The sequence below is a fragment of the Acomys minous genome (genome assembly GCF_964271855.1).
Source record: "Acomys minous genome assembly, chromosome: 4".
NCBI classification, from domain to species: Eukaryota; Metazoa; Chordata; class Mammalia; order Rodentia; family Muridae; genus Acomys; species Acomys minous.
The window spans coordinates 94,982,878-95,054,966 of record NC_140486.1 but is presented as its reverse complement, the minus strand read 5'-3'; the positions used below and the strand labels follow the sequence as shown (position 1 = coordinate 95,054,966).

Here is a 72,089-nt window from a genome sequence, read left to right as displayed (position 1 = left end):
CTCTTTGCATCAGTTACTATGAAAGCATCTGTGCCCCGTGTCTTTCACGAGCGCGCGGATGGAAAGAAAACAGAATGAGAATGATCAGTGGAGGAAGAGCAGCTCAGAAATCCAACCCATGTGCAGTCTGGTGACGCGTACACGAGCACAGGATTGTAAGAGCTGACCACTCTTAGCAGACTGGGTGAGGAAATGGTAAAAGTCATCCAGAAGGCTGGAAAGGGATGAAGGGCAGACCAAAGACAGCAGAGTGTGAGCATTACTGACAAGGCAGCTAGTGTAGAATGGGAGGGAAGGGGCCTGGAGAGATGGCTCAGAAGGTAAGAGCACTAGCCGTTCTTGTAGAGGACCCAGGTTCAGTTCTCAGTGCCCACATGGTGGCTCAGAACCATCTGGAACTCCAGTCCCAGGGGATCTGATGCCCTATTTGGTCCTCCACGTGCACTGCAGGCAACTCATGTACATGCAGACAATCATTCATACACAAAATAAAAATCAATAAATACCTTGTTTTTTTTTTTTTTTAAGATTGGAAGAAAGCAAGGGAGTGATGGGAAATATTTCCTGGAGCGTGACGGAGTCAGTGTGCCTGTCCAATGCAGCCAGGTGAGCCTGGCTACCCTGGGAACTGCTATAGGACCCCAGCTTTTGCTCTGAGGAGGAACATGCATTTGCAGTATTCTGAACAGATCCATTGTGTTCCTTAAAGATCATGGCAGCTTCCAGATTAAAGAAGAGATGTGAAGAGCGGGTGGCAGGTCTGAGGCAGAGCACAGAAGGAGCAGAGTGGTGAAAAGCTCATTTCCAAAAGATTAAAAGTAGTCTTGGGGATAGATTTATGATTCCTGGTCTCTGAGACATAATCTTAAGCAATTTTCCAGCTCTGACCTATGCAAGACAGTTGGAAGTTAGATGTGTGCCAAGTGGAACAGGAACATTAAAATGTCTCTTATTTTCCTGTCAGCCTCATGCTTCACAATTATCTCTTTATGGTTACATTTGTACATTTGGTGGGGATGTGCAATCAAGCCACCCTATAATAATACCAGTTAAAAAAGACTCACCCATCCTATAAGCTGCATGTATTATACATAATTATACACCTGCAGGCCTACCTAATTGCATGAAAATAAGAGGTATATGCTAACACAGCCTTCTATATATATGAATTTTTCAGTTGCACTCCATGGTGAGAAACAGGTGATAAACCTAAATGGACAAATCAAAGAAGCACACAGCAGATAATAAACCTATTTACATTTCACAATGCTTTTCTCCTCAGGGCTAGCAATCAGACCAGCCTCTCACAGCCCCCATTTGCACCAAGTGAGATTCCTAAAGATGATCAAACCAGGCAAATTAATCTCTCTTGCTCTCCTCTCCTCTCCTCTCTTCTCCTCTCCTCTCTTCTCCTCTCCTCTCTTCTCCTCTCCTCTTCCCTCTCCTCTCCTCTCCTCTTCTCTCCCCTTTACCCACCACCTCCTCTCTCTGTGTGTCATCTGCTCTGAAGCCAATTGATTCTGCAAACAGCTACAACCTTCCTCCTCATCCCTGGATGACAGCTTTCAGATTTGATCTCATGCTGTTCCCAGAAGTGAATTGTACAATATAACACCCTGTTGGCAAAGGGTCTATCCTATACTTTTCCTTCGGGAATTCCTTCATTCTCAGGAAATGTGTGGACTCTTCTATACTGTTAAGGATAAGGCTTACCCCTAAGAGAGCCCTGAGGAAAAACACACATGTTTAAAAAAACAAACAAACAAACAAACAAATAATTCCTCTTTGGGGGCATTTGAATTTTTGATGAATGACAGGCCTAGGCACTGTGCCTGGAGGTGGTGGCAGTGTTAGCAGGCTCCTTAGGCAATTCCTGAGTCTAGCCAAGAGTGAGATGCTCTACAGAAACATTTTGAGAGAGCATTTTCTTACCATTGATACCTCTCCTTTCAGGTGGTAAAAAATAACAGCTTACAGTTCTACTAGGCCTTCAAGAATGTGCTAATACCAATACTCTTCAAGCTACTCCAAAAGATAGAAATGGATGGAACATTACCAAATTCATCCTATGAGGCCATAGTCACATTGATACCTAAACCTCACAAAGACCCAACAAAGAAAGAGGATTTCAGACCAATATCTCTTATGAACATTGATGCAAAAATACTCAATAAAATACTTGCAAAATGAATACAAGAATTCATCAAAGATATCATTCACCATGACCAGGTAGGCTTCATTCCAGGCATGCAGGGATGATTTAATATACAGAAATCCATCAATGTAATCTACCACATAAACTAACTGAAAATAAAAAAACCACATGATCATCTCCTTAGATGCAGAGAAAGCATTTGATAAAATCCAACCCCCATTCATATTTAAAGTTTTGGAGAGATCAGGGATACAAGGCACTTTCCTCAACATAATACAGGCTATATACAGCAAGCCAATAGCCAAAATCAAATTAAATAGTGAGATACTCAAGGAAATTTCTCTAAAATCGGGAAAAAGTCAAGGCTGCCCACTCCCTCCATATCTCTTCAATATAGTACTCGAAGTTCTAGCCAGAGCAATAAGACAACAAAAGGAGATCAAGGGTATCCAAATGGGAAAAGAGGAAGTCAAATTATCCCTATTTGCAGATGATATGATAGTCTACATAAGTGATCCTCAAAATTCCACCAGAGAACTCCTACAGCTGATAAACACCTTCAGCAAATTGGCTGGATACAAAGTTAACTCAAAAAAGTCTGTAGCTTTCCTATACACAAATGACAGACATACAGAGGAAGAAATTAGGAAAACCACACCCTTCACATTAGCCACAAGCAATATAAAATATTTAGGAGTTACTCTAACCAAGCAAGTGAAGGACTTGTTTGAAAAAAATTTCAAAACTCTTAAGAAAGAGATTGAAGATGACATGAGAAGATGGAATGATCTTCCTTGCTCATGGATGGGGAGAATTAACATAGTAAAAATGGCCATCCTACCAAAAGCAATCTACAGATTCAATGCAATCCCTATCAAAATACCTACACAATTTTTTAAAGACATTGAAAGTTCAATTCTGAACTTCATATAGAAAAACAAAAAACCCAGAATAGCTAAAACAATCTTGTACAATAAAAGGTGCTCTGGAGGAATCTCCATACCTGATCTCAAGCTGTACTATAAAGCAACTGTAATTAAAACAGCCTGATACTGGCACAGCAACAGGCTGATTGATCAGTGGAATTGAATTGAAGACCCAGGTATGAATCTACACACATATGGTCACTTGATTTTTGACAAAAAAAGCCAAATCTAGTCAATGGAAAAAGGATAGCATCTTCAACAAATGGTGCTGGTCTAACTGGATGTCTATGTGTAAAAAAGTGCACTTGGACCCATGTTTGTCACCTTGCACAAAACTCAAATCCAAGTGGATCAAAGACCTCAACATAAAACCAGAGACACTAAGTCACTTAGAAGAAAAAGTGGGGAAGAGCCTGGAACACATTGGCACAGGAGACAACTTCCTGAGCAGAACGCCAACAGCCCAGGCGTTAATGTTAACAATTAATAAATGAGACCTCATGAGGCTGAGAAGCTTCTATAAGGCAGGAGACACTGTCAACAGAACAAAGCGACAGCCCACAGACTGGGAAAAGATCTTCACCAACCCTACATCTGACAAAGGTCCAATATCCAAAATAGACAAAGAACTCAAGAAATTAAACACCACCAAACCAAATAACCCAACTGAGAAACGGGGCTTGGAACTAAACAGAGAATTCTCAACAGAGGACTATTAAATGGCTGAGAAGCACTTAAAGAAATGTTCATCCTCCTTAGCCATCAGGGAAATGCAAATCAAAACAATGCTGAGATTCCATCTTACACCCATCAGAATGGCTAAGATCAAAAATTCAAGCGACACCACATGCTGGCAAGGATGTAGAGAGAAAGGAACACTCCTTCATTGCTGGTGGGAATGCAAACTAGTACAGCCACTTTGGAAATCTATCTGGTGCTATCTCAGAAAAATGGGAATAGGGCTTCCTCAAAACCCAGCTATTCCACTCCTTGGAATATACCCAGAAGATGCTCCAGCACACAACAAGAACATTTGCCCAACCATGTGCATAGCAGCCTTATTCATAATAGCCAGAACATGGAAACAGCCTAAGTGTCCCTCAGTAGAAGAATGGATAAAGAAACTGTGGTACATATACACTATGGAATACTACTCAGCTATTAAAAACAAGGAATTCCAGAAATTTGTGGACAAATGGATTGAACTAGAAATGATCATAATCAGTGAGTTAACCCAGAAGCAGAAAGAGTCAAATGGTATTATACTCACTTATATCTGGACCTAGCCCAAGGGGCATGTCCCACGAAAGCCTTCACTTACCAGGAAACTGGGACAGAGGGGAGGACATCCTACTGGGACTCTAGATGAGAGAATCATGAAAGAATGGCAAAGTAGAAGGATCCAGAGGGTCCTAGAAACCTACAAGAAGAACATTATGATAGGCAGATTTGGGCCCAGGGGTCCTGCTCAAAATATGGCACCAGCCAAGAACAATACATGCAGTAAAGTTCAAACCCCTACCCAGATCTAGCCAATGGACAGGACATTCTCCACAGTTGAGTGGAGAGTGGGGTCTGACTTTCACACAACTCTGGTGCCCCATATTTGACCACGTCCCCTGGATGGGGCGACCTAGTGGCACTCAGAGGAAGGGAGGAATGGGAGGATACAAAGAATGGGATAACCATTGAGATGTAATAAGAATAAATTAATAAAATATATTTTTAAAAATAACAGCTTTCTTTGTAGCTTCTGCATAAAGAGATTTATTTGTGATATTCTAAACATCCCAGCAATGATTGAAGGATTTAAACTCCTAACTCTTTGGTAGTTTCTCTCCTTGCTTGTGTATTCCTAGATCTCCAATGGAAAAGCTTAATGCAGGGCCTTGTCATCTGTGCTCTTATTTATCCACATTAATTGCAAATTCTAAATATCACCAAGCAACATGTTACCAGTTCCTAACTTTGATCCTCTAAAACAGCACATGCTACCATTATTTCTTCTAAGTGATGTCCTGGAGTGGAGCTTTATGATGCTCAAGCCACTACATATGCATCATAGGATAGGATAAGAGAGGTCTCTATTAAGATCTACATCCACAGACCATCAGTAGTGATCTCAGATCTCAACCCTCACTCTTAAATCAAGACTCGAAGATTCCACACAAAGATATACACGTTCAACAATAAAGCTGACTGGAGCAATCTATACTTGCAGCAGAGTGGATTTATCTCCTCTGTTTCCTGTGAAGTTAGAAAAGACAAATTCAAAGGGCTGCACATTATATTGTTCCATTTAGAACATTCCGGAAAAAGCAAAATTGTAGAGACAGAATGCTGATCAGCTACTGCCTAGGGGTTAATGCTAAAGAGCTCATAAGCTTTGGTAGGGTAATACACTAGTTTGCTTCCTGTTGCTGTCATCAAATGCTGAACAACTTGGGGAAGGAAAGGGTATATATGACACACCAGTTACAGTCCATCATTAAGGAAAACAGAGGTGATGTCAGCTCAGGCAGGACCCGAAGCATAGTCAAAGAAGAAATGCTGTTTTCTGGTTATTTTGTGCTACTTCACTAGCTTCCTTGTAGAATTCAGAACCACATGCCAAGGGGTACCACTACCCAAATAGGATGGGCCCTCCTCTATCAATTAGGAGCCAAGAAAATACCACCACAGACATGCCTATAGACCAATCTGGTGGAGGTGATTCCTGATCGGAGGGACAGTCCCTCTTCCCACGTGTGCCAGGTTGGCAACTAATAATAGCCATCACAGGTGGTGATGCTTGGACATGCTCATTTGACTGCTTGGGTTTGCTAATACTTGAAACAGCACTAAAACAACTGAATGTCAATTACATCTCTCTTAAATTGAGGGTGTGTTTGTGTTTGTGTGTGTGTGTGTGTGTGTGTGTAGCTAACTTTCCAGCCTAAACAAAAAGTTTTGTTGGTGAGTGTGCGTCTGTAGAGAAGGTTATGTGCATGTGTGTCTGTACTTGCCTATGGAGGCTAGAGATTGACACTATCTTTCTTTGTCACTTTTCACTGTAGAGGAATTTTAATTCAGAACATGGCTGCTCTGGCAAGAGATCGCATCCAAAGGCCTTCTAGGTCTGTGTGGTCAGGCTGGACTACAAACACACCTTTACTCCAGGAGACAGAGGCAAGGAGATCTAAGTTCAAGGCCAGCCTGGCATAGAGCAAGTTGCAGGTAAAGAAAAGTTTAGGTTCAGGCGTCTCTGGACTACGGTCGCCAGTGTCTATTCCTGGAAGCCCAATTGAGAGCCAGAGTCCAGAGTCGATGCAAAAGCAAAGGAATTTTATTGAGCTGATGCACTGGGGTCCACCAAGCTCCGAGGAGATGGAAGACTCTGTTCTGTAAAAGCAGAGGGTTTAAATACCCTTTACAGAAGCAGAACTCAGCAACCATGGTTAGGCTAACAATAGGTGACCTTTTAGGTGAATGGGGATCTGAGGTAGTAAATTCCAAGTAGGGTGAGCTTGGGGTAGTAAATTCCAATGGCAGGGTGGAGATGGAGGTAAATTCCAGGTAGGGTGGGATGTGAGCAGTAAATTCCAAGGGTAGGGTGGAGATGGAGGCTAAGGGAGCAATGCTATTGTTACGATGGCTAGCCAGGCCACGCGCAGTGTGGTGCTACACAACTTTAATCCCAAACCACGAAGGTAAAGATAGTTTGTAGAAGGAAAACACATGTCTGAAAGTGATGTCTAATTGAGTGGCAGAAAAGGTGATGAATCAGAGAAAGATTTGACAGATTAGGATACGCCCAACTCTCATGAGAAGAGAGAAGGAAGGAAGCTATTTAACGGGCAATGTGGGGGTGAGGTGGGGCAGTTTTACTGGGAGAGTTTTACAGAGAGAGGTTGAATGAGAGAGCAAGCTAGACACAAGTGAAGACAGAATAAGACAGACAATGAGAAGGAGCCAGAAGATTAGAAGATTGCTGGAGTTAGTCTGAGGCCAAACAAAGCAATTCAGAGGCTGAGAGAAAAGACAGGTTGAATGTGAAAGCTGGGAGGGAAGTTTGAGCCAGAACAGCTGAATTGAACCAGCTAGCTTTGACCTCAGGGGGAAAAAACCCAGAAGAGGTGAGCTTATTAAGCAGTAAGTCTCAGAGGCTAAAACATTCTAGGCCTGGGTTAGATTATACAGAGGCTAGAAGATTCTAGAAGTAGGGCTAGGTTAGCAGATGGAGACAGTAATCCTTTGAGACAATAAGTGAAACAGGGGAATAAAAATTCTTTTTACACTTCCATATTTATTTTTGAAGCAGGGTCTCTCTCCGCACCTGGAACTCGCTGATTAAGCTACACTGCCTAGCCAGTGAGCCCAAGGCATCTTCCTGTCTGTGCCCCTCCGGTGCTGGTATGACAACAGATGTCCCATCCAGCAGGACCAGTAATTACGGGGTCGCGAGGGGAGCCATACCTGAAAAGATGGAACAAGAAAGAGAGAGCGGAGACCAAGTAGCGTCCCTAGCAAGGTCTGTTTATTGAATCAAAAGCAAAAGCTTATATGGGGTGGAGGTAGGAGCCAAGCAGTGGGGGGGGGGGGGGGGCAAGAATGCCTCCAGATGATGCCATTAGGGGAACATCCTGGAACACTTATCTCTTGGAAAGTCCCGAGCTATCCTGCTGAACAACATCTGCAGGGGGTGAAAGGAGGAAGTTATGCAGAGGCTGAAAGGAGGAAGTTAGCTTTGGAATGGGCCATCAGTATTTTTCCATAGCCAGTAGATTCTTTTAGCCTTGAGTGACCTTGGGTTGGCTCCGGACAAACAGACCCATCATTCTTCCTATGACTGCGTGGGATCCAACTCAACGGCCCAAACCTATGCAGCAAGAACTATTGCAACTGAGCTGTGACCCGAGTGCCAGAACCTTGCTTCAAATACTAAGATGGTTGCTTTGCTTCAAGGAAGATACAGCTTACCTTCTGGGTGGAACTGCAAGTCAGTGGTCTGGGAAAGGGTTCTACAAGGCTGTGCACTGCCTGTGTTTGGTGGTTTTCTCATAGAATATGGGGAGGGGTGGAAGAAAAGTCTCAACAGACGTGAGTGTGTTGTAGGAATGTTTTGTTTTAACTTGAGAGCCAACAAGACGGTTCTGCAGGAAAACACAACTGCCACTAAGCCTGAGGACCTGAGTTCTGTCCTGGAGGCTCACATGGTTTAAAGGAGAGAACCAACGGCCACAAGCTGTCCTCTGGCTTTCATGTGCATGCTGCGGCACACATGCACCTAATCATAGGTACACACAAAAATAAACACGTAACTGTAATGTTTAAATCCGAGGGTCCCTTTGTTTGAGACTCATTTCTTACAACTGTTAATTTGCTTTAGCAATGACTCAGCATCTCTGGAGTCTGGGGCCTGTGAGCAAATGCTTCCTTTTCCAAAACTTTTCACTCCTATAACACACGAATGAATATCTGCTATTCTCAGGGTTGGTACGGAGTAAAAGTGTAAAGGAGAATGTGTGTCCCTGGGAAAGGCAACGTCAGAGGAAAGTGGGTCGCAGAGCAACAAGCAACATGGAAATCAGCTGTTGGTGGGGATCAACGTGGCCAGGAGCAATTGCATAAGGCTTTTCAAGGAGGAAGAGACTGAGCTACACATGGAAGACAGAGTAGAAGCCAGAGGTGGTAATTCCAGTTGCAAGCACGGTGACTTAGGGTGGTTTAAAGGCATAAACAGGCATGATTAGACACTCAAGTCATCCTCTGCCTTGGAAGCTGAGGCATATCTTGTCTGAAATTTGATACATAGGCACTTTAATGAGCCTGATAAGCCTCAGGCTGAGCAGGAACCGCTGTATGGAAGAGCATTTCCTTGCCAACCCATGTGCCCCAGAGCAGCCTGGGCCTCCCAGCTTATACACTGTGGTTCTGCTTTGGAGTGGATTATTAGTTCATAGCTTAGGTGGCTTTGGTTGAAAGGGGGGAGGCTGCAATAACATATTTGCTGAACATGCAGTGTGTACAGGCATTGTATTGCATTTGCAAAACAAATGGTTTTCCCTGGGCTCTCTAGGGACAAATGTTAATTTTTGCATAAATACACATTCAGATGAGGATAAAGAAAGCCAGAAATGTTTTAAAATAGCCCCTACTCCTCAATGCAAAGGAAGCCTCAATACTTAATTTTAGCGCATTTTAAGATTATGAGGGACAGGCATCTTAATTTTATTTTACACTTATGTGTATGTGTGTGCGTACAAATAGATTGCTCCCTGCACATAAGTGTCCCTACCCAGAGTCACAGGGATAAAAATGTTCCCTCCAGAGCAGTGATTCTCAACCTGCAGATCAAGACCTCTTTGGGGGTCGAACAATCCCTTCACAGGGGTCACCTAAGACCGTCAGAAAACACAGATATTTACATAACAATTCCTAACAGTATCAAAAGCATAGTTATGAAGTAGCAACGAAAATTTTATAGTTGGAGGTCACTACAACATAAGGAACTTGTATTAAAGGGTCGCAGCATTAGGAAGGTTGAGAACCGTTACTCCAGAGCTACTATTTTAGGTAAATGAGATAATGCGTTTGAAAACCACGCAGCAATATGCCTGGTGTACAATCCACACTTAGCAAATCAACATTACCCCCAGGATAGCGCAAGCATCTAATTTAGGAAGAAAGCATCACCACATGGGTATCTAATCTGATGACTCCTGGGTTAGTCAACAAGTAAGAACAATTCTACCGACTTTGGAAAATGACCTCAGAAAAAATTTTCCCCATTCTATTAGAGACTCAGTATCCCAGGGACAAAGCAAGTAGTCACCTTCCCTTCTCAGAAGGTGGAAGGAATGACTCATGGATGAAAGAAGCCAAAGAGCTCCTTCCTGCATAAATTATTCAGAAGTCACGGCTGGCAAAATATGGATCGCACATATCCATAAAATACATATTTAGTCAATTCAGTTACTTAAAGTGATAGAAAGGCTATGCCAAGCATGCAAACCAAGTGAAGAATATGCAAATCGCACAGCACTTGCCAGACCTATCTTTGAATTACACTGAGGGAGGAAATACCAAGATACTTCCAACAAGAAGGGGAGCCATAATCTTCTTCAGCGACACAAAATTATACAGGTGTATTTTGTTGACAATGAAAATAGATGAAGATGGAGCCATGCAGTTTGTGCACTTTGAAATGCAAAGTTTTTTGGTTTTTGTTTGTGTGTGTGTGTGTGTGTGTGTTTATTAGGGAGTTGGCTGCCCAAAATTGGTGGCAGGGTGGCAGGTATTTTCTGTTGACTATATCCACTCTGATCATCCGTATGCACTTCCCTCTGAGATGAACTCCAACCTGGGGCAGGGAGGTATTCAAGATTGTAGAAAGGTTATTAATATTTCATATTGATTCATATGATAATTAATACAGTGGTTATTCCTTAACCCACTATTATATAAATAACTGGGCACAGAGACCCGTCAGATTTTTAATAATCTTAAAGCACTAGGGCTGGACAGACATAAACCCTTTAAGCTATCTTGTCTACTCCCCAGCCAAGATCCCCATAAAGGCTTGCCCACGTTTTCCATTTGGGTGGCTTCTCTTCATCATGCCAATCCTGAGAACAAACTCCTCCTGGCCACATGCTTCCTGTTCATGCTAACCCGTAGTGACTCCATCTCCTTCCTCCTTCCTCCCTCCTCTCCTGCACCTGTCTCTCATGATCCTTCTGTGACCACTCAAAGCCAAAGCCCTTGAACCTTAGCTCCACCTACCTCTCTTCTGCCCAGCTCAGGTATAGGCAACTTTATTGGACAATCGGGGATAATTTGGGAGGCAAGGTTACACAGTATCACTTGGTAAAGATCTTGAGGGACAAGCAATTAACACTTGAATGCATAGTAGCTCCAGATCAATAACAGCGCAAGATGTAGAATAAAAGAGAAGTTTATGGGGGAAAAAAAATTCAGTCTGTGTTTTCATTTTCTAGAATGTGTCAAAGATTATCAGAAGTACTTGCATTTTAGCATGTTATAGTAACGTAGGTCACCTGCTAAAGAGGCCTTTAAGTATTTATTTAAAAAGATGAGTGAAATGTGGCATTTCAGTGTGATGTGGTCCAGGGTGTGGTCATCAGTGAACTCTTAGTGATGCTCAGTCTATCAGGATTCTCTGATGTCTGTGTATGAAGCCAGTGTCTAAGGAGACGCCCACTTGGAGAAGCCCATTCTTCTACCTAGTTTCTCAGCCATTCCTAATTTCCACCGCCTTTGGAAGAAAACACCATTTACTACTTCCTGGGTTTTCTCCATCTCTCAGTCTTTATCCTTCTCTGTTTTTTCTTACCCTCAAAAGCAGGGGTGGTATGTATCTATCTATCGGTTCAGATTAAGGAAAGATCAAATAGAGAGGCTTCTCAAAGTCACAGGGGTGGTGCGGGGGCGGGGGGCTCAAAATCTTCAAATCTACTGCACTATGTATGGGAAGTCCAGCCCCAGTGGCATGACAGACATAGATGTAATGTTTGTAAACAACCCAGATCCCCTCTAGAAATCTGCCTCAGTAGACACAAGGATCTAGAAGAATTCCCCCGCCCCACCTCGCCCGGGCCCCGCCCCTTCCCTTGGGAGCACCTAAAGGTCAGTCTGAGAATGACCAGCCGAATCTCATGGTGAGGAGATATTTAACATCTAAACCGTTTCTGTGCCTTTGCTAGACCTCGGGTCAGAATTTGACAATACCTCCGACCCATGTCTCCAAGGATGCGTGTCTGTGAGCCCTCGTTTTGTACACTGAGGCTTCAGAGAGCTTCAGCTGCCTAAGGATGTGAGGTAAGAGCCTTCGCAGTAGAGAGCAAACCCTTTTCAAGAGAGCCAGAGCCTGGGAAAGCCTTATCCTTTCACGTCCACATGTGTGAACAGGGAACTGATACTGCAGAATCTTAAAGCGGTGCCAATGAGTTCAAGTTCAGAAACTCTAGAAAAAGCCTTCTACAAGTTGTAGTTCAGGAGATACGAGCTCAGATGGGTCTAATCAGCGTTCAAAGCGGGGATAGGAAAAAAAGGGGATCGGGTGCGCTTACGCACAAAAGCTCACTATTCATTACAGAGTAATTACAACTGCTTAAAGACAAGCCCCTATTGATGTTAGAAAAGCTAGCTACATCACCAGCACTCAGTAAAAAACGTCCATAAAGCAGGCCTCTGACGTTCCTCCCATGCGCACCCTGAGTCTCCAGAGGTTATCAGGCCTTCACAGACATCTGCAGTTGAAGGGAGGAGGCTGTCACCTCTCAGCCTGGGCCACAGCTGGAGACCACACAGGAGCTGTGTCCTAATGCCTACCCCCCCACACACACACACACCCCGCCCCATCACCCCCCACCCCCTCGCCTCACCCTGGCCCCCATCCCCCCACCTCCCCCCATCCCCCCACCCCACCCTCGCGCGCGCGCGCGCGCGCACACACACACACCACTTCAAAAGCTCACAGCAAGCTGCTTTCCTGGCTGGCTCCTTTTCCTTTCACATTAGGACAGTAGAGGGAAGCTACAGCCTTGAATGCGGCCTTCTTAGATTGTCTCAGAAGCAATTAACAACTCTTAGCTGTAGCTTGCAGAATCCTAGCGGAGAGAAATAGTAATGACATAACTAAAATAAAAGTCATCCATCGCGTGCCTACCACATACTAGGTCTCAGGCACAAAGTAAATGCTGGAAAAATCTCACCTCCACTTTTCCCGAGTTTCTATTGGTGTTTTCTGAGAACTTACTGATCCACTTAGGGATCTCCTCGGGGACTCAGCTGGTTGCTTCCAGCTCACGGAGGCAGCCATCCATCTCCTCAAAGGCTAAGGCATGCAAGGGAGATGTCACCGGCTGTAGTCCTTATAAGCCTCAAGCTACCTGGCTGCTCTCTCTAGAGACGCAGCTGCCACGCCCATGTTTTCTGTTAGCCCCACGGCTCTGCCGGTTCACCAGCCCTCACACACCTGATGAGGCCAGACTGTGATCCACGGCAGAATGAGAGACCAAAGTTCTTCTGAATCTCCACAGCCTGAACTAACTTGAAAGAATGAACTGGGCCAACTGGCAAGGATGATCAGCAAGTAAAGGTGCTTGGTGCTGGCCTGGGTTCTGTCACTGGGACCCATGGCTTCCACAAGCTGTCTTCTGACCGCCTCACACAGACGGTGGCGCATGCGCATGCCACACATGCACAAGTAAATAAATATGGTTTAAAAATAAACCGCTAACCACTTGATGCTACTCCTTTGACCACGTCCGCTGGATTCTGACTCAGTGAGGTTTTTTTTTTTTTTAATTTTTAGAGAATTGTTTATTTATTATTTTTATGTGCATGGGCGTTTTGCTTGAATGTAAGTTGTGCATCATATGCATTCCTGGCGCCTCCGATGAGACTGGGGTTACAGACAATTATGAGCCATTATGTGGGTGCTGAGAATCAAACCCAAATCCTCTGGTAGAGCATAGCCAATGCTCTTAGCTGCTGAGCCATCTCTCCAGCCTCTGATTCAGCTTTAGATGTGGTACCCAGGAGAGCCCAGGCTTTCCAAAGATATCGTTACTCCTGGGAGTCAGGACAAATATTTTTAGAGAAGCGTCCTCCCCCGCCCCCCCCCCCAATAATGACTTTAAAAACTCAATGGATTAGTAACTCTCAGGTTTAGCCCAGGAACAGGTGACATGACATTAGCCTTAGCATAGTGTCCTCAACACAAGTGAGACAAGCTTTCTCATTCTTAGCACACGGTGAAATAAGGTCTTGTACTCCAAAGCGGCCATCTTGAACTCATACTACCAAATGTGCCAGGCCCTCTGTGAGGTACAGCTTCTAGGGTTCTGTGGTGGTGGTGTATTGACCGGAAGAGGTAAGGGTGTGAGTATTCACTATAGTTTATGGAAAGAAGCCATTCGGACTCCTGAGAGCACATGAGAGAGAGGGGCAGGGGAGGTTTCTACGGCTGAAGATTGTGTTTGGATGGAGTTGCTTAAATGACAAGTGACTGTGTGTGTGCGCGCACACACACACACACACACACACACACACACACACACACACACACGGGGTGGGGGGGAGAAAAGGAGGGGAAGTGGGAGCTACTGAGAGAGGGAGAGGAAGAGAAACAGAGAGAAATGCTGCTGTGGCTGGCTACCCAGCAATGCTGTTGGCTGGCAGTGTGTTTCAGGCTGATTTTTTTTTTTTTTTTTTTTTTTTTTGCCATACAGAAAAGATAATTTCAGGAAATAGGTTCTCCTGTTCCCTCCCACTCTCTACTGCCACACTGGCACACTATTTTTTAAATCACACAAGCCCTTGTGAAACCAAGAAGGGGCAAAATTTGTGATAATAGTTGACAGAGTCTGGACATGAGCATTCTGTGAATCGGGTCCCTCTGTGGCTAGCAACACCCTCTCTCTCTCTCTCTCCCCTTCCCCTCCCCCCCTCTTTCCTGGCTTGGTGGTTTAACACCTTTAATCTCTGTACATGGAATAAAGAGGCAGGCAGGTCTCAGTGAGTTCAAGGACAGCCTTGTCTCCATAGCACAGGCTAGCCAGCCAACAATGCATAGTAAGATCCTGTCTCAAAACAAAACAAAAAAATAAAACCCTCATTTTCCAAAGTAAATCCTCAGACAGTCTCAGCGTCCCCCTGGCTTTTCTTCAGCTTTGGCCTGCTGAGAACCTGTATGAACGGCCTCCCTTCTTTACCAGTAAGGATCAGGGTAAGTAGTGATGCCTGGCCTATGAAAGGCTTCGCCCAAAGATGTTTGTTTGGCCTCTAAGAACAGTGGGGTTGTGGCTGTAAGTGCCCCCACTTATTTTATTCTCTCCTTCCGGTTTCCTCCCTTCACCAGAGCTCTCGTAGTTTCTGAGGAAAACCTCTTTTGCTCTCCTTTAAAGTTACCTCCAAGCCACAAGTCAAGAGGGAAAAAGAATCTCAAGTGTTTGGTACACAAGGAGCTCCTTGATCTGTGTCAGGGGGTTGGTATGTCAAATGCTTCATGTTACCAAGTCATAGGAAGGCTCTGTGAGGTGACACCTGGGCCTGTCCCTTGCTCTCTGTGGACTTGACCTCTGTCTGCGGTGCCCGGCCCCACAGCATCTCCCTTCACCTGTGCCCCCTCTGCTTCATGCTGCATAATAAGGCACCTTTGTCAGATCGCCGCCTCTGCCATGCTTAAAAATAACCATTCAATATTGCATTCACTGCTTTCCTCCTTGCTGTGACAAATGCCTAACAAAGCAACCTAAGGAGGAAAGGATGGGTTTATTTTAGCCTACTATTCAGGGGATACAGTTCACGGTAGGTTGGATGCTTGGCAGCAGGAAAGTGAGGGGTAGTCAGAAATGTACATCCACAGTCAGGAGGCAGTGAGTAACAAACACTTCCTTCATTTTAATAAGTCTGAGGTGCTAGCCCTGGAGTGTCCCTAACCGTATTTCCACCTCTGATAATCTAAGCTAAATAATTCTGCACAGACATGCTCAGTGGACTGCTTCCCTGGTGGCGGAGAACCCTGTCAAGTTGGCAATCCACATTGACCATCACAAACATCTATCGTATGGCAGTGAGGAACTGTTCTCAGTTTATTGGTAGTTATCTTAGGTTTCTGTTGTGATAAAACACAGTGACAGAAAGAAACTTGGGGAGCAAAGGTTTTGTTTCGTCTTACAGTTCCATGTTCTAGGCCTAACAGTGCAGAAACCTGGAGACAGGAGCTGATGCAGAGGCCATGGAGGGGTGTTGCTTACCAGCTTGCTCCTCATGCATTGCTCAGCCTGCTCTCTTATAGACCCCCAGGCCATCAGCCCAGGGATGTCATTACCCACAATGGGCTGCACCCTTCTCCGTCAATCACTACTGAAGAAAATGCCCTACAAGTTTGCCGACAGCCCAATCTTAGGAAGGCATTTTCTGAAGTGAGGTTCCCACCTCTCTGATGACTCTAGCATGTGTCAAGTTGATGCAAAACTAGCTAGCAGAGCGCTTTAAGGCCCCATTCAGTAATTTACCTCCAAGCAATAGGTCTAGGCTGAAGGAAGCATTGGCAGAATGTAGAATCAAGCTCACACTGTCCTTGCAGGACTTGCACCCTCCTGTGCACTCTCCCAAGAGTCACTTATTTCCAGTCATGGTTTGGATGGAGGCTTTTCAGGACCTCTGACACATCAGAAGCTTGGGCCACTGTCTCAAGCATTTGTCATTGTGTACAGCTGTAGTGTCTTAAATAAATCCAAGGAATTCTGGGATATAAGAAAAAAACAAAGGAGGTTGTTTAATATGGCTTAGATGTGATCATTCAGACATCAGTCTTCCCATCCTTTTTCCCCCCTTCTTACTGGAGAGGTCTGAGTTGACAAACTTAAGTGACTTTGTCTGTGTGGAACTAAAAGTTGGTAGGAGAGCAGAGTTTTGGTTTTATTGCTGTAAGAGACACCTTGACCACAGCAACTTTCATAAAGAAAAGCATGTAGTCAGGGCTGGCCTACAGTTTAGAGGTTTAGTTCCTTATCATTGTGGCGGGAAACACGGTGGGAAGCAGGCAGACATGGTGCTGGAGAGGGAGCTGAGAGTTCTACATCTGGATCTGCAGGCAGCAGGAAGAGAGAGCCACACTGGGCCTGAGCAACATTGAGCTTCTGAAAGCTCAGAGACCACCCCCAGTGACACACTTCCTCCAACAAGGCCACACCTACTCCAACAAGGCCACACCTACTCTTACAAGGCCACACCTACTCCAACAAGGCCACACCTACTCCTACAAGGCCACACCTACTCCAACAAGGCCACACCTACTCTTACAAGGCCACACCTCCTAATAGCGCCACTCCCTATGAGCCTAAGGAAGCCATTGTCATTCAAACCACAAGTACAGACATGGTCTATAAGTCCTGATGAATTTACCAACTGGGACACGGCTCTGCTTTGTGAAAGAGGCAAAAGACCAAAGCTTCAATCCAGGGCTTTACAGACTGCGATTTAAAAAAAAAAAATCAAACATACAGCAAAGCTTTGTGCACCAGAAATGCGGCACTTTTTCATATACATTCATCTTCAAAACATTTAAATATTATGGAAAATTCTCCCTAATGTGCATCTGAAATTACCATATTTGAAATATCCGTCTGTTTGATTCGAAGTTGTATGGCTATCCCGGTGACACGTAAATGACAGGAATGTCATCACACATACTCTTAAATCTTGATACATCATTCATTATGCACAATTAGCCTTAACATAGCTAGTCATTGTAGGCTACATAAATGATAATTAAAATCAGATACTGATGTTATGCCTTTAAAAAAAAAATCCTTTTCTTCCATTCATTTAGAAATGCTGAATTGGGATTGGTGTCAATACTCAAGCCATAATGGAGAAAACTAATCCAAAGGGCAACTCAATTGGTTGTTTTTAGAAATGAGTCTTCAGGCTATATTGAAACCATAACGTACGCTGACGATGTAAGTACAGCAACAGCTGTTAGCTCTGTGTGGCCAGGCTGACTCTCATGGAGCTATTATCACTTTGTAGGGGTGGAATAGACACAGGTCAAGTTGGATGAGCCTGTGAGGGACCATTCTTCCTCTCAGTTGTCCATTATTAAAGCATGCACTATGCCCGTTATTACAGTATGTAATATGCCCATTGTTTCAGTATGTACTGTGTCCACTGTTACAGGACTACTGTTCCATACTTAAGGTACATATACCAGGAAAGGCATCTTCTGCTTGGACTGATGCCCTACTGTCCACACTTTCAGGAACAAGGCCAGGGATGTTCTGTTTTCAACCACACTGCATGGGACCCCATGTAAGAGCCAACAGCGTGGCCCACGTGTTGTTGGTGAGGCCTACCGTCTCTGCTGAGGTCATGGCCTTCAAGTCCTTGGGCCTCTGCACTGAGAGAATAAGTACACTTTGTATGGTAACAGATGAGCAGGTGGCCTGCGACTTCACACAGGCTTGTCTCAGAGGCCAAAAGGCATCTACTAGGACATGTCGCGATTCCTTCTCCCTGTGAGTACCTTAATGAAGATGGTTGCCAATGAGGCAGGACAGAGGTAAGGCTGAAGAGTCACCCTCAAGGCCCACCTACTCCCCAGAGATTTACCGCCTCCAGCAAGCCCCCACCTTCCAATGTGTCCACACCTTCCCCAAACAGTGAAGCCATCTAGGAACCAAGTGTTCAAATGCAGGGGTCTTCACGGGACATTTTCCATCCAACCATCGCAGGCCTCCTCTCAGAACTCATTGTGTAAATTTCGTTGGCACAAGCTTGTTCAAGACAGATACAGAAGATACCTGAATCTTGACATTTGTATAGCATATTAAGATCTCAGCAACACCCATGTGCTAATCAGTGTTTCCAAGGAGGCGAGACTCAGCTGATGGGGTCACCAGACTGTCACCACATCATCACCAAGTTAGCGACTTTGAGTTCCAAGGTCACATCCCTTCTGAAGCTAGAGAGAGAGATATCTTATTAGCTAAAGTTATTCATGGTACTCACTGTTAAGCAGTACCCAGAGTTATGACTCATGTGAAGACACATGTCGCCGACATTAATCACATCTTCAGCATTGTAAAGGCCATGCGGGCCTCTCACAAAAATGAGATTAAAAGGCTTTAAATAAAATTTTGATATTTTTACAACTTCCAGAAGCACTTTGTAATTCACTTTGTCTGATTTCGTATAATCATACTTAATGATAAGTGAGTTTTTTAAAAAAGAAATCATGACTTCCCTTCATATAATATGTAATTGATAGTATGAGGGAAGAGGAAAATCTTCCAGAAAAAAATGAATCTTTTTCTTCTTTTCTCATGTTGCCACTGCAAGTCAAAAATTGACAACACATATCGCAGTGAGGAACTGCTTTTAATAGACTGGTCACTACTGCCTCCGAGTGGTGGGTTATTTTCAGAGTTTAAATTTCATTCTTTTCAAGTCTTCTTGGCTTAACCGGAGAGTATTCTAATACTGGGTACACGCCATTTTAAGCTTCAGCTTTAACTTTAAGACTCTAGCTTAAGAATATGAAGAGTGTGCTTTATTGGAGAATTTTTAAAAACCTTATCAATGTCACAGGTGGCCAGGGTGATGGCCAATTTTGACTGAAAACTTGATTGGATTAAGAAATACCTAGGTAGCTGGGCGTAGTGGCACACGCCTTTAATCCCAGCCCTCGGGAGGCAGAGGCAGGCGGATCTCTGAGTTCGAGGCCAGCCTGGTCGACAAAGGCAGTCCAGGGCTACATAGAGAATTTCTGTCTTGGGAAAACAAACCAAAATAACAGAAAAACCTATGGCGAGTTCAGATCATCTTGGAGTATGTCTCTGAGGATGCTCCCAGGGAAGATTACCAGAAGGTAAAGTACACCCTACAGACAGGTCATTTCATGGGCTGACATTACTGAGCAAACGAGAGGGGCAGAGAAAACCCATCACATCACATGTCTTCCAATGTGATGCTAACCAGCTGCCTGTGGCTCTACCCGTCCCACCCCCATCCAGGCACAGAGCCGTCACACTCTCCCTGCCACAGTGAACTGCATCCCACTCAATCTACAAGCAAGAACAAAGTGTTTCTTCCTTAAGTTGGTTATTATTAGGTGTTTGGTCACAATGGAGAGAAAAGTAATATATATACCCAAGCTGTGACCACAGAAATCCACGAGCTATGAACAAGCAGCAGCCCGTAGTACTCAGAGTATTTCTATCAGGAAACACTCCTGGACCACCATGCTCCATTGGCAGCACTGTCATCTCCAATCCCTAGAAAGGCAGGACCACCAGGCTTATAATAATCCTCCTGGCTAATGAAATATCCCAATGAAAACAATGTATTATTATAAAGCAGAGCATATTTATTGGCACCTGTTAAGTTTTTCTCCAAATGATGGATGCACTCTTGAGCTGGTCAAAAGTAAAGATGTGGATACAGCTAAGAAAGGCTGAACTTCAGGGGGTGGCATTGAAAGTCTCTGTTCCAACAGACTGTTCACACACGCAGAAAACTGCCAGCCAACAATATAGTTGGAGCAGGTCTGACCCTACCCGACAATTATCGTGGCACTGGAATTTTTATTAATGGATAGATTGTAATGCCTTAGCTCTTTCCTAGACATGAAATAGGCCAAGTAAGCTAGCAAAATGAAAGGAAATGTCAGCTCCATCTTTGAGAAAAGGAGGAGATAGTAAACCCGAGTTGTGGGCACTTCAGGGGGAGCTGGCAGGGCACAGCATGAACAGATGAAACATCAACTGTGGCGGTGGGTTTTCTTCACAGCCCCAGGCTCCCAGAATAATGACTCATGAGACTCAAAATAGATTGATAATACCTAGGTCATATAGCTGGGCTCTTCTCTGACTAGCTCATAACTTAAGATAACCCTTTATACTAATCTACACTCTGGTTACCTCTGTTCAGATACCATGTATCTGTCCTCTTCACATCTCCCTACACCAATATCCTGCCTGGCTCTATCCCAGAATCCTTTCTGCCTACCGGATGTTCCACCTTATATTCTAACCTTTCCTACAGGGCATAGTTGGTTTTTTGTTTTTGTTTTTTGTTTTTAAGTTGACAGGCAATGCATTCATACAATACACAGGACACTCTCTCGACAATCAACAGGCCAGGCCAGGACCCTGTGTGCACAGGAAGTTCTCTGAACACCTGCTGAGCTGCAGGGTGCCAATGGCCTGTGAATCCCACCTGACACCACAAATGGCTGAGTCATGGAGGGTCAGGCAGAGTACACCACCCAGGCGTTCAGAACACTTGGGAAGGAGCCAGGAACAGCATGAGAAGGCGCAAAGGCGGCCCCGAAGACGGACAGAACAAAGAACACACAAGAGCTTTTCATTGAAAAACTACAAATTGCATTTTTAAAAGTATAAATAAGCCATTGTCTGTTCTGTGGGTTTTCTTTACCCCATTTTTCTCCTAGGGCCACTTCAAACGTCTGGAGGAATTTTGTCAAAAGTCAGAGAAAAGGGTTGCTGTTGGCATATGGTGGACGGAGGTTAAGAGTGCTGATAAATGCCGCAGGATATTTAATCACACTGTGAACCCAGAGACTGTGTTATTTACTGGGGGCGGGGGCGGGGGCGGGGAGCACCTTTAACCCCTCTGGCTGGAATACAGACATTGCCCTTAGCACACACCTTCAATCCTAAACTATGAAGGTAAAGTTAGTTTGTTGAAGGAAGCGCCCATGTTTGAAAGGGATGTCCACTGAGTGGCAGAAAAAGTGACAATTCAGAAAAAAATTTGACCGACTAGGATACGCCCAACTCTCACAAGAAGAGAGAGGAAAGGGAAGCTACTTTAAGGAGGCAGCAGTTTTACCAGGAGAGTTTTACAGAGACAGGTAGAAAAGAAAACAAGCTAGAAACAGGTGAGGACAGAATGAGTCAGAGAATGAGAAAGACCCAGAAGATTAGACCATTGCTGAGTTAGTGTGAGGCTAGGCAGAGCAATGTAGAGGCTGAGAGAAAAGCCAAGTTGAACAAGCCAAGTGGGAGAGGAGTTCGAGCCAGAACAGCTGAGCTGAACCAGCCAGCCCGTTCTTTCTCTGTATTGTTTCTTCTGTCTTTCTTTGTATTTTCCGATCATTTCTTTTGAAGCCTTATCTTTTCTGCAGTCCCTTTAAGCAATTTCTACTTCTTTGGAGTATCATTTATTATGAATGGGCTTTAAAAGTTGTTTTGCTTATGTCTGAGTAAAGCATTCTAAAATCTCAAAGTGTGTGCGTGCGTGCGTGCGTGCGTGCGTGCGTGTGTGCACGCGCATCCAGCTATTTCTTCATTCTGTGTTCTTTCTACTCTTCTTCTTCTTCTTCTTCTTCTTCTTTTTTTTGTTACATCACATCAGTGTTTCTTTACTCCAGCACAATTGAATTTTGGGGCCCAACTTTAAAATGCTGTATTGGGGGGGGCACTGTGCTGGCATTGTAGTATGTTTATCTGTAAAAGAATTTTTGTTCATTTGTTGTAGCTGTCATATTGGAGACTTTCTGCCTCTGTCTGCTAACATAGGCCTAGTCCTGGAAGCTTCTAGCCTCCAACAGTCTACCCCAGGCCTAGAACATTTTCAGCCTCTGAGACTTACAGCTGAATATACTCACCCTTTCTAGTTCTTTCTGAGCTCTGGGCTGGTGTTTACCTCCACACTATTCACAGAAGCCAAATTATAGAATCAGCCAAGGTCTCCATCAGTAGACAAATAGATAGTGAAAATGTAGCACACATGCATGCGCGCACACGCATGCACCACACATACATACACACACACACACAAACACACACACTACTGTAATACTGTTTATCCATTAAGAAGGATGAAGTCATGTCCTTTGCAAAAGAATGCAATGGAACTGGAGATTCTCATGTTAATTAAATTAAGCCAGATTCAAAAGAGACAAAATCACATGTTTATCTCCCCTGTTGAATATATAAACTTTTTTTTAAGGACATGAAAATAGAAGGAGAGCCGTAGATGGGATGGAACAGGTTACAAGGGAGTGTATAGGCTAATAAGTATGTTCAAAGCACCTTACGTGCATGTATGAAATTCACATTTTGTACAACTAACATACACTAATTTTAATTGGGGCTATGTAATGGATGTTGAAGATGAGAGGGTAGGACGGTGACCAAAAGGGTCAAATTAGAAATGACAAAAGATCAAGAGTATTATAAGGACAACCCCTTAGCAAATATTGTTGTGAAAGCCCCTGGGCAGCCTTTAAAGGCACTTTGTTATTACAGAGGCGATGTAACAGCTGGTAACAGAAGCCAACGAGGGGGCTGGAGAGAAGGGTTGGTAGCTAAGTTCCAATCTAAGAACTCAAAGAGACTCACAAATGCCTGTGCCTCCCACTCCAGAGGCTCTGTCGCCCTCTTCTGGCTTCTGTAGATATTGCATCCATATACATGTACCAGCACAAACATACACACATAAATTAAAATAAACTATTAAAATTATTTTTAAAATTAAGCAAGAATTGCATAGGGGTAAGTAAACTTTACAATCTAGGTTTTTCTATTTTAGAAATCAAAGATACTTTATAAAGCACTAAAAGGGAAAGTGATAATGTACTTAAAGTATACTACATATTTTCATGGAAACAGCTTTATGTCACCAACTATAATAAGAAAAAAATATTTAAAAATGAAAAACTTTAAAAATATTTGTACTAGTTTAAGTCAATGAAAATTTGGGGATTAAAAAAACAGTCTTTGGTTTTATTTCCAGTGGTTGGGGGCAGAGTGTTCTCTCTAGATGAAGTTTTCAAAATATGCAATCCGTATTTATAATGATCTTCTGTCGAGTCCCAAATATTCTGAGGCAAAATTAGAGGTATCTATGCTGTATTCTGTTGAGGAAGTTGTGGGTTACATGTAAACATGTCTTTGTTTTAATCCCAGGTGTGGGATATGGGCCTATTTCAGTTTGTCCACAGCTGATAACTGCCTCCTGAGACGGCACGTGATGTTTATCAGCTGGGAACTATCTCATATGGGTAGTGGTCCTTGTCAGTGGGGATAAAAGCCAGACCCAGAGAAAGCCTGGAGACTCCCGGAAAGAAGAAGGCTGCTGGTGCTTCCTCCCTGCTGATGCTGGTTGCTGAAACAAGGGCTGGACTCACCCCAAGGAACCTGACGACCCTCATCTCAGCAGTAAGTAGCTAAGAAAAATCATGCCGCTTCTCCCCACTAACCTTTCTCTCCTACCCGGTGTTGGGGTGTTGGAAGGAATTGGGGTGGAAAGAGGAGAAAGAGATTTAAAGAACCCAAAACAAAAATAGTTTTTAAGCCAAGTGGTGATGGTAAACTCCTTTAATCCCAGCACTCAGGAGGCAGAGGCAAGTGGATCTTTGTGAGTTCGAGGCCAGACTGGTCTACAATGAGAGTCCAGGACAGCCAAGGCTGTTGTACAGAGAAACACTGTTTCAAGAAACACACACACACACACACACACACACACACACACACACACACACTTCCTAAAAGACGTCAACAGTCTTCTTGACAATTAACCACACAGAAATTTAAAATATTTATCTGTGAAATAATTTATTAAACAATCTAAGTCCCTCTCAGTCCATCTAGCAAATGCCTGGCTAATTTTGGTGATAGATACCAAAGTTGCTGAATTTAGTCCACCTGAGAACAGTTGTGGGCTGAAGCAATCACGGCTTTTAATAGCATTGAATGGGTCCTTTTTGATCTTTGGAAATTAAATTTGTGTTTTGTAGTGTACAAAAATTATTTCAAATATGTGTAGAGAAACAAAGCATGCTACAGAAAGGAATCCATTAAATTACACCAAACCTCAGAATAAAAACACTTCCATTTCTGTCCACAAGGTGGCAATAGAATCCCACTCATTTACTGTAGATGCTGCCCGCAGCTCCCCTGGCACCTGTGACTACACAATGAAAATGGGAGAGCAGGTCCTTAACACCTTTACCCCTGTAAAGGTCAAGACATTTTTCAACGAAATTGAATCTGTTGAGTGAGTATTTTCTGAACACTGCTCTACAGGAAGTCCAGGGACTTTGTTGTTTTTTTTTTTTTTATCAAAATACAATTACATCACTTCCCCCTCCCCTTGCCCCCTTCAACACCTCCTATATATCCTTCCTCAGATTGAAGGGCTTTCTTTCTTTTATTATTACTATTACATATTTGCGTGAATAAATAAATGCCACCTGCTGAGTCCATTTCACGTAGCTTGTGTTTATTTGATTTCAGTGACCATTTTGTATGGGATAACCAGGGAACCCACCCTTGTTGGCGTCCAACCATCCTCTCTCAGCAGTCATGGCTACCTGTAGTTCTTTGACCCTGTGGGCTTTCCTTCTTCCCTGCTATCACGTCTGTGTGGTGTTTTCGTTGTCCAGGTCTTATTTCAGCAGCCATACTGTTGGGGTACCAGGAGTGTCGCTCTCCTGTCACTTCTAAGAGACACAATCTTACCACAGACTTCCTAGTCTCTGGCCCTAACAGCCTTTCTGCCCTTTTTCCTAGATATGTCCTTGAGCCTTAGGTGCAGGAGTTGTTGTAGATATATCTGTCGGGGCTGGGTACCCCACAGTCTGTTGCGGTTTCCTTTAATGGACTCCTTGTGCTGCAAAGAGAAGCTTCTTTGATGGGGAGGGGTACACTTTTGTGGGCATGAAGACAAGGTTCAGAATGTGAATAGGAATTATGTTGGCCTGTTTTAAAAAAAGTTATATATATATATATATATATATATATATATATATATATATATATGTAGTACATATGTATGTTATGTTACATTATATAGACTTATAAAATGAAGTTGTGACACTTGAGCTGACAACGCTCCTGGTAAGAGCCATAAACTAACAAAAGTCCCAGTACTGGATATGAGGAACTTCCATTTGAGTAGTTTGTCGGTTAGGACAATCCAAGTAATTGCCAAGAACAATACAGGCTGTTGCTGTTTGGCTGCCTCTCAGGGGTTGAGGGTAAGAGCCCCTATTGCTGAAGACACCACACACTTCACAGATAGCGCTCTGACTCTTCTAGCTGGATCTAAGCTAAGTCTCCTTCCTGCAGTTTAGTTTTCGCAGCACCAGGAGCTGCTGTGCGATCTGTCGGTAGACCTATCCAGCTGGGAGGCCTCCGAACCACGACAGAGGCCAGTGTGGCAAGACATAGCTTATGGTTCTACGGTGGCACACATATCCCGGTGGCAACCAACAACTGTCTCATTGGACATAAGGCCAATGGAGGGAAATCATGCCTGGTTCTAGAAACCGAGCCAACCATTTGGTGCCAACAAGGCCATGGGTCTTCAAGGAGAACCTTCTCCTGCCATTTTTACTAGATTTTTGACTTCTATACAAAACCAGCTCTTCCGGAATACTGGTACTTAGCTTAGGCAGCTAGAACTGTACCAACTCTTGGGTGGGTCACTGTCCTGATTTCAGGCTACGTTGGCTTGGACAACCCTGATAAGTCACATCTTTGGGATTTCCCCAGAAGTAACTAGTATAGCTTTGGCTTCTTTGTAACACGTGACTTTATATAATAGGGGCTGTGAAGACCTGCTGCAGTGGCCTTGTTCCCTCTCATCTGTGCTGAGGACTAAGTAGCCAATACATGAGTCAATGGGGGACTTGGCATATTAAAGCCATAGCAGAGAAATATGACAGTATTCAAACAATGATCTTTGGCCTTCGTGGTCTCGTCACCCCTTTCAAGAATCAAGTACATGTATTTATAACTACAGTGTGTTACAGGAGACTCCATGGCTGGTGCAGAAGAAGGCCTGAGAAGAGTCAGTTTCAGAAAGATTTCCAACCCCGTCATTTTTCCCCTCCTCTTTTCTATGTTCCTTCATCATCTATAGCTAAGTCTTTCAGTATTTACAAAGACTTAAAACTTCTTCTTTTGGAAGTAATGAATGCTTTCTTCACTGACATTGATAAGCCGTTCGCCATGTGAGGAAGCATCTCTGTTGCAGTAGAATCGTGGATGTTGGCTGCACATAACCCAGGCTCCTAAGAGAGGAATGATCACATTTGTCAGCCGGGTGTGGTGGTGCACGCCTTTAATCCCAGCACTCGGGAGGCAGAGGTGGGCGGATCGCTGTGAGTTCGAGGCCAGCCTGGTCTACAAAGTGAGTCCAGGACAGCCAAGGCTAACACAGAGAAACCCTGTCTCGAAAAACCAAAAAAAAAAAAAAAAAAAAAGAATCACATCTGTCGTCCACTTGTGTCTGGTTGCCGACTCACCTGGCCTTGTGATGGCGTAATGCCTCCCAGACAGGCAGTTCAGCTCAAAGTGGAAATCAGCAAATGTACTCAGAGACTCTTCTTATCCTTTTATCCTTCTATTATGTAATTTGATTGCCTCCGTGGGTTACGATTGCACCCCACCCCGCCTAAGAGTGAGTTTGTGATGAATAAAAAGAATATATTAACATTAATTTTCGATCTTGTCAGAATTCTCTTGAGATGTGATGTGCGCTGACAGGCGTGGTCCTACTCCGTTGCCCATCCTCCTTCTGAGCTGTTTCATGCAGGTAGGCATTCATCCCTCATAGTGAAACAATGCTGATTGGAACGGCTGATTTTGAATGATCTTTGCACCCCACTATGCCTGTAATTATTTTCAAACATGGTGGTGAGTTCGCTAGCTTCTTGGGGTAAATGCAACTATATCTCACCTAGGCTCTTGGAACTGCAGCTGAGGAAGGGCTGGCTGTCCTTGCAGGCAAAGTGACTCACTTTTAAGCTGGTTTTCATCTTGCTGTGTTTCAGGTGTAATCCACTCATACAAATGTATTTCTGCCAAATACATCGGGGTGAGTGGAGGAAAAAAAAACCCAAAACTTGCTGGCACATACCTCAAATTTTACTATTGAGTTATTTACTATTGAGTATACTACAAAAGTTACTATTAAACATACCTATTCGAAATTTGTCTTTATGGTTTAGAGACTCGAATAAAATTTATTTTCTCTGCAAAGATCAAATCGAGTGAGTGTGTACAAACTGCTTCACTGCCGTGTGTGCACACATGTGTGGTTACACATAGGGATGTAAAATGCTGTACGAGCATGTGTGCGTGAGTGTGCTTGCGTGCTAAAGTCTGATGTTAGCATCTTCTTCTACTATTCTGTACCTTACATTCTGAGGCAAGATCTCTCTCGCAGAACCCAGACCTCACCATTTCAGCTAGACTGGCCAGTGAATAAGCTCCAGAAATCGCCCTGTCTCAACCTCCCTGGTACTGAAATTACAGGTGCACAGCATCATGCCTACACTGGACTCTAGGGAATGCAAAGCCTCATCCTTGTACACCAAACACTTCACTTGCTGATTCACGGCCCCCACCCCCACCAGTCTCAAGCCGTTTCACTTTAAGTCATTAGTATGTGGTAAAGTTCTCTAATTTCTGCTTCTGGTAAGGCACCGAAAACAACAATGGGCAGAGTTTTGAAAGATCTGTCCATTATGAAACTGCAGGGGTGCTGGCTCTTGTACGTAGGGAGGCACCTGTCGCCTTTAGCAGTCCGTCGCCTAGTCAGGAACAGTGGGGCACGAAACCCACAGCATCAAACAACATCGATTCTTAAAGACTGTGAGCTTGTTGAATCCTGTCTGTTCTCCGATGAAGGGCGTTTTGGAAGGCAAGCATGTTGAAATCTGTGGCGTGTCAGAGGTAGTACTAATCGAACTTTGGCAGGGAGAATTTCTTGCACTTTGCATCTCAGTCTCACGTCAGCCATTACCAAAAGGCTCCATACCTGTGCACTTAAAGAATAGTGTGGCCTCTAGATAACTGTGTGCATTTGCTGTCCATTTCAAAGCTGGCCACGACTTGGGCAGCCTATGTTGTAAATTTCCTCTAGAAACTCAGCTCCACCCACCCAAATAACACCTTCCCAGGTGTGGTGGTTTGAATAAAATGGTCCCCATAGGCTCACATGCTTGGTCATCAGGGAGTGGCCCTACTTGGGAGGGTTTGGGAGGTGTGGCCTTGTTGGAGTAGGTGTGGCCTTGTTGGAGTAGGTGTGGCCTTGTTGGAGGAAGTGGGTCACTTGAGAAGCAGGCTTTGAGGTTTCAAAAGGGCCTAAGCCAAACTCACTGGATTCTCTCTTCTCTCTCTCTCTCTCTCTCTCTCTCTCTCTCTCTCTCTCTCTCTCTCTCTCTCTCTCCTTTCCTCCCCCTGTCCCTCTCCCCCTTCTCCTCCCACTTCCCCTCCCCCTCCCCATTCCCCCTTCCCCTTCCCCTGCCTATGAATCAGGATGTAGTTCTCAGCTACTGCTCCAGTATCTACCTGTATGCTGCCATGCTTCCCACCATGCTGATACTGGACTAGCCCTCTGCAACTACAAGCAAGCACCCAGTTCAGTGACTGCTCTTATGATAGTTGCCTTGGCCGTGGCATCTCCTCACAGCAATAGAACACTGGTTTCTGTGTCCGGTTTACATAAAATGACATACATCTCCGGTGTACAACCAAAGCATGCTACTCTTGCCCTGGAATTCCATCTTTTGCCACTCTTATTTTTTTTGGTTGTGAACCTGGCTTTTAGTGACTGAGCCATCTCTTCAGCCCCTTTTGTCACTCTTACACAGCTTTTTAATCCCTTTGTTTTAGACTCAGAGTGAGAATGGCTGTTTAAAGGATTCCAACTTGGGAATTTAATCATTCAGTGTTATAACTTAGTATCAGGGCACACTCTTCAAGGACTTTAACCATTCAGGAAATTCAGCATCCATGGTTATGACAGTAGTTACTATGTCTTTAAGGACTATCATCAGCACCACAGAGCTGAGCACCTGAGGCATGCTGAGAGCTCATCCTTGTTATCCTTACGTTACTGAGGACCTGTGCATCCCATGGCAGACAGACACCAGCACACAAGCCTCTTCTTGCCTTAGTTCCAAGCCTGTTGCCTATGAACTCTGGCTCTGCCGCCTATTGCTAAGCCCCATGTCTAAGATGCTTAAGGCCCTGCATGCCTCCCCATGGCAACCCCTGAACTAAGCAGTGGGGACCTTGATTCAGCTCCTGTGGTGCTAAACAAAGGTTTTATTGCATGGCCATTGGCAGCCTATAAGGAGCGCTTGAGTTGAGCCCTTTCCCACTCTTTCTCTGGTGACTTGATTCTGTGCTGCAGGCTCGCTCCTTCTCACCCCAGTTTTCCTTGTCCGAGGTGTAAAGTCACCAAATAGAGACATTCACATTTTGTTTATTGTTGGAGGTTGGTCTGATATACTTGGATGAAGATTGTTTGTACCTTGCCTACGAGCTTATTCCTTTTTGACCAATAAAAAGCCATAATACCTGGGCAGGGCAAATGGGATAGGTGTGGCTGAGGGTTCCTGGCTTTAGGAGACAGAGAGGATCTTGGGAAGGATGAGAGACTGAAAGAGAAGAGCAGGAGGAAGGAAACGGTACCATGGGTTAGTCAGGAAGAAGCACATGGTTAGCATGAATGGAGGATTTGGCCCAGATAAAGAGCATTACCAAGTATTTGGGATTATGGATAAGGTAGCTCAATAGAAATTATTAGAAGCAGGTGGCATGGAATTGGGGCAGGTATAGGATACCTGCCCCATACCTGCCCCAAGATGGGATGTAGTTTAGAGGATTAATATCTGCCCTGCCCTGCCCCAGATTAACTAAAGTTATTTTAAAACATAACATGTGTTTGTGTCTTGATTGATTGCTAGTGGATTAGAAAATACCTCCATAGTAATAATTATAGGCCTGATAATAAACACTATTAGGCCATACTGATAAATTAACCACAACAGTTTATTCACAAGACAGAATGGTACCCTGTCCATTCCAGCTCCAGAGCTCTCCATCCTATAGCAGGTGACCCTCTCAATGGCCGCCTCATCCCCCGAGTCCCTCCTTTCTCCATGAAAGGGTGAAGATGGACTCTATCTTGTGCAGGTTTCCACAGCCTCTGGAAGTTCAAGATGGAATGCCCCAAAATGAAGGAGGCATTGCTTACCTCTCTGCTCAACACCGAGGGCCTGGGGCAATTTTCACCATGAACTTTAAGGCTTCAGTCACAGTTGACACTTCCTGGGTCATCTTCCCTTCGGTTGAACTAGTCACAGTACTGTGTGACAGCTGAGGGCACATCCCTTCATTCCACCATTGCCTGTCTTTGTCTCTTTCCTCAGCCAGAGTCTCATGCACCCAATAATTGGCGTCTAATTCACAATGGAGTCAAATATAACCTTGAATTTCTCATCAGTCTGCCTGCACTTCCTCCTCCCACATACCAGAATTACAGGCACGTACCATCATACCCACTTTATGCAGTAATGGAAATGGAGTCTAAGGCTTTTTGCACGCTGGGTGAGCACTCTGTCAATTGAGCTGGTTAATCAGCCTCCAGCCCTCACTATGTGCCTGTTTTCACTCCTCTCAGAGCTTCCTGCTGAAGTGTCTCTATGGTACTTCCTATGATTACAGAACTTGCCATCTTTACTTAAGCATAACACAGGATAAAGACACTTCCCCATACCTTATAGTGGCTACCCAGGGCTCAGCTACACTTTTACCTCATTCCTAAGTAATGCTCACAGTGAAACATGGGGGGAAAATATGTTTAGGATGCAGGCTGAAGTGCCTCATCTCCTTTTCTTATGTGAACCAAAAGTCCTCACAAAAAGAAACCCCGTGTTAAGTGACTTGGCTCGCCCGGATTTACATGGGTGTGCCTGAAAGCAGATGTGATGGCCTCGTGACAAGCTGAGTCACCTACAGAAGGTGACTTGTTCACTGTGTCTCCTGGGAAACAGATGCCAACCTGGTTTGCATTCTGTCAGGCTTCTCTTCCGACAGCAGGCTGCGTAGTTGTTGTTTGTTTCGTAGGACAAAATTGACGAAAAGATATTTGTATTTTGCCCCTTTGCTAAAGCTCTCTGTGGGGTCTCCCTTTAAGCTTGCTCAGGGAGCACCTGCCGTGTGCAACCCGCTTCTCTGGCTACAGCGACTACCTTCTTTTACGTATATATGAGAAATGTCTGATGGGAAACTGCAAGAATCAATTCAGACCAAGGCAAACCCTTCCCAAATACGCAGTGTGCTGTTTTGTCAGAGAGAGGCTGGCTGAGTCGCATGAGCCTGCCCAGAGCCCGGAGCAGAGCACTGGTGCTGGTTCCCAACTGTCTTTGTAGCTGCAAAGTATAGAAAACACTGTGCTGACAGGTCTTCCCAGTAGGTGTTTGAGGAGGTCACTGGCTTAGGTGACAGTACACCATCACTGAGGTTCTTTTCTATAGACCAGGAGTGACTAGAAACAGGTTTTAGCCTGGGACCCAGTTCAGGGGTCATCCGAAGGTTCTCGGCTTCTGTGCCTTGGCTGTCTTTGGTCAAATGGAGAAAATAAAAATTGGAGAAACTGACTGGTTTGAAAAAGGAGAGCTAGACAGAAAAAAAGCTTCTAGCCACATGTGAATCCATGCTTGCTATAATTCAATATGAGGAAGAGACAGGGAGCAGGGGAGAAGCTCCGCTTACTTATCCCTAGGTGGACAATTAAGACAAAGCCAGGGCACCCAGCTATGTTTGTCTTCATTATTAATTCCTAGGGTAGCAGCTAGCAAAATATTTGGTCCGTGAATTTCATTGCTCTTAATTACATGGCCGAAATGATTGTCTAGCAGTATGGAATCCAGCCTCTGGGAGCTCACATGAAAATCAGGGTTACTCTCACCCCCAACAGTGATGCAATGCATGAAACAGAGCAGTGCATTTGTGGAGAAGGTGCTAAGCCATGCAATCCACGGGGGTCAGCTCTGTAGTTCAGACTTCCAGGTGGGCTCTTCTTCCCACCATGTACTGAAATTAAATGAATTTCTAATTATTGAATTTAATATAATATCTACCATGTCTCCTCTTGATGAAACCAAAGTGGGAGTGGGGAAAAGTTTACCCACATTCCCACCATATTCCGACAGCACAAAATTTTAGAGCATGTCACTATAGTACTTCTGGTAACAAGCTTAGGATAGAAAACAAACAAAAAAAAATTCAAAAACTCCTAAAAACCCTGCTGAAATTCAGTCATGCTTAATTTTATTATTTAAAACAAGTGAAAATTTCAAAGTGCCACAGTAGCAGAGAGGGGGGAGGGGAGAGAGAGAGAGAGAGAGAGAGGGAGGGAGGGAGGGAGAGAGAGAGAGAGAGAGAGAGAGAGAGAGAGAGAGAGAGAGAGAGAGAGAGAGAGAGAGAGCACACCATGACATATAAAGATGTTAAGTTGGGTCCACACATGGATTCTAACAGGCCCCTTGGATGGGTGTCCAGAGTGACAGAATCTGGAGAAGTGCTTGGAGGTTATCAGGTCTTGTCAGACACTTCTGTCCCTTTCTTCACTGTGGTGAGACCAACCTGAGCTGCACAGTGAGACAAACCTCCATCTCCTTCAGCCCCCAACCCCTGTGGGTCCCCGAAACCAAACAGACGAACTAAGGAATAGAAAATGTTTGAAGAACAAGAGAAATTCACACAGGAGACAGAAGGAGAGGGAAGGGAAGGAGGCGGTGAATACAAGGAAGAAGCATAATGGCTAGGGAGAAGGAATACAGGGAAGGAGCCAGGGGCCCCTGCAGGGGCTTTGAGAAGGTTCTAGAAGGGCACACAGCCCTGAGCTGTTTCTGGAGCTTCTAAACATAGTCTGTGACTTAGTAATGAAATTTACAGGTCTAATGACAGAGAGCTCAGTGTGAGCCATGGCTCTGTTCCCCTCCAAAGCACTAAGATTATAAACACTACCACCACCCTCAGATCATAACTTACTCTGTTGCATATAATCAATTGAACATTATGGTGTATTCTGTTATTTACTATATATCATCTTCCAGTTGGGGAAAACAAATAGCATACATAGTCAAAAGAAAATCTTAGGTAAATTTGTCTTTTTTTTTTTTTAATGAGCTCATTGATTTACTAAAACTGCTCTCATGACTTTTTAAACTATGAGCTCGAAGTACCAATTACATCAATACTACAGTATATAGTAAATTATAAAATATACTACAATAATAAAAAGTCTTCTACACTTACAGCACTTAATAACAGGCAAATGTTTTCACATACATTACCTGAGATGTCTCTAACCTCGGTTACAGTGGATAAGGCACCAGAGGACCAAAGAGTAGCTGTGTTCAAGGTCACATACATAGAGGATTTTAATTCCCAACCCGCTTCACTGACATTTCCATCCCATAATATAAATTGGATTTTTACATTGAATAGGGGAGAATGGGTGACATTTTAAGAGGACATTATTTTACAAGTCAATTTCCTAAGGTGAATATTTGAACTTCACAATATAGTTTTATGATTCCTGTGGACTCATATCCTCACCTATGTTAAAGAAATTGAGATAACATCAAAAAAGTATAAGGAAAATTTAAAACATCTCCCTGCTGTGCTTTTATAGGCAATTCAATTGCTCAACCTAAATTAGTATAAGAAACAAACTTTGTTATAAAAAGTCATACCAACCTTAACTCCCTCGTTCTATTTTCTGAGATTAAAGTTTAATCTGTTAGGTAGTGAGAAAATGCCATAAGAATGTGCTGGTGTTTAATGGGGAAAAAAATCAATTTAGAATTCCTGTCGTTATCCGTCCTGCAACTCTCCTCAGTTCTCTGAGTGTTCTCAGCAAAGCTCCCAGGCCAGACTGTACAAGTTTCCACAAGATCCATCTGTACCTCAGCGAGGCTTTCTCTCCACTCGAGTGTGAGTGTTTAGGTCTTGACAGATCTAGCTCAGGACTGGGAGCGCAGCACCCGGAAGACACTTGCCTCCAAGGCATCCTTGGGACCCTCCAGTTCCATCCCTAACAGGAAGGAAGAAAGAAAAGGGGCCATGGGCAGAGGGGGGGCAGGGGTGGGGAGGAAGAAAGGAAAGGGAAGGAAGAAAAGAAAAGCCTGCAGCTAAATAAAAATGTATATTCTTTTTTTTTTTTTTAAATTTGCCAAGCTCTGAGTGTTTATTAACTGACCAGATTACAAAAATACCTCAGGTGACACCTTAGTTCATCCATCTGATAAGCCTGTTTTTCTGGTCCTCCCTGTTGCCTGCATCTCCACCTTCCACAAAGTAAGTTGTCTTTTTCTTCATTCCACTGCGTGGAGAAGATGGTTTGAAGGGCCACAGGAAGTTATTTGCTTCCTTGAAGTGTTTCCCAATTGTATAGATCTCACGAATTAAATCCTCCATGCAGATGGTACCGAATTAACCAAGAGATCGAGCAATCGGGAAATTGTTTGTCAAGGCAACTCACTTCTTATTGATTTTGCCATAGCTTTGCTTATAGATAAGCTCTTTTACAGACTTCAAGTTGGGGTGCCCTAGTCCCCTGCCACCACAGCCCCAATGTTCCACAATCCTCGGCATGTTCATTGAAACCTTCTTGAGCTTAACAAAGATGCTTGTCACTGAAGCTCTGTTGAAGACGAAGAAGCTGCAATACCTTGCGGACCTTTAGGCTCACACCATTGATACCCCCAGATTCTGATGACAAACGCCAATTTTTGCTTCTGCAGGCTTCCAGCTTTCCTTGCCATCCTAGGCATGCGAATCTCAGTCAGGCACATCCTCTTGCACTCCTTGTGATGACAGTTCATGGCCTTCTCATAGACGAGCTTCCTCCTTGCCTTTTGTAGTGTCTTCAGGGCAAACTGCTTCCTCGGGCGCTTCATCTTCAGCTCTGTGAAATTCCTTCAGTTTTAAAAAGGGTTTCTGGCACAGCAGCAACCTTCTTTTTCTTCTCTGGTATGTCCTTCATGATTCCAGACAGGAAAAAAAAAAAAAAAGGCGCGTGTACATTCTTATATAATGTCTATCCAAGAGAATGGTCACAGAATCAATTTAATATTTTTTTATTTTATTTTATGTATACGTGTGCACCATATGCATGCATGTGCTTGTGGAAACTGGAATGAGATCTCACAGAGCCAGAGTTACAGGCAGTTGTAAGCTGCCCAGTGTGGGTAGTAGAAATTGGATGTGTGCCATCTGGAAAAGCAACAAGCTCTCTTAACCGCTGAGCCATCTCTCCGGACTCCATTTATTTTTAATCTCTTAAATCTCCAAATTCTAGCATCTCAGCAACAGAGAGTTTGTCCCTTGTGATTATGGCTTCCAGACCGTACATTGCAATTTATAATATTCGCAGTTCCCACTTACAGGTTATGAATGTTTATCGCTGGTTAATATTGTCAGCATGATAGGGTTAGAGCGTCTAGGAAGCAAGCCTCTGGCCATGCCTGTGAGGGATTATTTTGATTAGATTAATTGAGAAGGAAGGAATCAGCCTAAAAGTGGGTGGCTATTTCTCATTTCTCAGGCTGGCAAAGAGAAAGGCAGGTAAGCCCTCACACTCTGCTTCCTGGCCACAGATGCATTGGGCCCAGAGACCCCAAACTCCTGCAGCAGGAGTACCCCATCATGAGAGACTATAGTCTGGAGAGGCTAGCCAAGATAACCCCTCCCTCCCTTAGCTTGCTTTTGCCGGGGTATTTTATCAAAGCAATGATACACGTTTAGTGCATCCTTATATGACAAATGTGGTCCTGGGGTATGGAACAAGTTTGCACTTCAACGCCTTTTTAAGAGCTGGTTCAGTAGATTATCATAGTTGCAAAACCAGTAATATTTTTTGGGTTTGATGGCCATAAAATGCTTAAGTATCATATCCATGAATACTTAGGGCATGCAAAAATATTTATTGAGCGAACATATAAGTGAATGAATAAGAAAGCCCCAGAAACCCCCAAAATACATCTAGAACACAAGTCCTGTCCTAGCAATTCAGGCAACACAACCTTTCTGCATGCTCAGTGAAGATCTGGAATTTTCTAAGCATCCTGTGGCTTCCTTGTTTTTTGGGGTTTTTTTGTTGTTGTTTTTTGTTTTGTTTTGTTTTTTAACAAGATCTGCCGACCTCTTTAGAGAAGGACATACACAAATGAAAAGGAAGGCCTGGAACATCTCAGGGTCTAACATTCATTTTTATCCTAGCTTTCTGGCTTCAGGTATTTTTACAAATTAAACACGGAGGCAGGTGGGTGGTATTTATAATTTTAAAAACACTTTGCATTTCACTCATTTCAGATGCAAAGAACTTTAAAAGGCAAAACCACAAGAGGGTATATAGTAAACAGGGCCTACTTTCCAAAGGAGGTCACATAAAAATTAAAAAGCACTAAAGAATAAATAGTTCATACTGTCCAAGGGGATAAGCTATGCAACCTCAAGTAAAAATTAAAACCATATTACATACACTAATCAGATTTGCATAACACATCCGATTCATTTCCATACAGTGCCAATGCCTTGATAGGTGCTGAGCCAACACTTGTAGTTGGGTTAGTGTGCCGCGGAGAAGTTCAGGGATGGGGCTTTCTTCCCTTGCTGGATTCCCTTCCAGCTGGCCAGCAAACTGTCAGCTCCCTCGGACTTCTTTTTTGTTTTTTAATATATTTTCTTAATTTATTCATATTACATTTCAATTGTTATCCCATCCCTTGTATCCTCCCATTCCTCCCTCCCTCCCATTTTCCCCTTACTCCCTTCCCCCCATGACTGTGTCTGAGGGGACCTCCTCCCCCTGTATATGCTCACAGGGTATCAAGTCTCTTCTTGGTAGCCTGCTATCCTTCCTCTGAGTGCCACCAGGCCTCCCCATCAAGGGGATGTGGTCAAATATGGGACACCAGAGTTCATGTGAAAGTCAGTCCCCACTCTCCACTCAACTGTGGAGAATGTCCTTTCCATTGGTTAGATCTGAGTAGGGGTTCAAAGTTTACTGCACATATTGTCTTTGGCTGGTGCCATGGTTTGAGCAGGACCCTTGGGCTCAGATCCACCCATCATAATGTTCTACTTGTAGGTTTCTAGACCCTCTGGATCCTTCTGTTTCCCCATTCTCCTATGCTTCTCTCACCCAGAGTCCCAATAGGAAGTCTTCCCCTCTGTCCCACTTTCCTGGTAAGTGAAGACTTTCATGGGACATGCCCCTTGGGCTAGTGTCCAGATATAAGTGAGTATATACCATTTGACTCTTTCTGCTTCTGGGGGGTGAACCCACTCATGATCATTTCTAGTTCAATCCATTTGTCCACAAATTTCTGGAATTCCTTGTTTTTAATAGCTGAGTAGCATCCCATAGTATAAATGTACCACAGTTTCTTTATCCATTCTTCTACTGAGGGACACTGCTCCCATGGACTTCTAATACTGAAAGGAAAAGCATTGTGAACCTGTGCATTGAGAGCCTGGGGCCCTCTCTGGCAAGCAAGAAACCGGATGGTCCTGGATCAGCGTTTGTAGATCTAATCTTCATTGTCAACTTAACTGGACTTAGACTCCTCACCTTGGAAACCCACCTCTGGGTGTATCTGTGAGGGTGTTTCCAGAAAGATTCAACCGAGGAAGGAAGGTCCACCCTGAAAGTGGCAGGCACCTGCCCACGGGCCAGAGTCCCAGACAGAATAAGGAAAAGGTGAGCTGAGCCCCAGCATTCATCCCCTCGGGTCTCCAATGCAGCAGTAACATAATAAAGTTCTTCACACTCTTGTTTCCGTGACTTCCCAGCCACACGTGGACCTTACACTCTAACTGTGAGTCAAAATAAACCCTTCCTTCAGTCGTTTTTGTCAGATAATATTGTCATCTCAATGAGAAATGCAATTAATACAATGTTCTGTTTCTATAACATTCTATCTTATCTTGTGTCTTAGAAAAACATGTTTGCTTTATGCTAAATAAAAAATTCTTCTTTCTCTTCACCTTGGACAGGAAGATGATGGTAGCATTTTGAGATAAGCTTCTTTGTATCAAAGTCCCTTTGACCAGGAAGTGACAGAGGGCGGAGTCTATCCTTAAAGGCTCTTTGGTTTGCAGAGGTAGTAGTCTCTAAGGAAGAGCAGGGCGGCTGGCTGCTCTGAAAATCCCTGGGGAATCTGCTCGGGAAAGATCGCCTGGGTTCGGAATTGATGACGGTGAAGCCAGTGTCAACGTTTGTCTCCACCTCATGTTTCTCAAAACTGTTGTCCTTAAGGGCACTGAATCTTGTCTCCGGTTCGAGGGGCATAGACAGTCGATGCTGCCGCCTGCCTGGGGCTGAGGCTTCCGCCAAGGAGGACCAGCCAGGGCTTCTCCACAAAGGGTGGCTAGCGTTTGCTGATGTCCCACTGGGCTGTGGAAGCTCCAGAGAATGTACTTTGAACCTCCGGCTCCTGTTCTTCCGGCTCCTTGGCTCTAAGGTTCTCTGCATGGAGACAGAGTTCAGCCTGGAGCCCTGTAGGTGCACGTCACCTCTCAAGCTGCCATTCGGGAAGGGACGCTCACCATTTCTAACACCGAGTCCTGGCTTCGGCTGGACCTATGAGACAAGAAAAGGAAGAACCATGAAATGTGGTTTCCAGAAGCACCAGGTGCCTTGTCCACCCTCTGCTATGGCAACAGTCCAGCAGACTTCAGTCGAGCCGGTTGAGCTGAAGAGAGACATAGCCCTGATTGTAACGATCAACAAGGGGTTCCGAAACAGCCCACTCTCACGCTTAGATTTACTAAGACTTTGACAATGACTTTGAGACTTTGAGAATGCTCACTTGACACTGCGACACTTCTGACAACAGATCTAGTTGTTTAAACACTCACATAGTCATGGTCCCTATAGGCATCTACAATAATACCAGCTATTGGCGTTCACAGATGTTGCTCAGTGACCTCACCAGATAATTTAAGTGATATTTTACAACAGACAATAATCAAAGCCTGTGGCCACCATCAAGATAAGGACCGGAATGGAGATTCAATTTTTCAGTGCTGGTGGTACCTCCACTAGATCATGCTAATAAAGGCATCCATTCCTCTTAGAAGTGTCTAAGACACCAGCTGTGGTGGCACATGCCTTTAATCTCAGCCCTCAGGAGGAAGAGGCAGGCAGATATCTGTGAGTTCAAGGCCAGCCCGGCCTACAAATTGAGTCCAAGGCAGCCAAGGCTACACAGAGAAACCCGGTCTTGAAAAAAAAAATAGTGTCTAAGACATGTGGGTACCTCAGGCAGGCTAGTAGTTTTAAAAACAACTATTGCTTATTTTCTTGAGGTATCATTTATACACAGTGGAGCTTAGTATTGTCTGGGGGTGGGGGTGGGGAAGGGGAAGGCTACTTATATGTATGCTCTAGCATTTAACACAAATTGCATTCTAGTTCTAATCTCAGAATACTGGTAAGCAAAATGCCCATTCTACAGGTGCCTGCCCTCTCTTTCCATGGAATGGAGTTTACTGGAATACCTTCCATCCTTGTATTCCTGGGATGGGGGGATGGTGGTGGCAGGGAATGGCGTCCCACCTCAGTCCCAGCGCAGCACTCTCCCAAGATGATTTCTGCAAGTGACAGTTGTCACCATAGAATTTGGTGTCTAGGACCTCTCTATGACTTATTGTTCAAGGAGTCCCCATAGGCATCTACAATAATACCAGCTATTGGCATTGCTCTTGTTTGCCTATCAGAAATACATAGTAAGATGCTATCACAAAAGAAACCATACACTTTGTGCTGCAGAACATAGAGAAGTCAACTCACTAGGAAACTGGCTGCCTGCTGGCTAGTGCTGAAAAGTGCTACACAGGCCAGCGAGAGAGAAAAGGCATCAGTGGTTGTCTCCAGCACTGGACTCTGAATGCTACAACACCAGTTCTAGACAAAATATACCCACTGGTTCGAGAATGGTGTGACTATTATGGGGGAAGCCAACAATTTGCAGTCAGATTTCAGGCCTTCACTACAAGACAGAATTTATGCCTGGTCAAAGCCCATGGCCTTGCTGAGGAGTTCATAGGCCCTAGGAAAGAACTAACTATTATTTTGCTAAAAGGTCACGTTGTCAGACTACCTCCTAAGCATTGATGCTTATTCACGTGGATTAGTGTTGCTTTCAACCTTGACTACAAAAGCCTCTGTTCTGTAGAGGCCAGGGGTTAATGCAGAGACTCAAAAATAATCAAAGTGTCAAGAATAAGCTCATCCCTAAATGGGACATCTATATCAAGCCCATCTTTCCACACAAGCAAGACTTGGGGACATCATGGGAGAGGGAAGTGGAGAAAACGTAAGGGCTGCATGAGAAGGAGTGTTGAGAAATGCTGCAAAATGAACATGGCGTGGCTGTTGCGCTCACCAACAACTCACAAAAGCTATTGTTACCTGCACAAAGCCGGCCAGATCAAAATCCCAGCCTGGATCGGGGAGCTGCACGTGAGGCCTGGCCTCCAGCTAAAGAGCTTTCAAAGAGGTTGATAGAAGAGAAAGCTGTGTGTCTGTGGGGTCAGGGTAATCCCTCTATGCTTTCGGTGCTGACTTTGATGTGAACTACCACGACCCTAAAAGTAGTCTGAAGAGGAAGAGAGAGAAATGTACATTTGTCTCCCAAAGCAAGAGGCAGAAGTCAGTGGGGGGCGGGGGGTTGGCAAAAAGCAAGTCTACAATGAGTCAATTGCTGAAATCATACATACAAAAAAAATTTTTTAATGACAGGCATACATAGTCTCTTCTAAATTTTCTCTGTGATATAAATAGAGAAACTGAAAAATCAACCCTCTAAAATAACCGAGACATCTATTTCTTCTTTTAGAAGTTTCCAGTGTGTCCTGTGAAAGGGTCATGTAGTGTCTGTCTCGCTGTGGAGAGAACAGCCCAGCTCAGCCGAGCTGCCAGAGATGAGCCGCAAATGTGTTTCATTCCTATTTGTGGGCCCTGGAATTTGGATTTCGTGTCATTTTCATGTTTCATGTTTCTTTTCCAATCATTTAAAAAGGGAAATCTATTCTTAGTTCCTGGACCATAATTGTCCAATCTCTCCCCTCTCTAGATCAGTGAGTCAGGGTTTCTCATATTCTCTCTCTTTCTCTCTCTCTCTCTCTCTCTCTCTCTCTCTCTCTCTCTCTCTCTCTCTCTCTGACAAAGTCATTATTCTAAAATTCTTTACCTGGAAGCCCCAAATGTGAAGCCTCTTACTAAAGAAGCCTGGGGGCTCTAGCTCATGCATGACCCCTGACGGCTGGATCTTCCTCAGTTCTAACTCCCACGTCCCGGTCTGTGGGCTTTTTAAAATATGAAACAAAGCCCACCACTCCAGAATCTCTAGATTCTATCTATGGGTCAAGCCAGTTCCCTGGAGACCTGTACACATCGAAATGCCCAAGCCCAGTCCACCAATGAGATCCCAGGATGGTGTTCACCTGAGCATGGCGCTCTTGGCCTGTGTCGGTTGCTGCCAGCACTGAGGGGCCTTTGCTGGCTGGAGGTCTGCTGCACCCTGATATGTGTACCCTTTGACAAATCCATGGGAGACGCTTTTGTCTTCAAACATCGCCACACACTGCAATCACCTGGGGATCATTTTAAAAAGCCCTACCACCACTCCCCTGAAATTCAGATGCATCCAGATAAAGATGTGATGTAGCCTGGCTGCTTAAAATGCTCACTTTTCCTTAATGTGTCTTCTAACACATGAGCAAACCTGGACGCCACTTCCCTAGACTCAGCAGAGCTGGGTCTTGTGGACAACTGACATCCCAACACGCTGCTTGTCACTACATCCCTAACCCCATCTCACTGTCCCTTCCATGCCGTTCTCCATCCCTCCTTTCCTTTCCTCCTCTTTCCCTTCTCCTTCCTCTCCCTTCCTGTCTTTCTCTTTCATCTGCTTATTTTTTTAACATAAAAATGTCTTATTATAGGTTAGAGATCCCTTATCCAAAATGCTGGAACCAGAAATGCTTCAAACTTTGTTGTTGTTGGTTTTTTTTTTTTCAGGCTTTTTGCATACACATACTGGGCATCTTGGGGATGGGTCCAAAATCTTAAGGCAAAACTCATTTATGTTTCACATATATTGTGTACACACAGCCTTGAAGTAATTTTATACATTATTAACCTAACTGCCCTGTCACATGGCATCACCCTGAAGCTCAAAATTTTCAGACTAGGAAGTAGTCCCACTTCAGAATTTTATATTAGGCATGTTCAACCTGAATAAAAGTAGTAATATTTAGTCTATAAAATACAAAGAATATAAAAATAATGTAATTACATAAGTATATATGATAAAAAGTAAGGTCTCTAAAATCTTTTTTGTTATTATTTATTATTATGTATACAGAGCTTCCCTGCATGTACACCTACAGGCCAGGAGAGGGAATCAGATCATGTTATAGATGGTTGTGAGCCACCATGTGGTTGCTGGGACTTGAACTCAGGACCTCTGGAAGAGCAGTCAGTGCTCTTAACCTCTGAGCCATCTCCCCAGCGTCATGTCTCCAAAATCTTAAAACACTCCAAATTCTCACTCTTTAAAGAAAACTATTCCGTGTATTCTTTCAAAAAATATAGGGCAAAACCCATATGTACCAGTCCATGGGAGAATTCCCTCAACCCTGCAAACAGCCCAGTGCCGTCCCTACCTCTTACAGGACCTCTGAACATAAATCTTCATATTTGATCTAGAAGACATCTTTTACTTCTAGAATGGAAACTGTCATGGCTTTATTCATGCTTGGAAATCACTCAGGGATAATGTAAGAATACGCAGTCTGCACAAACTCTTAACGTTTGACTCTGTGGCCCCATTTCATTTTTGAGCAACTGTTGTCAGAGAGAGACGCCTCTGGCGTGTTAGCTTAGGAGTCTTCGGATACATATCCCAGAGTGACATCACACAAGCATACTAGAAAACCCATGTCTATTCCAGCACTTTCCACAACAGCCAATTTACAGAATCAGCCTTTGCCCATTAAAAGAATGGATACTAGCCAAAACACTAAGAATGTAACATTTATATAATTCCTGATTGTGTCACGGTTCTTCTTGCCATAGGTAATCTTGTGTGTATGTGTGTGTGTGTGTGTAATATAAAAATATATGTACAAAAATAAAATAATTTTAAAAACATAAAAGAATGGATACAGAAAATGTGACAAATACACACAATGGAATGCTAGTCAGCCATTCAGGAATGAACACAGTTGGAGATTATCATGTTATGCAAAATAAATCAGACTAAAAAAGCTATACATCATACATTCTCTCTTTTGAGGATTCTACATATATACATATATGTTTATATATTAAATTATACTATGATATCATATGCTCTAGTATCATTCCTGTTGCTGAGATCAAATACCCTGACAAAAAGCAGCTTATAGGGAAGGGCATTTATCTGGCTTAAAGTTTCAGGCCACATCCCATCCCAGAGGGAAATCAAGTCAGGAATTTGAGTCACATTACATCTGTAGTCAAGAGAATAATAAAGTAAGTGCATGCGACCCTATTTTCTTAATTGTTTGCTACGTTCTCAGCTAGTTTTCTTCTCTTGTAGTATTGAGACCCCCGCCCCATGTCTAGGAAATGGTGCCTCCCACAAAGGGCTAGCTAGGTCTTCCTACATCAACTAACAGTCAAGACAACTCTGCAGAGGCCAAGCTGATGTCTATGGTCCCTCACTAAGATTCTCATCCTAGGTAACTGAAGGTTATTTCAAATTGACAGTTAAAGCCAGCCAGTACAGTGTACATACAGGTAAATATGACATGAAAATAGAAGTGAGATCGTGTGAGGGGAATAATGAGAAAGGCAAGCAGATGGAGAAAGGAGGGCGAAGATGATCAGAGCGCATCGCGTGTACTCGTATGACTGTGTCTTTGTGACTCATTACTGTGTGCAATGAATATACGCGTGGAAGATGTCACATGAAAGAACCAAAGAGTGAAAACCCAGGAGATGACTCCGTGGGTAAAGTCCATTAAGCCAGATGATCTGAATTTGATACTCAGAACCCAGGAAGGAAAGAACGACTCCCTCAACTAATTCTCTGATCTCCCCCAAGTTCACCATAATGCATGCAAGTGTGCACGTGCTTGCGCGCATGCATGTGTGTGCCCATCCTCTGATCTCCGCGTACCCGTCATAATGGCATGTGTGCAAGCATGCATGCATATATGCACATGTGTGTGAGCACCTCTGCCCTCCCTTGTTCTCTCCCCTCGTCCTCCTCTCTCTATGTATCTCTTATGATAAACAAATAGTAAAGCTTTAAAAACTTAAAGATAAGTCTATTTCCCCTCGCTGCATAGACTAATCTCAAATTAGAATGAAAGTAGTCTTGAAGCCACAGCTGTACCTATGCCAGGAGTCTCCTGAGCTTCCAGGTTCACTGCGCCCCTCTGAACCAGCCCTGTGTGCCCTCCACTGGTCCCCTCAGGCTTTGGCCCCTCCAGCAGGTCTCCTCTCCTATAAAAAAGCTCTGCCTTTGAAGCACCCAATTTGAACCCAGTCTCATACCTGATTTTTGACACCAACATGGTCCCCAGATTTCTACCTTTGTCTTCTGTCTTCCTACAACAAATTTCAGACCAAAGATGAGTGTTGCTTCAGCCACTACTCTGCCATCCTCCTCTCCCACGTCACTTCCTTTCTGCCATTCCTCCATCAAACACTCCCATCCTTGGATTGGAGTCACACATCCAGGTCTTCTTAACATGGGCCCAGGGTGTAGAAAAGCACAAAGCTATGAAAGCTGGTGCAACAACAAGGCTTCCGGCTTCAGCCAGGCTGCATTCTGTCTTCCTGTCCTTCTGTTCCCTCGGTCACCCCTCTCTGGTTAGCACAGCTGCATTGTACCCACTCAACTGTCCTGAGAGCTTTCAAGGTACAACTGCCCTTTGCTGTCCACTGCTGTCTCATCAAAGGGTCTCACTATCTCTATGAGAGAGAAAGCAAACCCCATCCTTAGTTACACCTTGCAGGTTCCCACCATCAAATTTACCTGCAACTCCATCCATCCTGCCCACGGGAAAGTAAGGAGCCATTATCTGTGCTGTGAACTCCATTACCCTCTGACTTTGCCATCCTTATCAACTGATAGACCCCAGCCAACCAATCAGTGTTTCCTTTCTGTCTTTCTCCTTCCTCACTCTCTCTCCTTCCTCACTCCCTCTCCTTCCTCACTCTCTCTCCTTCCTCACTCTCTCTCCTTCCTCACTCCTCTCCTTCCTCACTCCCTCTCCTTCCTCACTCCCTCTCCTTCCTCACTCTCTCTCCTTCCTCACTCTCTCTCCTTCCTCACTCCCTCTCCTTCCTCACTCCCTCTCCTTCCTCACCCCCTCTCCTTCCTCACTCTCTCTCCTTCCTCACTCTCTCTCCTTCCTCACTCTCTCTCCTTCCTCACTCCCTCTCCTTCCTCACTCCCTCTCCTTCCTCACTCCCTCTCCTTCCTCACTCTCTCTCCTTCCTCACTCCCTCTCCTTCCTCACTCTCTCTCCTTCCTCACTCCCTCTCCTTCCTCACTCTCTCTCCTTCCTCACTCTCTCTCCTTCCTCACTCTCTCTCCTTCCTCACTCTCTCTCCTTCCTCACTCTCTCTCCTTCCTCACTCTCTCTCCTTCCTCACTCCCTCTCCTTCCTCACTCTCTCTCCTTCCTCACTCCCTCTCCTTCCTCACTCTCTCTCCTTCCTCACTCTCTCTCCTTCCTCACTCTCTCTCCTTCCTCACTCTCTCTCCTTCCTCACTCCCTCTCCTTCCTCACTCTCTCTCCTTCCTCACTCCCTCTCCTTCCTCACTCTCTCTCCTTCCTCACTCTCTCTCCTTCCTCACTCTCTCTCCTTCCTCACTCTCTCTCCTTCCTCACTCTCTCTCCTTCCTCACTCCCTCTCCTTCCTCACTCTCTCTCCTTCCTCACTCCCTCTCCTTCCTCACTCTCTCTCCTTCCTCACTCTCTCTCCTTCCTCACTCTCTCTCCTTCCTCACTCTCTCTCCTTCCTCACTCTCTCTCCTTCCTCACTCTCTCTCCTTCCTCACTCTCTCTCCTTCCTCACTCTCTCTCCTTCCTCACTCCCTCTCCTTCCTCACTCTCTCTCCTTCCTCACTCCCTCTCCTTCCTCACTCTCTCTCCTTCCTCACTCTCTCTCCTTCCTCACTCTCTCTCCTTCCTCACTCTCTCTCCTTCCTCACTCTCTCTCCTTCCTCACTCTCTCTCCTTCCTCACTCCCTCTCCTTCCTCACTCCCTCTCCTTCCTCACTCCCTCTCCTTCCTCACTCCCTCTCCTTCCTCACTCCCTCTCCTTCCTCACTCCCTCTCCTTCCTCACTCCCTCTCCTTCCTCACTCTCTCTCCTTCCTCACTCTCTCTCCTTCCTCACTCCCTCTCCTTCCTCACTCTCTCTCCTTCCTCACTCTCTCTCCTTCCTCACTCTCTCTCCTTCCTCACTCTCTCTCCTTCCTCACTCTCTCTCCTTCCTCACTCTCTCTCCTTCCTCACTCCCTCTCCTTCCTCACTCCCTCTCCTTCCTCACTCCCTCTCCTTCCTCACTCCCTCTCCTTCCTCACTCTCTCTCCTTCCTCACTCTCTCTCCTTCCTCACTCTCTCTCCTTCCTCACTCTCTCTCCTTCCTCACTCCCTCTCCTTCCTCACTCTCTCTCCTTCCTCACTCTCTCTCCTTCCTCACTCTCTCTCCTTCCTCACTCCCTCTCCTTCCTTACTCCCTCTCCTTCCTCACTCCCTCTCCTTCCTCACTCTCTCTCCTTCCTCACTCCCTCTCCTTCCTCTCTCTCTCTCCTTGCTCCTTTGGATAGTTATCAGGTTTCTCAAAGTCTGCTATCTTCTCTCTCCCCTTCTATCTTTCTCCATACTGATCTTCAGTCAAAAAATTGTTTCTAAGTTTTTTCTAGCTGCACTTTTCCTGCGAATCCCCTTCTTATGACTTCCACCTACTCCTAATAGTCAACAAACTGGCCGTCACCACAATCATCTGCAGTCAACGATGTTGTTAGCTTCTGGAAGGGCTGCCTTCTGTGATCTGTACCCTTCACATCTGCAGCGTTCTCTTTAAGTTTATAGACCAACATAATCCTTTGCATTTCTCCCTTTCGCTCTGCATTTTTCAGTTCCTACAAAGATGTCCTTTTCTCAGATAATTCGTGCAATGTCACAGTGGTTCAGAAATAACATAAACCCTCTTTGTAAAATTATTTGTATTTTATGTGTATGAATGTTTTGTCTGCAGGTATGTCTGTGTGCCACATGTATGCCTCTTGCCCGTGGAGTGCAGAAAAGGGTGGCAGATCCGCTGGAACTGGAGTTACAGATGGTTGTAAGCTGTCATTTGGGTGCTAGGAATCGAACCTGTGACCTCTGCAAGAGCAGCCACTGCGCTTAACAACTGGGCCATTTCTCTAGCCCCTTTGAGCCTTCTACTTACTCTAGATCAGTGGCTCTCAGCCTTCTTTTAATTCAGTCCCTCATGTTGTGGTGACTGCCCCCCCCAAACATAAAATTATTTTTGTTGCTACTTCATAACTGTATTTTTTGCTACTGTTGTGAATCGTAATATAATTTTTTTTGGAGTTAGAGGTTTGCTAAAGGTATCAGACAGCTATGCCTTTAGTCATCGAGCTAATGAGGGTCACCATAAGCCTATCTCCTTTTGCATCAGTCTCCTAAGCTTCATATCTTCCTGTCCAGCCTCTCGAACATAGCACTCCCAGAAGCATCTGTACCACCGAATCCATCTCCCTCTTCACAGCAACTCTGTTCTACATCCTTTGTTCCCTGGTGATCACTGTGCTACCCAAGCAAGAGCTTCCTCTACCCTTTACCTGCTCCAGGTATAGCAGTCACTGTAGTCTTTGCCTCCTCACAATCCCGCAGATCTTCCCCTCCCCACCCACTGCCATCAGCAGCCTTAAAGCTTAGCAAGCCTTATCTGAATTCCCCGTAGCAGCCATCTAACTCCCCAAGGTCCTCACCTCCCACTAGTCCACTCTCAGCCCCCTCCTTGGGGGAGCTTTAACCATCCTGTAATGGCTTCCTGCTTGTGAGGCAGTCGAATCCCTTTGATTAGCCCACTTCACCCTTCACTATCTGAGAACTCATCACTTTTTCCCCTTAACTCTTTGAACCCCTTGAGCATAACTCTTTCCCATTGCCTGTGTTCATCTAGCCTCCATTCTGTCTAGATGGGCTTCCTTGGAGCCTTTTTTTCCTGGAAACTCCTAATCTCTGTCACCTCCAAGTTTATATATCATCTTGTTGGAAGAATCCTGCTATTTGAGGTTGCAGTTCTCCCGGTCTGGATAGCCACTCTGAGCTTGGAATTAGGTGTAAGACTCCCTCTCCCCAGCAGGGCCTCCAGCTCTATGCCTGACTCTGTCTAGAGAGGGTCTTTAGATGTACATGCCCGTAACCGCATTTTACATATGGCTCTTGACACAGCTCCCTACTAGCTGTCCCCTCCCTGTGCCTATAGGATAATTAGGCACTGTGTTGCCATTCACATGATAGAATCGTGCTGCCAAATGCCAAACAAACATCCTAAAAGTGCCTGGTACCACCAATTATGGATGTTTATCCTGGAAACCCCCCATACACTCCCCAAGGGGTACATAGCCTTTGTTCTTCCCAATTAAAGTTGAACTATCTCCTGAAGTGGTTCCTGGAGTGTTTGATCTCCATCGTGCTTACAGCCTTCCAGACCCTGTGTCTCGTCTTCTTCTCCTCTTGCCTCTGTGAGCAGGTGGCCATCAGCCCCCGAGGGGAGAGCAGAAACACCATTTCTTCATGAAAGTCACTATGTTTACATCAGGTACCCCTACATAGCAACTTTGAAACATATGAAATCGTACTAAGAAAACTCAAGCTTGAGGCATGTGGTGCAGTGGTAGCTCACAAGCTGGGCATATTCAAAACGCTAAACACAGACAAGAAAATGAAAGAAACGAAATCTGAAGTGAATATTGTCTTCTTTATTTTTTTGTTCATATAGCTGGGTGTTTCTGAAACCTTTCTAAGGCAGAGGAATGAAAGAGAGAGAGAGAGAGAGAGAGAGAGAGAGAGAGAGAGAGAGAGAGAGAGAGAGAGTGAGAGTGCCTGAGATCTTTAGGCCATATGGAAGACAACCTTTGTCAGTCTAGAAATGCAGTGTGGGTGGTTGGAACAAGAAATTTCCAAAGGAAACATAATTCTGAGTGATTGGGACAAATCCCTGGAAGGAAAATAAATCTTCTCTTGCCAAAAAAAAAAAAAAAAGTAGAAATGCCTTTATTGGAATTATGATTGCTGGGAGCTCATCTTTCTTTCTAAGAAACTGAAATGTCACAAATTGAGACCAAGTTCAGAGAGCACCAGCAGCTCTGATACACAGGGAGAGCAGTCATCACTCACGTGCAAGTTTCAACTTGGAAAAGATAGCCGCTGGGGAGCAGGCTTGCACCTACGAAGGGAAACAGCGCCTTGTCTCGCTGACTGGTGGTTTTCACCAGGGTAACTAGAGAGTTTCTCCAAGATGGGAAAAATAGTGGCGTAGAAGCAAACTGGATAGATACAAATAGACTCTGCAATAGCCCCAGACTAGTAAAGAGTGGGAAACCTTTTCCAGTTAACTGTGCTTTACAAACTCCTTAATCCCCTGACAAACCACCAATGCTAAGTTGCTAATTCTATAGCAGCCGATACCCGGAGCCGCCCCTGTGAAGCACAGCATAACTCAGGTCCCTAGTAAGTGCAGATGTGGGAGTAAGTGTGTCACTGCCTGAGGTGAGTCAGGTGCAGGGATGGAGAATGGCAATGCAAGAACAAAAAGAAGAAGAAGAAGAAGAAGAAGAAGAAGAAGAAGAAGAAGAGGAGGAGGAGGAGGAGGAGGAGGAGGAGGAGGAGGAGGTGATAAAGTCTGGGTGAGTACAGCTTGGAAACAGACATTAATGAGTAAGTGAATAAGTTGCTTATTTCTGGAGAAATAATATTGCATAATTTCACTTATATGAAATGCTTTAAACAGGTAAATTCATGAAGATAGAATAAAGTGCAGGTTGCCCAGCACTGGGACCAGTAGGAAGAAGGAATGGTGAATTCAGCTCAGTGGGTGTGGAGTTTTGGATAGGGGTGATGACAAGAACTTTTATGAACAATATAACTTCTTAGCAAGAAGGCTCACAGCCCTCTGACACACACAGGCGGCAACTGCTCTGCTTTCACGTGGCTTCCAGAGGTTTCTACATTACAAAGCACTTGAATGTATGTTCTTTCATTTGATTCTCATAACACAAACTATACATCAGTGCTGTTCATTGGCTCCATCAGCAACTATATATACATTATACTAAAGTTAGAATAGAAGCGATCAAGTATTCACACATACCAGAAGGCACATGCCTCCCATACACTTAGCACTAGTTTCAATACTACCTTCACAAAAATGCACTAGAAACTAAGATGCCTTCCTTCTTGACGCTCATATGCCATCATGGACCATATTTCTGATGACCTGGCCTCTGGCCACCTGTCCATCCAAATACCGCATCTTTTCCTTTACTGCAGCTACATGCGGCCTCAGGCAATGTGCTCTATGTGCCCTGCTACAGAAGAACTGTCTCCTCCATCGGGAACACGTTCCCTCCCTTCAATAGCTGGCTCCCTTCTGTGTCATCTAGCTCATGCTAGACTCCTCAGCACGCCTCCTTAGGATAATGTCTCCATGCCCCCCCCCCCGCCCCTGGATTTAGCATCAGACACACTCAGGCCATCCAAGCCCTATGGAGGGTTATCTGTGGAGCAGTTAATCTGTGATTATGGCTCTCCTGGTGACAGACATTGTTTTCTTATGTGACTTTTGAAACATTCAGCATCTGTCTCCTACACACTGATCTTCATTAAGGGGGGGGGGGGACTTTACCCTTTTGTGACTGTTCCATACATCAGTGTGAACACACACACACACACACACACACACACACACACACACACAGCATCCAAAGCAAAGGTCAGATCTTTGCCTCAGGACTAACGTCATCCATTGAACTCCATTCTTTGAGTACAACCATTAGTTCAAAGGAGAGAACTGAGTCTATGCTGGTCTAGCTGGAGTCTAGTCCAAAAACTTTATTGAGCCGTTATGAATTGATTATAGAGCTAAGGTCAAGGTAGCAGAGAGGAGAGCTGGGTCCTAGGCATGTTATTTAAGGCCTAGACCACTTAGTTACAAAAGCCACAGCATTCATCATTCATCCCTATTGTCCTAACACTGATCCCAAGAAAGTTTACACTGGGCGTTGTATCCTGAAGATAGTACTTCATTCTAAGAGAAAACTAGCTGTACCGTAGCTACAACACACACAACACACTAGCTTCTATAGCATAGTATAGTTTTGTACTCTTTACTCAAACATTCTTATGATAAGAAATCACAGTAGAATTTTCTAGAAAACAGTTCCTAATTTTGTTTGCCAAAAATGTTGAATTGTGGATGGATAAAAGAGATCAAGAAGTGGCCAAAACCAGTGTTTTGGACAAGTGAAGCTGTCCAAGGGAGGCTGCAAGAATGGAAGACACATCCTGGGTCCCTACTTAACAGGTGTTGAGACTGCTAAAAACATCCTGTGATCATGGAGTTATTTTTATATTCCATACTGGATTTTCCTTCATCAAAAAACTTCACTAATCTCCCCAAATTTGACCCAACTTTCCAAAGTAACTAATTATATAGTGGTGTCTCCCAGATAGACATCACCTAGCCTTCAGAATAGGAGCAAATAGGGACATGTTCCTTGCTGCAAGCCAGGGAGGCTTAGTTTAAATTCCAGAGAATAACCAGACATAAATGTGAAAGTTCAGATACCCTGGAATCTGGGGGGTTGTACATGAAGTATCTAAAAGTAAGAACAGTTCTCCATCTTTTCTAAGCAATTGGGCAGTTGCTTTGTGACAAAGTGTGTGTTTGGAGGTCAGAGGACAACTCTGTGGGAGATGGGAGCTGCTTCTCGCCTTCCACCACATGAGTCCTAGAAATTGAACTCAGGTCCTCAGGTGGCTGCTTGGCTTCAAAGACATCTTCCTCACACTGGGTCAGCTTTTAAATTCTCAGTAAGTCAAAGAACCCACAAAAAAGGGAATCTGGATTCCCCAGTAATATTTCTGACAACATGTTTTGGGAGTCCCTTCCCAGTTTTCTGGAGCTTTTCCTTTTGTTCAATAAATATCTCCTGTGTTTTACCCAAAGAAAAAAAGAAGAGACTTTAGGAATTATTTATGATAGAAACTGTATAATTCACATCTTATGGGCGAAGGCAAATAAATGGCAGGAAAGCTACCTGAGGGGAAAGGCAACAGTTGCTACCCAGGGTTAGCTCATAAATTAAGCTTTGAGGGAGGATGGGGGTGGTCAGATCATTTCCCAAGGACAGACACCACAGGATACTTGCTTTGACTCTTATGTGCCTCCCACATATTTATAAGCACATGGATTGCCAGCACCCTGCCCACCTTTGTGGCGCCACCACTAATCAATCAGACTTTAAGACCTAACAGGCAAATCCTAGCTGTATCTTGGATAAACAACTGTGTGTCCGTCTTCTCATCTGTAACTGGAACAATGATGATTTCAGAGGTTGTTATAAGGAATAAATAAAATTAGTGATTTAAAAAAATCTCAGCACAGCCCATAATATACTAAAATATAGTGGTGTGCATCGTGTCATTTCACGCAGATCACCAACCTTAATACAGGAAGATGCCAGTATCACCTTCATTGAGCTAAGGTCACAACAGCTACTAAGTGTCAAAGCTCAGCTGCCACATCATACGCCGTAGGGACAGCACATGGCAGCCATCATGGTTGGGTTAACACTTGGCTGAGTTCAGCCTCAGTAGGATGGCTGAAAAGAGTGGTTTTTCTGATTTTCTTTAGGAGGCATTCTAGGTGTTCTTAAATTGGACAATGGTAGAAAATGCTGCAAAACGATGCTAGTAGCATCGCAAACCTAACATTCCCAGACACCACTGTGGCTTGCTCTTCCTTAGGTCTGTGGAAAGACCTCGTGACACTGTGGCCATAGCCCTGATCAGCAACCTGTGGGGACTCACGCTACTTCATACGTGTGACGTTTCCTATTTTTCTTTGCATCCCTCCTCTCAGTGTGCTTTCCATAACACTTTGGGCTTTACTCCTTTTCTAAGGCTCTCTCCTTGCCACATGCCTTTTCCTCCATGCACACTTAAACAGCATGGCTTTTCTCTTTCTCTTCTCTACCTCCCTTCTCTGAGATTTACAGCTTCCCTTCTCTGAGCTGCTGCTGCTTCCTCCTCTCTTCCTCTTCCTCTTGTCCTTCTTCTTTTCCTTCTCTCTTTGTGTTTCCATTTGAGTCTGCCCTTAACGTCTTTTATTACAAGACTAAGAACCACAGAGGAGGCCTCCGTTACCACAGGAACATGCTGCAACTCTGGCAGAAGGCTCCAACGTTTCCAGTAATGATAACTGCTGAATCAGAGTGGGCAGGCTGTGTATGGGTGGGTGACAGGCATGGGGAAGGGCATTCTGGGGAAGGAGCATTGTCTGAGTCTCAGGCTTTTCAGCTACGAGTTCACACAAATCAGGTCTTGCTTACCTGTCACATGAGGAGCCTGTATAATTTGAAGTCTGTGACTGTTAACTGTAGCTAACATTCCCCCCTTTCCATGTGCTTGAGTGACTGTCCCAAGAGCAGCGAGGCTATTTTAAAGACAAAAACATGTGCCCCTACCTCTGCCTATCAGACTAATGACACAGTGGATTCCAAGAAACCAGAATTTCCTCAGGAATCTCAAGCTACAGAGAGGGAAAACCTGGAGCCCTGACATGAGCTGGGGGGTGGGGGGTGGGGGAGCCTGATTCTCAGAAAGAGATTTCACACAGTGTTGACAGCTTGCTAGGCTGTCCTGCCGGGGGGAGGCTGGAGCTGAGACAATGATGGGTGGATGTTTGCTGGGGCCACGCCCACACCAGGACTGCTTAGTTAAATAGGCATACTTCTTGCTGTCTACTTAAACCTAGACTTCATGTCAGGGGAAGAGCCGCTGGGCTTCTTCATTTGTTCTTCTCCCAAAGTAGCCACTTTGAATAAATCTCCTTTCTCCATCTGTCACTATTACTCATCTTTTTAATTGGCCTACTGAGGATGGATGGCCAAGTCTAGCTTGTTTGAGCTTCTAGGGCCCAGGCTGTGACCCTACCAGCTCTGGTTAACCTTGGTACACCCGGATAACGCAAGAAATGAAATACCTGCAGAAGAATCTTGTTGCCGTCATAGTCCTGAGTCTGCCACCTGGTGCTACTGATGGGAACACACGGATTGGGTAGAAGAGGCACCAGCTGGCCGATCTCTTGAACCCTGAACTGAAGCACAGAAGACTCTCTGGGGTCCACTGGCATTCCCAGGGGCAGCTGCTTCAGAGAGAGCTGGAGGCTGAAGCCCTCGGTGGCGTAGAGGACGAAGAAACAGAAGTTGCTCTTTTGCACGGTGGCGTCTCTCTGTAGGAGCATCTCATAGAGTCGGATGGCATCTTCGTAGCTATCAAAACTGCAGTACAGCGTCAGCCTGAGGACATCAGCGCCACAAGGCACCGGCCGCATGCCCCACACTGGCATCTGGTTGTGCAGGCTGTAGAATTTCTGATTGGCAGGGAGATAAGGACAAGGCCTCCCCTGTGCACACTGGGTAGGGAAACCCTGCCAGGGTGAATGCTGAAGGAAGTCCAGGACTCGAAACAGCCGTTCCTGTCCCAGGCTTTCCTGAAGGAAGAGCAAAACAGACATCCCTGGGAAGCGGACCCTCCGGGGGTGGTATTTTTCATAATAATTCACTGGTCTGGCCCGTTCAGACACCAGGAAGAGACGCACCTCTGGGCAGATACAATCCAGGAGTTGGTCCAGAGCCTGCTGCAAAAGCGAGCCATTCCCAGTGTCCGCAAGAAGATGCACAGTCAAGGCTAGAGGCTGTTGTGTCTCATCCATGGCAGGCCTACCGGAAGATGATAACTAAGCCACACACCCCTTTCCCTGGCAGAGCCCACCATTTAGCCTTCTAAGAAGAACCAAGGCCTCCCACAGAGCCCTCAGCCTCTAGAAAAACTTCAGCAACTTCTGAACCGAGCTCTTCACCAGATCAATACATGCTCCAAGCTTCCTCCAATGCTCCAGCAGGGAATGTCCCTCAAGTGTGGACTCTGCTACACACGAGAGCAGTCGCTCCATGTCATCCGGTCTGGGCAGATGGAAGTATTTGCTTGGTTTTTTTCAGGCACTCCCTAGGGTTTCTGTTTGACCTAAAAACCTATAATGCTGAGAACCACTCCAGTGGGTGGTTCTTACATTCGACTCAGTAGAGGAAATGACCAGGCCGAAAGGAACAGGAGGCGGCTCTGTTGTGCTGATAGTGATCTGTAGCTCTGTTACACTGAAGAGACGTCCATTGGGTGGACCACAATGGGCTCTGACTTCCTACTTAAATATCCTGATGTTTACCGTGGCCTGCCAGGCCACCTGAATAGAATGGCGCCTTTAAAACAACTCCCCAGTCTTGTCAGCTTGCCAGAGCCTTCCGCCACCATCTCTTTTATTTCGTTTTTCGACCATTTTATACAGGGTCACAAAGAGGAGATAATTTGTCTACGTAGTGTTAGCCTCATTGAAAACTGTTTGCCTGGCCGAACTAAGAGTCTGCATGCACTAAAAAGACATTAAGAAACTTTGCTGCCTTTGATTCCTGTAAATTTTGTGGACAGTGAACCTTCCTATGGCAGTAATAATTGTGTCTTCCTATTGATAAACTGTACTGAAACTTTATATGAATTGATTTAATCAGCCTATAAACCTACAAAGAAGAGAGTAATTATTCCCAATGCTGACAAGGAACTGAGGCATAGAGAGAGAGAAAAAAAAATCAAGTAACTTGCCCAAACTCACAGCGAAGTAGCTAAGGGAAGATGTGAACCCAGGATCAGAAGGGCCCACATTCAATGCCACCTCTAGGGCCAGGAAGGCCAGCCACAATTTCCTTTTTCTTTGAGGTGAGGAAAAGCAACTTCCAATTGACATATCTGTGGATACAGGTTGTTGAATCCTCAATAGAATATCACACCATTGACATGATCTCCTAGTTAGGTCCCAAATCCTTCAGTAGTCAGGCATGCTAGTAAGAGTTTGTAATCTCAGGATTCAGGAGGCTGAGACAGGGGGATCACTGTGAGCTCAAGGCCAGTTGGGCTACACAGAGACCAGTCTAGGCAATATAGCAAACCCCTACCCCACAAACAGCAAGCAAACAACAACAACAACAAAAATGCTATTCTGATAATTCTGCTGCTGTTTTCTAAATGTGAATGTTTAAAAGGAAGTTGTTAGTGCTACAGTGAATCACAGTAGGTTGTGGCTTTCTAATTAGTCAAAACCAATGTTTATTGATAACTTCCTTTAACTTTGTATCTTATATATATGGGTTCCTTCTGTAGTGTGACAGCTATGATCCTGTGTTCTGATAATGGGCTAGGCACTCTCATTCTAAAAGGAGACGCTTAGCCCCTCAGAAATAAGACTGGAACAGTGGAGGAATCCTGAAAAGGAGCAGTAAGTCTGAATCTACAGATCTGATTGCATCTATAAGTTGTAAAACTCTCAAGGCGTATGGGAGAAGAAATAAATTCTTTCTATCCCTGATTGGGCCAAACTGTCAGTTTCCTTTTCTAATCTAGTTTCTGCTTGGTTTTCTTGGGTTTCTTGTTTGTTTGTTTGTTTTGTTTTGTTTTGTTTTTTGTTTTGGGGTGGTTTATTTTTTTTGGTTGTTGTTTTGTTTTTTTGGTTTTTGTTTGGTTTTTTGATTGTTCGTTTGACTACAGGGAAGCAAAGGTGGAAGATTATGGATCTGCCCACTTGGTAATAGCAGAATAACCAAATTTAAAGTCAAAGCTTCAATCCATGGGAAAGATTCATCTCCGTTCAGATCTACCCACAATTTTAACCAATTGAATTTTATAATTCTAAGGATTTCTGTATTGGAAAATTATAGAAACACAATTTGTAGCACGCAAATTGTTTTTAAATTTCCACATATAACTTAGTAATCAGATTCATTTTGCTTTAACTGTCTGCGAGTCATTAGAGAGTTTTAAAAGAACTACCACTCTCAAACTTAAAAAGAAAGCCACCTCCGAATTCATGTCACATGCTGACATTTGAAAGCAGTAATTCTCTTTCCTCAGTGTAAGACCCTTTCCTCTCCCACAACCTTCCTCTTAGAGAGCTGTCTCTTCTGAGTCACTTTAGACCAAACTCTGGTTTTTGAAAGAGCTTTTGAAATTCTTAAAATAGCATAAATAACTCTAGATGTTTGAAGAGAAAAACCTTACCCTTGAGTCAAAATGATTAGCTCATCAACCCGCGGCGCTTTGTCTAACACAGATGTTAGAAGGTGGTTTTGGGGTTTGGTTTTGGATTTTGCGGGAGCAGGTTGCTTAGCCTTTCACTCTTCCCCTCTTGGAGCTGTCATCTGAGTTTTTATGTAAAAGATCTCATTAATCCGTTGGCAGCTGAAGTGCCAAGCAATTGCAGTCGGGAGCAGGAGACAGGTCAGTCAGCACCCCGACTGACTGTTGTTGCAGTTCCTTCTCCCAGAGCAATGTGACATCCTGACTCCCCTGGTTGCTGTCTCCGCTCATGGACGCCTCTTAGTTACGGCCCATGGTGAGCTACGGTTTTGGCACAATGTTCCTGTGGGGAGCATAGATGAAAGCACCATCCGTTTTGACTGGCTGCGCTCTCTGCCTCATTTTACCTAAACTTGGAAGCCATGCCCAGGTTCCTGTCAGATAGCCCGGTCCTGAACAACAGCTAGCTGGTCTACTCTTTACAGCAAGGCAGAAGCACAGTGACAGGAAATAACAAGAGATCAGCTACTTAAGAAAATGTGTTCTGATCCAGGAGACCTTCCAGAGTTGTCCCTTCTTTAAGTCTCATAAGTATAGTGTGACACCTGGAAACCCTAAAGTTCCCACTCCCACACTCAGGAGAACTTTGAGAATGTTTCTTTCCGTCTTTAACCTATCAGATATGCTTTTTTCCCCCCACACTCTAAAAGACTGGCTCCTCCCCCAGAGTAGAGGGCACAATCACCTGGGTCCCACTTCCGAGAAGTAACTTAAGCTGCTGGTGTCAGGATCAAGGGCATTGCAAGTTGCCTGGGAGATCCGTGGGAGGAGCTGCTGTGAGGTCTAGGGGAGGAAAGATGCTACTTAAGTCCTGAGAAGACAGGCAGGTGGGGAGATTGGGTTTGGACTGAGGGGAAAGGAGCCTGTGGATAGAGCTGTGGCTGACTAGAAGTGCAGGTCCTTCACTATGCCTGGAAGGAAGCCATGGATCTTACAAGGGCAACTTGAGCTTTATTGTACCATAAACAGAACCATAGAAAGGTTGTCTTGGGCAGGTGGGCTGTGGAGACAGGATCTTACGAGGTAGCCGGGGGTGCAGTCAGATCCACAGTCCTCCTGACTCTGCCTCCCAAGTGCTGAGGTTACAGGTATGTGCTACCCACACCTACTGTGTGGAAGCCCAGTAAACAGGCTTGTGAGCTGGGGGGGGGGGGGGGAGGCGGTATTATCCACTCAGTTTTCCCAAGGTGGTGACCATGGGTGTCTGGGTGAGGATGTCAGTCCCAAATATGGACTAATACAGAGTAGGGACTATCAGGCCTGAGGAGAAGGTTCACTGCAGGAACATGCTAAGAAGGTGTCTGCAGGACTCAGTAGAGATGTCCACTCCGACTCCAGAGTGGAGCAGCAAAACCAGGGAATGTGTACTGAATAAACACTGATCTCTGTAGGATTGGATGTGATCACCGAGAGAGAGAATATCTGACAGGGACAGGAGAGCGAGGAAGATGGGCCATGAGCACACTCCATTTCAGGGTCAAGAGACATGTATGTGGCACCTAGTGACAATTAGGGAATGGGATGTACCATCCTAACTGGGTGGTGCTTGGGTCTTTGGTCATAAGGTCCCAGGACATGGCTTTGGCTGGTAGACGTTGTCACTTAGACACTCACATTTGTGAGTCATTCCTCTTTCTCAGCTAGGCAAATCAAAAGCAGCAGCTGTCTCCCAGCAGACCTCAGACCCATGCAAATCTCTCTTTTCTTTGTGCCTGGGAAGAGTTTAAGTCTGCACCTTTGATTCTGCACTGGAACTCCGGGAGGGAGAATCTGGAGGAAAGGTGCTGGGGAGGGATCACAGTCCTCACACCTTTGTGCCCTGCTGGTAGCCTCTAACTGTACCCGTGGCGTGGGCATGGCAACGCTCTGTCATGGATGCAGGATTGATGGCACCTCCTAGAAGGTGAGACCCCCGCCCCAGGAAAGGAGTAGGGTGGCTAAGGGCTTCTTGGCACCACACAGCTGTCTGCTGACAAAGCCTGGATTTCTGCGTTTGGGGCCATGCTTGTCAACCACATCTGAGGGAAACTACCCGGCAGCTGTGGCTACTCAGGTAAGTGTCGTGACTTCAGGACACATTAAAAAGGAAAAAGAGATATAGGTGTAGCGATTAATTTTAGATTTGATCATGCCCAGTGCTCTACACCCATCTAAAGTGTTTTTCCCTAACACGCACGCACGCACGCCTGTGGCTCTCAGCTCCTGGCTTCTCGGGAACCCTGACAGGAAGAGCTGCACAAATCCAACGGAGACAGGGCATAGCCACCCACTCAGGGCTGTAGTATAAGCACCTTCTCTCAGCTCTTGGCTCTGTACTGAAAGCCTCCCTCCCAGCACCCCAAGGACTACTTCCTGCTCAGCCCCAAACAATGCTATCGGGTTCCTAGTAAACTGCCATCTGTTTCCCACTTTCCTGGACCATGCGGTTCAGGAGAAGCGGTGAGTTGATGCCTAGTTTTCACAGGTGCGAACAAAGACGATGTGTTTCCTCCTGGCCCTTTGTTGTGCTCTGCTGCTGGTGACGTCACTTCCCATGCCCCAGCCAGTTGTAGTTCTCAGCTACAAGCTAGTGAGCCAGAGGCCTGGACCCTCCCACCTGCCTCTGCAATTTCAAATCCCTCGGGCTGGTTTCATCATTCGTGGACGAGAAAAGCAACAGTGGTAAAAATTAGACTGACTCAGGGGAGAGTATCTAATGAGTTCAAATAACACAGAAGCCTTGGAGCCTTCTAGTGTTAACTCGAAGCCTGTGCTAACTCCACATAAAATCTACTTAAGTACAGTGGGGAATAGGTGAGTAAACTGATGTAATGATTTTTCATGGAAGACTATGAAATAAGTTATGTTTATCATGCGTGACTATGAAGGCAAGCATAAAAAAATATCAAAGAATGCAGAAATTGCCAGTATGGAGTAAGGCTGAAAATAAGCATCTCCCAACCTTTGACCTCCTTAAAGTGGATTTCTAGGGAGAGTCTTTATGCAATCTGTGCACAAAAGAAGGCAAGATCGAAGCTGTTTGTAACTGTACTGCTTGCCACAAAAAGAGGAGTGAGAGAAGAAAGACCACGCAGCAATAGAGAAACAGGTGCAGGTCGCAGATGCCCTCACAAAAGACTCTTATGTTGAAGGAAACGAGTGAAGCAGAGCTGTCAATTTTATTTTTAATTTATCCTCTGACAGTTTCATACATGCCAACAGTAACCTTTATTACATTCATCCCTCTTTTATCCCACTCTCTGGACCCCTTTTGCTTCCATCATATTTTCTTTTCTGTTTATAATCCACAGAGTTTCTTTACAGACATTTGCATGTGCACAGGTATGGAGTTACTTACTAGTGTCAGGTCCATTTCCTCCACAAAAGGGCAGGTCCATTGACTTGCTCCAAAATTGAGTCTAGGCTTAGCTTAAGCATGTCTGGTACTTTAGAAAACACCCAGCATTCCTCAAGAACCTGTGAAATGGGTTCCCATTAGCCAAAGGAGGCATTTCCCTGGCCTCTAGAAGAAGGGACTTATGGCTCTATATTGGCATAAGTGGTGCCTACCAGCACCTCAAAGCCCGTGCTTGCCTCCAGACTCCCTCAGTCCCTACGCAACACTTGTTATGCATCTCAAAGCCCGTACTAGCATCCTGGCCCTGCCCACTTCTCCTGCACTACAGCATCTCCCATGTTGTTGCAGTTCACAGGCTTCCTTCTTCCCAGATACCCATTAGTGCTCTACATAACAGCAAGGTTCTCCCCCTTGCTCTCCTATGTTCTCTCTTGATAATTTCTACTGTTTTCTTTCTTGTTAGTCTCTACTGTTCTTTCTCTTGGTGGTCTCTGCTATTCCCACTTCCCTAGCATGGGCCATGTCCAGTCTGCTGCTGCTTCTTCTTTTTCCTCCTCTCCTCTGGACTCACCCAGATGCCTTTGGCTGTTTCTCTCTCTCCCTCCCTCTCTCCCTCCCTATCTCTCTCTCTCTCTCTCTCTCTCTCTCTCTCTCTCTCTCTCTCTCTCTCTGTGTGTGTGTGTGTGTGTGTGTGTGTCTTTGTCTCTCTCTGTGTCTCTTCTCTCTCTGTCTTTGTCTCTGTCTCTCTGTCTCTCTCTGTGTCTCTTCTCTCTCTGTCTCTGTCTCTCTGTCTCTCTCTCTGTCTCTCTCTCTGTCTCTCTCTCTGTCTCTCTCTCTGTCTCTCTCTCTGTCTCTCTCTCTCTCTCTCTCTCTCTCTCTGTCTGTTTTTGTCTGTCTCTCTCTGTCTCTCTCTCATTCAACGAGATCATGGAAAACTTACCAGTGGTTATACCTCTGAAGTAAAACAACTCCCTCTCCCTCTCAGCCATCAACTGCCAAACTGATGCCAAATCAGCTCCTCAGCTAGCAGTGGGGTTTCGTGTATCCCTCCTGATCTGAGCTGGAATCTTGATTGGTTTAGTCTTATGCAGGGAACTACAGCTGATGGTAATTAGTGAGCATAAGAGCCAGAACACAGCACTCCATAGCACTCCTCTCCATCCTCCAGCTCTAAGGTTCTCTCTGCCTGTTCCTTCATCATGGTCCCTGAGCCTTGGAGGGCTTTGGGGGTGAGGGTGATAATGATATCCTATTTGGGTCTGAGCACGCCGTTGGTCCTTGCCGACACTTTGACTAGTTATGCACCCCTGCATTGCATGCAATTCACCAAAGGAAGAAAAAAAGAGGCTTAAAAAAAAGAAGATTTATTTATTTATTATGTATACAATGTTCTGCTTGCATTAGGCCTGTAAGCCAGAAGAGGGCACCAGATCTCATTATAGATGGCTGTGAGCCACCACGTGGTTGCTGGAAATTGAACTCAGAACCTCTGGAAGAGCAGACAGTGAGTGTGCCCTTAACCACTGAGCCATCTTTCCAGCCCAAAAGAGGCTTTTTTTTTTTTTGACAAAATTGAGAGCATCCCAGGTTCTGTGTCAGATCCGTTCCACAACCCTGTGTCCAATTACAGAGTTTCTATGAGGCTTTTTGACAGATCCTAAGTCTTGGTTGTCCACCCCTTCTTCCTCCTATTCCCAATGAATTATTTCTGCCCCCTTCCCCAGCATTTCTTCACACTCCATTTCTTTTTTTTAATGACTCTCACAAATCAGATGTTGAGGGAATAGTTGCAGAAACGCCAACACAAAATTCTACCATTGGTATGAATTTGAGAAATATGCCAAGATGTTTTAATGATTGCAGATAAGAATTTCAGTACTTAAAAGTAAAGGAGATATAGGACCTTAGTGGAGTGGATACATAAGGCATTGTAAACAGTGTAGAGCTATGAGAGTGGGAAACACCGACTTCAAGAAGGATTGTGTAGACTGTGATTATCATACTAAAATTACTGAGCTGAATGGGGAGCCCACGTACAGAATTTTGTAATCATTTTAATGGCTGATGTCTACTGTCTGTAGACCTAGAAATATAATTCTAGTACAGTGTTAATATATATGTATATAAAACAATTCAGGTTTCTGACAGAAACTACATACATGCATGTGTATGTGTGTGTGTGTCAGGGTATAATCCAAATTTGTATAAATAGTAGATCTCTCTGGGAGGTGAGATGGGGAAACAAGAGCAGGTTCCCTTATTTATATTCTGGAGGGGGGGGGTTTCCTCATAGCCCCCAAGGTCCCATAATAATAACTCAGACTCAAAATATATTTACAAATACATAGGCTGTACATGTAGGCTTTTCCCCCTGGTTAGCTCATAACTTAATAACCTATTTATTCTAAGTTCCGCCGTGTGGCTGGCTACCTCTGCTCAGGTGCCATGCGTCTGTCCTCTTTCATATCTTCTTGGAAAGATCTCCTGTGTCTGGCTCTCCCTCAGAATTCTCTGTGCCTGCCGGATGTCCCACCTCTGATTTCCTGCCTCAACTATAGGCCATTAGCTTTTTATTGACAGGTGATGCTTCCATACAGACGCAAGAGATTCCTTCTACATTTATATATCTCTGTATTCTTGGTACCTATGGCAAATATAATATATGACTCTTGTAACTAAGTGATAAGTGATACGTGGATCGATTCGAGCAACACATGAACATGAACAGACCATCTTAAGCTATTCTTTCAACACATTCCCTTTAAGTATGCACAACATAATTTAACAACGGAACTTGATAATGGGAATATTGGGATAAATTGTTCAAAAAAGAAACTGCCATTGTCTCAAGAGCTTACATTGTGATGAGAGAGACAAATATTAATCAATCACACAATTAAATATAAAGCAGCAGCCAGGTGTGGTGGCACAGGCTTCGAATCCTAGCACTCAGGAGACAGAGGCAGGTGGATCTCTGAGAACTACCTAGCAAGTTCCATGACAGCAGAGCTACACAGTGAGACCCCACCCCTCTCTCTTTCTACATGTATATGTATATGTATATGTATATGTATATGAGATGGGGGCACTTGTGATAAATACAAGACACTGGATTTAGTGTGGTAGCTTAATTGACATGTCCCCCATAAGTCTGAAGCACTTAACACTGGTCCCCAGTTGCTGACTGTTTGGGGGAGGATTAGAAGGTGGTACATAGCTTGGCTGGAGGAACTATGTCACTCGGGGCAGGCTTTGATATTTCAAAGACCTCAAACCATTTTGAGTGTGTTTCCTCTGCTTCCTGTTTGTGGTGTGAGACATCGGCCCCAGTTCTCAGCTTCCGCCTATAGCTGCCACATCGTCTGCCATCTGCTGGCCACTGGCCGTCATGGATTCTAGCCCTCTGGAACCATAAGCCCAAAATAAACCCTTCTGTCTAGAAGATGCCTTGGTCATTATGTTTTAGTGTAACAGTAGAACATACCTGATACAGTCTGATGGGTATCTCAGTAGACGAGAGCTTTGGAGAGGAGCAAAAAACACAGAGGCCCTCTGCTCCCCAAGTGCTGGGATTAAAGGAATGTGCTACCACACCCAGAGGATGAGAAACTGTACATGAAGTGCACTCTTGGCTGGGGTGTGATGGGAAGGTTTTTGACGAACAAGCCTCTGGGAAAATTACATGACTCAGAATGTTCCAGCAAATCTGGACAATTACTAGCCAGAAGATAAGAACTGCTTTAAACACCAACTCACATTAGCCAATCCTTGTAACAAGCTTCTGATGTGGCTCTCTCATTATCCCGGCTTTACAAATGGGGAAACTGAGGAACAGATGGGGAAAATGCAAGCATTGAGATGTTAGTCCGATGGAATCTGCATATTGGAGGTCAAAACACTATTTAAGCAATGTTATAGAAATGCGTACATATATCCTATGAAGAGATGGGGTGGGGCAAGGGGGTTCGTGGAACTGAAGGAAATAGCCATCACTTCTGAGGTGGGGTGGGGGAGGGGCAAGATCACAACCATAAGCCGCCACCAGCGCAGAGTCTGGCAGGCACTTCATAAATGTGGGTTACAGCGTACAATCAGCTGAATATATCCAGAGATGCTTGTACTCCATACTTACCGATGAGGGGTTCTAATCCTCTGATTTTTTTAAATGCTACTTGTCAAGTTTGAGTTATAACTAAGTATCACACACACACACACAACAACAACAACAACAACAACAACTCTCATAAGAAATGTAAGAAGCAGCTCCTCAAAAAAACAAACAAACAAACAAACAAACAAAAAACCATACCAAACAAATGTCCTTCCAGAATTTACCAAAGGAATTGTAAATGCAGAGAGCAGGCCTTGCTTTTAGGCAAGTGTCTTTCTGATGTAAGTGCTCAAATTCACAAACCAACACACCTATATTGGTTAGTGTGATGCTAACAAACTTTGAACCATGAAAAAAAAATGTTAAGCATTTTACTAGCATATAATGTGCACCTTTAAAAATAGTCTAGAAATAGGCAGATAGTATAATACCACACTTCAAATGCCGCCAAAGATGAGGTTCCAACAAAAAGTCTGGCTTTAATTACTGTGTAGGTTACAAATAGAAATGGATGGGTGCATGACAAGAGACCTGGCTTGCTCTGCCAACCTTTAAATCATTAAAGCCTGCTCAGCAGAAAGCCAGAGAGTCAATCAGACCGAAACCAGCATGCCTGGGCTAGTTGGTTGGCCCTGCGGAGCCCAGAGCCTCCCTGTGCTTAGCCAGCTGTTCCCCACTAATAGGGCTCCATCCCTATTTTATATTTATATCCCAGCTGCTTCAAAAGGCCAGGGCTGTGCCAACCACACAGCAAAAATAGAAAGAAGAAAGGAGAACTAACCCTCCACATTCACACCGCTCCATTTCAAAATGCACAAGCAGGAATCTTGCTCTATTGAGTTTCATAAATGAAGTTTTTATAAGACACGACTTGAAGCTGTGGTTTCTGTGGCGGCCTGGCATGCTGAGTCTTTCTTTAAATATTCATCTATTTCTAAAGCTTTCTAAATGTGTCTATTCAGTTCTATAGGATCGCACACCTGAAAAGTGGAGATGGCTCACAAGTGCCTCAGTGTAAATATAAACAATGATAATATTGCTCAAATATGCAAATTGAAAAGTTGAGTTGGAACACTGGGAAGGTGGTTGATACAAAAGAAAACCTGGGTTGGAATCTCCACCGTGTCATGTACAAGATCAAGGTGCTGCCTGGCTCCCAGATCGGCCACCACACAGCACTCTCCTGTGCCACTGTGGTGTCAGAGCAAAAATGGACCAACATGTTCCTGACACTAGGCCCAGGGAAAACAGTGCAGTTCTTTTATTTAATTCATTGATTGGTTGATTTTCTTTTTCAAGTGGGATCTCACATATTGCTGGATGGCCTTTAACTCGCTATGTTTTGAATGCTTGAGCCTACAGCCGCCCATTACACCTGAGAGCTGAGATTATAAGCTTGCACTTCTATTTTTAGTGCAGGCAACACGTGTATGTTGAATTCCTACTTTCTTTCCGTGCTGCCATATCTCCTTGCCCCGTATATCATTTTTCTTGAAACCAAACAAAACTAAGCAACCTTATACCAGCACACATTTTACTTTAACATAAATGAATATATTTAGGCCTTACATAGGAAAGTGAATCATTTCCATATGTGGGAAACATGAAGCATATAAACCCAGACATGAAATAACCTGCTTAGCAAAGTCATGCCTGACGATTAAGGAGAGAAGCTTCTTTACTCATGGCTGCTTAGCCAATCCAAAGGCTCCCAGGACACAGCACGGTAAGAGCCTTGTTGGCAGAGCTTGGTAATGGGAAAGGGGAAAGACAGCATGCCTCTGCTATGACACGTGACTGAGCTCATCAGCTGGATGGGTCCTTATCCAGGCTTCTGATTCTGGGTTGGGAACACAAAGCTACGAAGGTGGGTGGGTGACCTGGAGTCAGTGGGAACTGGGTTACAGTCTCATGGAAGCACTGTGGTTCAAAGAAATGACACCTAGCCAATGCCAGTTAATTAGCAGGTGGCATTCTCTCAATAGTCCATGAGAAACTCAAGTTTTAATAGCGGTTTCCTTTCCATGTGAATAAAGACCCAATCTATGACACCGAGACAAATGTCCTAGAATACTTGCACAGACAGCCACTCTGTAAGTTTCATTTCTATACGAGCAAAGAATAAAAAAGGGTCAAATATAAGTAAGTAGGAGGGAATCTCACAATTGTCTTTCCACTCGGCATAGTCTCTTACAAGAAGGACATTTTCAAAAGCTGATAGGAGCTGTACACCTTCAAAAAGTCAGCCCACAGGAACTCTCCAATATACTCCTACGTGTCCAGTCATACTCAAGTCAAGGTCACGGCTTGCTGGGTTTGTCTCACATTGCCTAGGTCAGCCTTAAATTCACCATGTAGCTAAACATGGTCTTGAAACAACATGTGCCACGACACCTAGTTTATAGGTTTATAGGGCATCATGCATGGAGACTCTCTCAGCTGAGTTCCATCCCCAGCCCAAGGTCAAGGTCTTTGTTTTCTTTGCTCTTAGGGTTGAGTTGTTGTTGTTTTTTTTTTTTTAAATAAAGCCCAGATGGAAATTATCAATCAGAGAATAAAAATGCCAAATGATATTGAGAGGACAGAACTCTTGGGTCCATCGTCACTGCATTCTGGGTGAATACATAATGAAACAAGGCCCAGTGTTACAGAGCAGCCAGCTAGAGCACTTCATCAGCTCAAGGAGGTGGAAGGATGGAAAGAAAGCTTTTCTAGATTAAGAGGCTGGAGAAGGAACAGCCAGATATAGGACCGTGACTGGCTCCTGCCTCAGATAGGCCAACTGTAAGTGACACTTAAGGGACAATGGAGTAATCTGGAAAAAAAAAAGATGATAATGGTCTTATAATTAAGTAGGGATGATGTCCTTACTTTTTAGAGAGGCCAAATCAGTGCCCAAAGGAAAAACTGTCATTATCTCTGTGACCAACATTAGGACAAATAGTAGGCTAACTGACAGATCTATTACTTTCTGCTCTGCGCGTTGGCCACAGAGGCACTAGCTACTCAGTGGCACCCTCTAATTGATTTAACATATTCCTTTACTTGTGTCACTCTAGTACCAGTACTTCGTTAAAGAAATGGACTGTTTTGCAGATATATCTTGGGATCTTTAGAAAGTAAAAGTTACTAAGAGTGATAGAGGTGGTGGCACATCTGCACTAGCCTGATGACCTAAGTTCAGATCCCCAGCACCTACATTAAATAAATAAATAAATAAATAAATAAATAAGCCAAGTGTGGGGGCAGATGCCTGCAATTCCAGCCCTGGAAACAAAAGGATCCCCAGGGCTTACACACCAGCTGTGTTTTTCTAGGTTCAGTGAGAGACCCTGTCTCAAAAAGGTAGTGGAAAACATAAAGACACCTATTGTTGACCTCTGGCCTCCAAACATAACGCGCGTGTGTGTGTGCGCGCGCGCACACACACACACACACACACACACACACACACACGCAAATATATGCAAAAAGATTACTAACTAGGGCCTGGAGAGATGGCTCAGTGGTTGCTCTTCCAGAGGTCCTGAGTTCAATTCCCAGCATACTCCTCTAAAATGTGATCTGAAACCCTCTTCTGGCATGCAGGTGCCCGTGGAGCTAGAACACTCATATACAACAAAATAAATGCATCTTAAAAAAAAGATCACTAATTTGATAAATGTTTAATTGTATAGTATTGCTATCAATTTATAAAATGTCTCTAACAGTGGCTAGGGAGATGTTTCAGTCAGGAAAGCACTTGCTTTGCTAAAGACCTGGGTATAGCCACTAGCGCCTAGATGACAAAAACCCATGTTGGGGAGGCAGAGACAAGTGAATCCCCTGGGCACACTGGCAAACAGTCTAGTTTACTTGGCCAGTTCCAGGTCAGTGAGAGATCCTGTCTCAAGATTTTTAAGAAAAGCTAGACAGTCCATGAGTAATGACACACAAAGTTGCTTTTTAGGCTCCATACATACATCATACATGCACACACCACACACACCAAAAAAGAAAGAAAGGAAAAGGAAAAAAAAAAAACAGTCTTCATCCCCCTTTCATTTGGCTGTTTGAGGGTTTGTGGCTCTGGAATGTGTTGTGATCAGTAATGACAAACATGATGAGGAAAGAAGCGGAGAGTAAAAGCCAGGGGCAAACTCTTCTAATAAACTAGGCTTATTTTCAGTTCTCTGTGAACTTAAAGCCCCCACAATGCAAGGTTGTCATGACAACCTTCCACCAGGATGGGAGCCAGGAGGAGATAAGTTCGGGGATCTTCTCCCTGTGGTGGATGTACACATGTTTTTGTTTTGATCCTAAGTGTGGGATATGTAATGGATGTAAACGTGTTTCTGTTTTGATCCCAAGTGTGGGACGGGAAACAGACTTGTGAGAGAACAGGTGATGTTTATCCACTAGAAGACGGACCACCTCCTGTGGGGGCTTGGTTTTTGCCAGCTGAAACACATCTTAGTCCAGAATCTGAGAGGAGATGTATATATGAGCCCAAAACAGGAGGCAGGGGCTTTTGGGGTCTTGATATCGTTTGGCTGTTCATCACTCCACTTTGAGACACTCCTAGAGAGACCGCTCCAGAGAACACTTTGGGGCTCCGGGTTCCGGCTGCTGTTCCAGGTTCCTGCAGCAACTTTGGTTGAATTGCTGGTCTGCTGAAATCCTGCTGACTACGCCAGGGGAATCACTCCCAGGAACTGAGTCCAAAAAGGTCTGCTTCTCCTTTTCCCATTAACTTCTTTTCTCTCCTGTCTAGGATAGGTGGGTTGGAAGGGAAGTATAAGCATTAAAGAACCCCAAATAAAGTAGATTTCACAAAGGTCAAAGCCATTTAATTTGATGTTGGCTATTGGCTTGCTGTATGTAGTCTTTATTATGTTTAGGTACATGCCTTGTATTCCTGATCTCTCCAACACTTTAAACATGAAAGTGTGTTGGATTTTGTCAAATGCTTTTTTTTTTGGCATCTAAGGAGATGATCATGTGGGTTTTTTCTTTCACTTTGTTTATATGGTGGATTGCATTGATGGATTTCTGTATATTGGACCATCCCTGCATGCCTGGAATGAGGTTTACTTGGTTACGGTGAATGATATCTTTGATATGTTCTTGTATTCAGTTTGAGAGTATTTTATTGAATATTTTTGCATCAATGTTCAAAAGAGAATCTCTTCCTTTGTTGGGTCTTTATGAGGTGTAAGTATCAAGGTAACAAGTGGCATCCAACATGCTTTAGGCATAATGGGTAACTTCTAATGTTGTTGAGGAAGATACAGGTTTTGAAGATAGAGAGATTCTGCTTTAGGATGTTGGCAAAATCACAGCTGCTGTTGCAAAGTTCTTTCCTGCTTTATACCTTTGTCTTTGTCTTTTTGTCTTTTGTCTTTTTCTTTGTCTTTTTACTGTATTACATTTTTTAAAAGATTGGAAAAAAAGACTGATAAGATATAAAAATAGGAAGGGTCAGTAAATTCTATCATTCTGGAAAGGATTACCGAGTCGGCTGTATAACTAGAGAATGTGTGGGTAGAGGTTGAAGCATTTGGAAAGCAAAAATCACTGTTGGTAAAGGGAAAACACCTGGTAACTGAGAGCCAGTGTTTCCCACAACTGCTGCCCAGCCCTGCTCTACACGCCAGGTGTTCAGAGAACCAGTATGAGGAAGGGGGCAGAGAAAAATGGGAAACCAGAGAGGCTGTAAAGATTCTAGAGACCCAGGAAAGCAGACAGGCCAAAAGGGCTTTGGAGACAAGTGCTCCGATAGAGGAATTCTCTAGGGCGTCACAGACACCATCAGCTTTTCCAGTCTTTGTGCAACATATCCCAGCTAATGATGGTGGTGAGGCTTGTGATGAGATAGCATGGCGTCCCGTAGATATGGTAGATGTAAAGCATTTTAAAGAGGCTATTTTACGGTATGGAATGCATTCATATTTTGTTAAACCAATGTTAAGTAACTAGACTACACAGCATAGACGAATTCCCCAAGATTGGAAGGGATTGGCGTCAGCTGTGTTAGAGGCTACTCAACAGTTACAGCGATTATCATGGTGGAGAATAGAACAACAAAATATAACAAGGCAGGGGATAAATGTGGTTAAAAATCAATTGCTTGGTGAAGGGTGTTATGCTGATTTAAGAAAACAAACCCGATCTGAAGATGCAGCGCAGCTTTGGATCTGGCCTCAGATAAATCTCTTACACTATCCCCACAGGTTGAATGTTACAAAATAGCCACTGGTGTTTACAGTCCTTTACCTTCAGGGACAGTAGGAATAATCTTGGGAAGAAGTGGATTAACTTCTCAAGGCTTTATTGTGCATACCGGTATTATAGATGGGGATTGTAAGGAAGAAATTAAAACCATGGCATATGTAAAGAAGGAGATGCTAATTAATGTAGGGGATAGACTTGCTCAGCTGTTGCTGTTTCCTTACATCAAGGCAAAGTGCTCCAGTAGAAAGAACAGGTGCATTTGGGAGTACTGGAAGATGTGTGTTCTGGCAAACAATGAGTTAATGATCACAGAATTAATTTAATGGTGCATTAAATGGTGTTGAAATAGATTTGGTGGATACAGGAGCAATGTCACATTCCTTTTCAAAAGTATTGGAATCCTGATCGGCCACTTCAGAAGGTTAATACACAATTTATTGGAATTGGTAAATTATCTCAGATAAGACAAACTGTATGGTGAATTAAGTGTGTGGGACCAGA

General features: G+C 44.4%; 1 protein-coding gene and 1 pseudogene across 2 annotated transcripts; both read right to left on the bottom strand.

Moving 5' to 3' along the window:
- Positions 1–34,514: 34,514 nt before the first annotated feature.
- Positions 34,515–35,462, bottom strand: LOC311595600 (large ribosomal subunit protein uL30-like; annotated as a pseudogene). The gene has a single exon. The product of its transcript is annotated as a large ribosomal subunit protein uL30-like (transcript).
- Positions 35,463–37,185: 1,723 nt separating this feature from the next.
- On the bottom strand, positions 37,186–55,810 carry FAM124B (family with sequence similarity 124 member B). The gene is made up of 2 exons (XM_084778432.1): positions 54,728–55,810; positions 37,186–39,015 (listed from the first exon to the last, which is right to left on the bottom strand). Exons 1-2 carry the CDS (start codon positions 55,457–55,459, stop codon positions 38,392–38,394), a joined length of 1,356 nt encoding a protein of 451 aa, XP_084634558.1. The 5' UTR covers positions 55,460–55,810; the 3' UTR covers positions 37,186–38,391.
- Between the last annotated feature and the right edge of the window lie 16,279 nt (positions 55,811–72,089).

Bases quoted from the DNA above. Each gene is read 5' to 3' on its own strand.
- FAM124B (XM_084778432.1), bottom strand. From the start codon at position 55,459: ATGGATGAGACACAACAGCCTCTAGCCTTGACTGTGCATCTTCTTGCG. The intron at 39,016-54,727 runs GTATTTCATTTC...CTTGTCTCATAG, and splicing joins GCAACAAGATTCTTCTGCAG to GTCCAGCCGAAGCCAGGACT.